We start from the raw sequence: 72,089 nt of genomic DNA on the forward strand, positions 1-72,089 counted from the left end.
GGTGTGTCCTCAGTCCCCTCCTGTACTCCCTGTTCACCCATGACTGCATGGCCAAGCCCGACTCCAACACCATCATTAAGTTTGCCGACGACACAACAATGGTAGGCCTGATCACCAACAACGATGAGACAGCCTATAGGGAGGAGGTCAGAGACCTGGCAGTGTGGTGCCAGGATAACAACCACTCCCTCAACGTTATCAAGACAAAGAAGATGATTGTGGACTACAGGAAAAGGAGGACCGAGCACGCCCCATTCTCATCGACAGGGCTGAAGTGGAGCAGATTGAGAGCTTCAAATTCCTTGGTGTCCACATCACCAATGAACTATCATGGTCCAAACACACCAAGACAGTCGTGAAGAGGGCACGCAACGCCTATTCCTCCTCAGGAGACTGAAAATATTTGGCATGGGTACTCAGATCCTCAAAAAGTTATACAGCTGCACCATCAAGAGCATCCTGACTGGTTGCATCACCGCCTGGTATGGCAACTGCTCGGCCTCCGATCACAAGGCACAACAGAGTGTAGTGCGTACGGCCCAGTACATCCTTGGGACCAAGCTTCCTGACATCCAGGACCTATATACAGTGAGGCAAAAAATAATTTAGTCAGCCACCAGATGTGCAAGTTCTCCCACTTAAAAAGATGAGAGAGGCCTGTAATTTTCATCATAGGTACACTTCAACTATGACAGACAAAATGAGAAATAAAATTCCAGAAAATCACATTGTAGGATTTTTAATGAATTTATTTGCAAATTATGGTGGAAGATAAGTATTTGGTCAATAACAAAATTTTATCTCAATACTTTGTTATATACCCTTTGTTGGCAATGACAGAGGTCAAACGTTTTCTGTAAGTCTTCACAAGGCTTTCACACACTGTTGCTGGTATTTTGGCCCATTCCTCCATGCAGATCTCCTCTAGAGCAGTGATGTTTTGGGGCTGTTGCTGGGCAACACGGACTTTCAACTCCCTCCAAAGATTTTCTATGGGGTTGAGATCTGGAGACTGGCTAGGCCACTCCAGGACCTTGAAATGCTTCTTACGAAGCCACTCCTTCGTTGCCCGGGCGGTGTGTTTGGGATCTTCAATGCCCTTGCTGATGGAAGGAGGTTTTCACTCAAAATCTCACGATACATGGCCCCATTCATTCTTTCCTTTACACGGATCAGTCGTCCTGGTCTCTTTGCAGAAAAACAGCCCCAAACCATGATGTTTCCACCCCCATGCTTTACAGTAGGTATGGTGTTCTTTGGATGCAACTCAGCATTCTTTGTCCTCCAAACACGACGAGTTGAGTTTTTACCAAAAAGTTATATTTTGGTTTCATCTGACCATATGACATTCTCCCAATCTTCTTCTGGATCATCCAAATGCTCTCTAGCAAACTTCAGACGGGCCTGGACATGTACTGGCTTAAGCAGGGGGACACGTCTGGCACTGCAGGATTTGAGTCCCTGGCAGCGTAGTGTGTTACTGATGGTAGGCTTTGTTACTTTGGTCCCAGCTCTCTGCAGGTCATTCACTAGGTCCCCCCGTGTGGTTCTGGGATTTTTGCTCACCGTTCTTGTGATCATTTTGACCCCACGGGGTGAGATCTTGTGTGGAGCCCCAGATCGAGGGAGATTATCAGTGGTCTTGTATGTCTTCCATTTCCTAATAATTGCTCCCACAGTTGATTTCTTCAAACCAAGCTGCTTACCTATTGCAGATTCAGTCTTCCCAGCCTGGTGCAGGTCTACAATTTTGTTTCTGGTGTCCTTTGACAGCTCTTTGGTCTTGGCCATAGTGGAGTTTGGAGTGTGACTGTTTGAGGTTGTGGACAGGTGTCTTTTATACTGATAACAAGTTCAAACAGGTGCCATTAATACAGGTAACGAGTGGAGGACAGAGGAGCCTCTTAAAGAAGAAGTTACAGGTCTGTGAGAGCCAGAAATCTTGCTTGTTTGTAGGTGACCAAATACTTATTTTCCACCATAATTTGCAAATAAATTCATTAAAAATTCTACAATGTGATTTTCTGGATTTCTTTTTTCATTTTGTCCGTCATAGTTGAAGTGTACCTATGATGAAAATTACAGGCCTCTCTCATCTTAAGTGGGAGAACTTGCACAATTGGTGGCTGACTAAATACTTTTTTGCCCCACTGTACTAGGCGGTGTCAGACCAAAGCCCAAAACATGGTCAAAGACTCCAGTCACCCAAGTCATAGACTGTTCTCTCTGCTACCGCACGGCAAGCGGTACTGGAGCACCAAGTCTAGGACCAAAAGGATCCTTAACAGCTTCTACCCCCAAGCCATAAGACCGCTGAACAATTAATCAAATGGCCACTGGACTATTTACATTGACCCCCCCCCCCCAATGTTTTTACACTGCTGCTACTCACTGTTTATTATCTGTGCATAGTCACTTTACAAATTACCTCAACTAACCTGTACCCCCACACATTGACTTGGTACCTGTATATTTTATTTGACCTTTATTTAACTAGGCAAGTCAGTTAAGAACAAATTGTTATTTACAATGACGGCCTAGGAACAGTGGGTTAACTGCCTTGTTCAGGGGCAGAACGACAGATTTTTACCTTGTCAGCTTGGGGATTCAATCTTGCAACCTTTCGGTTACTAGTCCAACACTCTAGCTACTAGGCTACCTGCCGCGTTATTGTTATGTAACTATCTTGTGTTACTTTTGTTTTTTCATTAGTTTATTTAGTAAATATTTTCTTAACTCTATTTCTTGAACCGCATTGTTGGTTAAGGGCTAGTAAGTAAGCATTTCACAGTAAGGTCTACCCCGTTGTATTCGGCGCATGTGACAAATAAAATTTGATTTGATTTGGGCCTATCCGTTTGCACAGAAATGTGCTCTCCGGTCTGCAAACGGCTCCTTTACTACAAAAACATAGTGACGTAGACTAGAGATGCTGTTCAGCTAGTCTCGAACAGCTGTGACTAGGGTCTGGTTTCAATAACAGACTCTTTTGGCATAGGGGAATTATGTCACTACCTAATTCACTACCTTATCCGCTTGAATAAATTAGTAGCTAGCAAGATAGAGATCACAGAGTCATTTTAATAAGTGCATTTTGCAAGGAGCTAGTTTGGATCAACTACTTTCACTAAAACCACTGTAAATGTTTTGCCTGAAAACTTTGGTTTCCAATAACTCCGTTCTGGCATGTCTACCTTGCGATTTGTTAGGAGAGTTGTCTGTCTGAAGACAACCCACACAAGATTTTCTTTTCCCTCATCAAAGTTGCCAAAATAGTTTGTGATTGAAACTAGACCCTAGTCTCTGCTGTTGCCTAGGGTCAGGTTTCTGACTGTTCAGCAGCAGAGCAGCAGCCCAGAGTTCATTCATGGTATATTCTACTACTGTCGAAGGACTTTTGAGCTTTGAAGGACAGGGCTCCAGAATATGGAGGGAAGAGCTCAGTGTATATACATTTACTACAAGCACAGGTGTTTGGGCTCTAGGAAAATGCCAGCAGCACTCTGACTCTCTCTCACTCTCTTTCTTCCCGTGTCACTGTGCCATTAGGCCAGCAGCCTAAAAAGACAGCATATGTGTGCTCATCAGGTGAGCAGACAGTGAGAAGAAGCAGATACGGTGACAAGATGTCAACAGACACAGAGAGAAAAGTTACACCTGCTTAAATGGGTAAATACAGTGCATTTGGAAAGTATTCAGACCCCACATTTTTGTTACTTTAATGAATTTTTTCCCCTCATCAATCTACACACAGTACCCCATGATGACCATTTTTTCAAATCTATTCAAAATAAAAAACAGAAATACCATATTTACGTAAATATTCAGACCCTTTGCTATGATACTCGAAATTGAGCTCAGGTGCATCCTGTTTCCATTGATCATCCTTGATGTTTCTACAACTTAATTGGAGTCCATTTGTGGTAAATTCAATTGATTGGGCATGATTTGGAAAGGCACACACCTGTCAATATAAAGTCCAACAGTTGACAGTGCATGTCAGAGCAAAAACCAAGCAATGAGGTTGAAGGAATTTGTAGAGCTCCGAGACAGGATTTTGTCAAGGCACAGATCTGGGGAAGGGTAACATTTAAAATTTAAAAATGTCTGCAGCATTGAAGGTCACCACGAACACAATGGCCTCCATCATTTTTAAATGGAAGAAGTTTGGAACCACCAAGGTGTAACGCTCGTCGTTAGGTGGAAGAGAGGAGGACCAAATCGCAGCGTGGTACGTTTCCATATTTATTGGAACACTTATAAACCCGAACAAAACAATAAACAGAATGAAACCAACGACGCTACAGACCTGAACATGTGAACCTAGTGAAAACAAAGAACGCAATGAACAGGAACAATCACCCACAAACAAACAGTGAACACAGCCTACCTAAATATGGTTCCCAATCAGAGACAACGTAAAACACCTGCCTCTGATTGAGAACCATATCAGGCCAATCAGACACACCTAAACCAATGAGACACAAAACATAGAATATACCCACCCAGCTCACGTCCTGACCAACTAAACAAAGACTAAACAAAGGAAATAAGGTCAGGAACGTGACACAAGGCCCTTCCTAGAGCTGGCCGACCGGCCAAACAACATTCTTATCCATTGCTTGCTAGCCAACTACGAATAACTTAGAGTCACGTCAAAAAGTGCACCAAGAATATCAACAAAGTAGCTGCATTTGAATTTGAAAGGCTGTTTTATAGTGACATTTATTTGGATACATCCACAACAATGAACTAATGAAGTGCGATTTTGCCTTGCAAAGCAAATGTGCTTACTCGTCAGGACACTGTGGTTCAGAGGAGCTAGCCAACAACACAGCTAACACAATCACTTCAAACTGAAGCTGGAAAGACAGCAAACTAGCTCCACTTCGTTTTGTTTGACTTTTTATCAGCAAGGTTAACAAATCTCCGCTGTTGAAAACTAAATGTTAGTCTAAAATAAATGTGAGATAATGTCTAGATGCTTTTTATAGTGTCACGACCGTCAAAGGGAGAGAGAGAGGACCAAGGCGCAGCGCGTGAAAAATACATCTTCTCTTTATTATAAGAAGGAAAACGAAACAAAACAACAAACAGACGACCGTGAAGCTATAAATCCAGATAGTGCTGACACAAACACTACACATAGACAATTACCCACAAAAACAGCTAAAGCCTATGGTTGCCTTAAATATGGCTCCCAATCAGAGACAACCATAACCAGCTGTCTCTAATTGAGACCCAATTCAGGCAACCATAGACTTTCCTAGACACCTACACTGAACACTAAACCATCTACTCTACTAAACCCCCTAAACCATACAACACCCTAGACAATACAAAAACACACAAACTTCCCCATGTCACACCCTGACCTAACTAAAATAATAAAGAAAACAAAGAATACTAAGGCCAGGGCGTGACATAATCCCCCCCCCCTCAAGGTGCGAACTCCGTGCGCACCAGCATAAAGTCTAGGGGAGGGTCTGGGTGGGCGTCTGTCCACGGTGGCGGCTCTGGCACTGGTCGTGGTCCCCACCCCACCATAGTCACTACCCGCTTTCTTAACCCCACTGGAATAAGGGACAGCACCGGACTAAGTGGCAGCACCGGACTAAGGGGCAGCACCGGACTAAGGGGCAGCACCAGGATAAGGGGCAGCACCAGGATAAGGGGCAGCACCAGGATAAGGGGCAGCACCAGGATAAGGGGCAGCACCAGGATAAGGGGCAGCACCAGGATAAGGGGCAGCTCCGGACTGAGGGACGGCAGCTCCGGACTGAGGGATAGCACCGGATTGAAGGGCAGCACCGGACTGAATGGCGGATCCTGGCTGGCTGGCTCTGGCGGATCCTGGCTGGCTGGCGGATCCTGGCTGGCTGGCTCTGGCGGATCCTGGCTGGACGGCTCTGGCGGATCCTGGCTGGATGGCTCATGGCTGGCTGACGGATCTGGCTGCTCATGGCTGGCTGACGGATCTGGCTGCTCATGGCTGGCTGACGGATCTGGCTGCTCATGGCTGGCTGACGGCTCTGGCAGATCCTGTCTGGTTGGCGGCTCTGGCAGATCCTGTCTGGTTGGCGGCTCTGGCAGATCCTGTCTGGTTGGCGGCTCTGGCAGATCCTGTCTGGTTGGCGGCTCTGGCAGATCCTGACTGACGAATGGCTCTAGCGGCTCCTGACTGACGGGCGGCTCTGACGGCTCGGGACAGACGGGCGGCTCTAATGGCTCGGGACAGACGGATGGCTCAGATGGCGCTGGGGAGACGGATGGCTCAGATGGCGCTGGGGAGACGGATGGCTCAGACCGAATGAGGCGCACTGTAGGCCTGGTGCGTGGTGCCGGAACTGGAGGCACCGGGCTAAGGACACGCACCTTCAGGCTAGTGCGGGGAGAAGGAACAGGGCATACTGGACCCTGGGGACGCACATTAGGCCTAGTGCGTGGTGCCGGAACTGGAGGTACCGGGCTGGGGACACGCATCTCAGGGCTAGTGCGGGGAGAAGGAACAGGGCATACTGGACCCTGGGGACGCACATTAGGCCTAGTGCGTGGTGCCGGAACTGGTGGTACCGGGCTGGGGACACGCATCTCAGGGCTAGTGCGGGGAGCAGCAACAGGACGCACAGGACTCTGGGGACACACAGGAGGCTTGGTGCGTGGTGTAGGCACTGGTGGTAATGGGCTGGAGACACGCACCACAGGGTTAGTGCGTGGAGGAGGAACAGGGCTCTGTTGACACACAGGAAGCTTGGTGCGTGGTACCGGACTGGAGACACGCACCATAGGGCTAGTACGTGGAGGAGGAACAGGGCACACTGGACTCTCGAGGCGCACTATAGGCCTGGTGCGTGGTACCGGTACTGGTGGTACCGGGCTGAGGGCACACACCTCAGGAAGCGTGCGGGGAGAAGGAACAGTGCGTACAGGGCTCAGGAGACGCACAGGAGGCTTCCCAACCTTACCTGGTTGTATGCTCCCCCATATCAACATCTCTCTCTCTTCGCTCTCCTCCAATAACACCAACAACTCCTCAAATGTCTCATAATCTCCCATCCTTTCACTTTCCTCCAATCTGTCCAATAACTCCTCCACATTCTCCGACTCATACCTTAGTTTAGCCAACTGCTCCTGATGGTAAGCACGGGGAACTGGCTCAATTCTCCCACTTGACCCAGTCACACTCCCCGTGTGCCCTCCCCCAAGAAATTTTTGGGGGAGCCTCTCGGGCTTCCAGCCACTCTGCCTTGATTTACGCTGCTTGGTCCGATGTTGGTGGGTAATTCTGTCACGACCGTCAAAGGGAGAGAGAGAGGACCAAGGCGCAGCGCGTGAAAAATACATCTTCTCTTTATTATAAGAAGGAAAACGAAACAAAACAACAAACAGACGACCGTGAAGCTATAAATCCAGATAGTGCTGACACAAACACTACACATAGACAATTACCCACAAAAACAGCTAAAGCCTATGGTTGCCTTAAATATGGCTCCCAATCAGAGACAACCATAACCAGCTGTCTCTAATTGAGACCCAATTCAGGCAACCATAGACTTTCCTAGACACCTACACTGAACACTAAACCATCTACTCTACTAAACCCCCTAAACCATACAACACCCTAGACAATACAAAAACACACAAACTTCCCCATGTCACACCCTGACCTAACTAAAATAATAATGAAAACAAAGATAACTAAGGCCAGGGTGTGACATATAGTGGATATCAAGTTTATAAATTGCTTGGCTGGGCTGATGAGATAGTGGATTGCGCAGTCAGATGGAACAGACTAAATAGGCATTTTAATGTAATAGATTTAGTCCGTGGTAACTTGTGGAATAGACACCAGCTGGAATGTGGTTTTAACCAACCAACATTCAGGATTAGACCCACCTGTTGTTTAATATCTCATATGTATCCTGCTGGATCAGCTCCTAGAAAAATGCTGTTTACTGTACACATCGCGTACAGAAACTGCCTATTTAGGGATCCAACACACGACATGACAGTATGCCCATAGCAAATTCCAACATCCCCCATGATTTTTACAGTTAGAACATTTCACATTAATGTGGGTTTAGACACCATATGCAGTTCACAAATAAATCAGCCCTGTATACCATAGAAAATTAACCAATAGAAATATTGATAAATAAACACAGGGGCTTTTCACTGGGGACGGGGGGGTCCCCTTCACATTCTGAAATTGCATTTCCCCCCCAGTTTTATAATTGGAATGTAATACAAAACCAAACAACAGTGTGCTTTAGGACCATGCGGATGCCTCCAAGCGGTCGGGTAGGCTGTTTGGAGTGTTTATCCGGCTGGATAAAAAAATATACACAACCGGTCAAAGGTTTTCAAATAGCTACTCATTCAAGGGTTTTTCTTTATTTGTACTATTTTCTACATTGTAGCTATGAAATAACACATATGGAATTATGTAGTCGCCAAAAAAGTGTCAAACAAATCAAAATATATTTTATATTTAAGATTATTCAAAGTAGCCACCCTTTGCTTGATGACAGCTTTGCACACTCTTGGTATTCTCTCAACCAGGTTCACCTGGAATGCTTTTCCATAAGTCTTGAAGGAGTTCCCACATATGTCATCTGATGCAGCACTCCATCACTCTCCTTGGTAAAATAGCCCTTACACAGCCTGGAGGTGTGTTGGGTCATTGTCCTGTTGAAAAACAAATGATAGTCCCACTAATCCCAAACCAGGTGGGATGGCGTATCGCTGCAGAATGCTGTGGTAGCCATGCAGGTTAAGTGTGCCTTCAATTCTAAATAAATCACTGACAGTGTCATCAGCAAAGCACCCCCACACCATAATACCTCCTCCCCCATGCTTTACATTGGGAAAAACATATGCGGAGATCATCCGTTCACCCACACTATGTTTCACAAAGACATGGTGGTTGGAACCAAAAATCTCCAATTTGGACTCCAGACCAAATGACAAATTTCCACCGGTCTAATGTCCATTGCTCATGTTTCTTGGCTCAAGCAAGTCTCTTCTTATTACTGGTGTCCTGTAGTAGTGGTTTCTTTGCAGCAATTCGACCAAGAAGGCCTGATTCATACAGTCTCATCTGAACAGTTGATGTTGAGATGTGTCTGTTACTTGAACTGTGTGATGCAATTTCTGAGGCTGGTAACTCTAATGAACTTATCCTCTGCAGCAGAGGTAACTCTGGGTCTTCCATTCCTGTGGCGGTCCTCACCAGTTTCATCATAGCGCTTGATGGTTTTTGCGACTGCACTTGAAGAAACTTTCAAATTCTTGAAATGTTCCATGTTGACTGACCTTCATGTCTTAAAGTATTGATGGACTGTCGTTTCTCTTTGCTTATTTGAGCTGTTCTTGCCATTATATGGACTTGGTCTTTTACCAAATAGAGCTATCTTCTGTATACCCCTCCTACCTTGTCACAACACAACTGATTGGCTCAAACGCATTGAGAAGGAAACAAATTCCACAAATTAACTTTTAACAAGGCACATCTGTTAATTGAAATGCATTCCAGGTGACTACCTCATGAAGCTTTTTGAGAAAATGCCAAGAGTGTGCAAAGCTGTCATCAAGGCAAAGGGTGGCTATTTGAAGAATCTCAAATATAAAATGTTTTGATTTGTTTAACACTTTTTTGGTTACTACATGATTCCATATGTGTTATTTCATAATGTTGATGTCTTCACTGTTATTCTACAATGCAGAGAACAGTAAAAATAAAGAAAAACCGTTGAATGAGTAGTTGTTTGAAAACTTTTGACCGGGAGTGCATATATACAGTGGGGAGAACAAGTATTTGATACACTGCCGATTTTGCAGGTTTTCCTACTTACAAAGCATGTAGAGGTCTGTAATTTTTATCATAGGTACACTTCAACTGTGAGAGACGGAATCTAAAACAAAAATCCAGAAAATCACATTGTATGATTTTTAAATAATTAATTTGCATTTTATTGCATGACATAAGTATTTGATCACCTACCAACCAGTAAGAATTCCGTCTCTCACAGACCTGTTAGTTTTTCTTTAAGAAGCCCTCCTGTTCTCCACTCATTACCTGTATTAACTGCACCTGTTTGAACTCGTTACCTGTATAAAAGACACCTGTCCACACACAATCAAACAGATTCCAACCTCTCCACAATGGCCAAGACCAGAGAGCTGTGTAAGGACATCAGGGATAAAATTGTAGACCTGCACAAGGCTGGGATGGGCTACAGGACAATAGGCAAGCAGCTTGGTGAGAAGGAAACAACTGTTGGCGCAATTATTAGAAAATGGAAGAAGTTCAAGATGACGGTCAATCATCCTCGGTCTGGGGCTCCATGCAAGATTTCACCTCGTGGGGCATCAATGATCATGAGGAAGGTGAGGGATCAGCCCAGAACTACACGGCAGGACCTGGTCAATGACCTGAAGAGAGCTGGGACCACAGTCTCAAAGAAAACCATTAGTAACACACTACGCCGTCATGGATTAAAATCCTGCAGCGCACGCAAGGTCCCCCTGCTTAAGCCAGTGCATGTCCAGGCCTGTCTGAAGTTTGCCAATGACCATCTGGATGATCCAGAGGAGGAATGGGAGAAGGTCATGTGGTCTGATGAGACAAAAATAGAGCTTTTTGGTCTAACTCCACTCGCCGTGTTTGGAGGAAGAAGAAGTATGAGTACAACCCCAAGAACACCATCCCAACCGTGAAGCATGGAGGTGGAAACATCATTCTTTGGGGATGCTTTTCTGCAAAGGGGACAGGACGACTGCACCGTATTGAGGGGAGGATGGATGGGGCCATGTATCGCGAGATCTTGGCCAACAACCTCCTTCCCTCAGTAAGAGCATTGAAGATGGGTCGTGGCTGGGTCTTCCAGCATGACAACGACACGAAGCACACAGCCATGGCAACTAAGGAGTGGCTCCGTAAGAAGCATCTCAAGGTCCTGGAGTGGCCTAGCCAGTCTCCAGACCTGAACCCAATAGATAATCTTTGGAGGGAGCTGAAAGTCCGTATTGCCCAGCGACAGCCCCGAAACCTGAAGGATCTGGAGAAGATCTGTAGGGAGGAGTGGGCCAAAATCCCTGCTGCAGTGTGTGCAAACCTAGTCAAGAACTACAGGAAACGTATGATCTCTGTAATTGCAAACAAAGGTTTCTGTACCAAATATTAAGTTCTGCTTTTCTGATGTATCAAATACTTATGTCATGCAATAAAATGCAAATTAATTACTTAAAAATCATACAATGTGATTTTCTGGATTTTTGTTTTAGATTCCGTCTCTCATAGTTGAAGTGTACCTATGATAAAAATTACAGACCTCTACATGCTTTGTAAGTAGGAAAACCTGCAAAATCGGCAGTGTATCAAATACTTGTTCTCCCCACTGTATATATTATGTCCCCCCCCATTTATTACACCAAAGTTGCGCCCCTGGATAAACATGACACTGTATGACAGAATTTATGCCTGTTTATCATGTCCATATCAGTGTCAAATAAAGTGTTACCTAAATTGCCTTGAATGTAAAATCCACAACCCACTTGGGCAAAAAACATGCCAGTAGACTAAGCAAAATGGGAACAGTCAAACCAAAGAGAAAATCACAGAGACACACTGTGTGATGTACCGTAAGACTTAAAAAATCCAGACAGTGGTCCACTCCACTCATAGGCTCATGCTTCTCCTCAGACGATGTGGTCGAGTCAGCTGACCTGTGAAAAACACTCCATGGTCTACTACGGTGCAATGGGATGCAGGGTCAATGCTCTGAATGTCCTGGCCAACGGACCAACAGTTCTGAGGTGCTGTGGGTTCTATTGGTGGAGGAGACATGAAGACGGAAGGTGAACTGATGGAATAAGAGTTACTGATGCACTTCCCTTCTGTCTGAGAGACTGAAGTCTCAGAGACAGAGCTAGAGACAGTAATGCCCTTTCTGGAATACTCATACACGTTCTTCATGAAGGCACTCTTGGTATTGTGCTCCTTCTTGAAGAGGATGACGTAGCACTTGGGGAAGAAATGACAGCTGAGGACGCCATAGTTGGAGATAAGGATGACCACCATCTCCACCGCTGGCAGGTACTTCCCCGAGGTGGTCACATAGACGGGCACGAACATTACCCAGGACATGAGGTAGAGGAGCATGCTGAAGGTGATGAACCTGGCCTCGTTGTACTTCTGTGGCAGCTTGCGGCCTTTAAACGCACAGGCGAAACAGACAAGCGCCAGGACAGCGATGTAGCCCAGCATCACGCCAAACGCCACGTGGGAGCCCTCGTCACACTCGGCCAGCACAGTGATGGCGAAGACGGTGGCCTTCTCCCGGGGGCTCTGCAGGACCAGCCACAGGGTGCAGGTGAGGACCTGTAGGGCCACGCAGAGACAGATGATGGCATAGGGTTGGTAGAGGCGGCGGAGAACGTCCTTCAGGTCAGGGTTGAGCTGGAAGGCCAGCAGGATCTTCAGGGACTTGACCAGGATGCAGGAAACACACAGGGTGAAGCTGAGTCCAAACAGCACCTGACGCACCTTGACAATGAGATGAGAAGAGATGAGACAATGAGACAGAGCCGTATTCTCTCTTTGTATTTAAATTTGCTTTCCGTTTACAAACTAAATTCCTTACCACAAAGGTACAAAAGGTTCAGAACAATACACACACAATAAACCATGAATTTACAAAATAACACTGGTACATTCAGACAACGTCACAGAACACTGCGTTACAGCAGTGTTTCCCAATGTGTGTGTACCGTACATACCTTACACTGTAGGCTGCTGGGATGTCCTACAAAGAACACAGCACTAACAAAACTTCCCACTAGAGAGAGCAGGATGATCTGGGAGAGAGGCCCCCCGGCAGCCTTCACAACGGGGGTCTGGTGGTGGTGTAGAAAGAGCGCCCCCACCAGGAGAACCAGGACGATGCCCAGGGCCGAGAGCGCCAGCAGCACCACTGCGAAACTATCCTGCCAGGAGAAGAACTCCAGGGTCTTATGGGTACACCCAGAGCTCCCTTCCAGGGACCACTCTGTCTTTGTATCACAAGAGAGACACTGGTCCATGTCTGGAGAGGAGGGTTGGAAGGGAGGATAGTACTTGAACAACTGTTTAGCATTTAGAAATATGTGTGTTGTTGCCTAGTACTAACTGTTTTGGATAAGGACAGTGTTGGGAAATCTTAGAAATGGAGGAAGATTGTGTGAACAACAGGGCAACTCCAGTTTACTGAGGAGAGTTAGAGTACACTGGTGTGTATAGAGAGACAGTACCGGAGAACTAACCAGTGTTGTTGGAGTAGTGGTTCTCAGTGCAGTTGATGCATTCATAGCAGCAGGTGTGCCGACCCTCAGCAGTCTTCTTGAACTTCCCAGGTTCACAGCTAGCTGAGCACACAGACACCACATCCTGCACCGGGATACAATGCACTCATTTAAATGGATGACCCAAGAAAACTGTGACTGAAATCTATTAATAGTAGCATTCAAACAAGGCTTTATATGTATGGCCAGTTTCCTGGACACAGTTTAACCTAGCTCTCGATTTAAAACCATGTTCAATAGACCAGGTGTATTCAAAGTATTCAACCAATATGCTCTGGTAATTATGAGTTTTGTGTTTTTGTTTTGTTTTTAGATCATCACTGAGATCCAACAAAAATGTGTGATAACAGACAGGTGCTCCCAGTGTGTGGAAGGTATGTGGTTTTCAATTTCAAACAATCCCCATTGTTTCATTAAGTAGGGGTTATTTAATTTCCATCTTTACTTGTTGTAGTTTGGCTGAGAAGTCTCTCAAACAGGTATGTTTAGTTTTCTTTCGTCACTTTGAGGAAGAAAAAGTAGATTGTTTGTGTTTATGTCTCTCTATGTCAAGTGGGATAGCTTAATATGGATGTGTACTTTGTGTGGCAGCCTAGAAAACAGACTAAAGGAGAGTGAGACCTAACCTTAACCCTAACCCTAACCTTAACCCTAACCCTAACCCTCAACCTAACTCTTACCCTCAGGTTAGTCATATTTTTGGTGTTTCCGCTGGTGTAGCTGAAGCTGATGTTGATTGGATGGTACTCAGCTACAACGTCATGTACGTTGATGACCCCTCTCGCAGACCTCCACAGTGTTACATCATAGCCCATGTTGATGTCTCCTTTCTGGTCAAACGTGTAGCTTTTCCCCTCCAGCTCAAACCGACTGCCTCTCAGGGCTTCAAGCACCTGAAATGCAAGTTCTCATACCATAGACCCAAGCCATTTCCAAAATACACTGAGTATACAAAACATTGAAAACACCTGCTCTTTTCATGACATCGACTGACCAGATGGAATTCAGATTAAAGCTGTGATTGCTTATTCATGTCACTTGTTAAATCCACTTCAATCAGTGTAGATGAAGGGGAGTAGATAGGTTAAAGAAGGATTTTTAAGACTTGAGACAATTGAGACATGGATTGTGTATATGTGCTATTAAGTGCCTTTGAACGGGATATGGTAGTATGTGCCAGGTGTCAAGAACTGCAATGTTTCTGGGTATTTCACGCTCAACAGTTTCCTGTGTGTATCAAGAGTGGTCCACCACCCAATGGACATCCAACCAACTTGACACAACTGTGGGAAGCATTGGAGTCAACATGGGCCAGTATCACAGTAGACCACTTTTGACACCTTGTAGAGTCCATGCCCTGAGAAATTAAGGCTTTTTTGAGGGCAAAAGTGGGGGTGCGGCTCAATATTAGGAAGGTGTTCCTCATGTTTGGTATATTCAGTGTATATTAGATGAGATACAGTATATAAGTAAAGTTTGATGTGCTGTAGACATGAGGAATTGTGCATTAGCTACCTGCCAGGGTTGGACAGTGCCTGGTGTCTTGCAGTCCTTTTTGCTGCAGATATTAGCCACTGCATGGGCGATGGCACTGACAGCCATCTCCACGTTGAAGACTACGTTCGCATAGCTGTTGTTTAACAGAATCTCTGTTGCGGCTGTGGAGGAGGACACAACCTTGGGGTCTCCCGACCCATTTGTCAGGGAGTAGAACTCCTTTAGGAAGGAGTTGTTTCCTATGATATCATTGCTCTCACTCAGATTCATCAGGTAGTGATGGAAAGGAGCCAGGTTCCCTCTTTTGAAGGTGAAGCCTACCACATGACCAATATCTTGGAGGTCCATCTTTCCCAGGACCTCCTTGGACGAGGACCAGCTGTCACTGGCCACCCACACCCTCTCTCCCAGCCCCGACCCCAGACTCCTCAGCTCCTGGTATAGGTACATCATCTGAGTAGGCTTGGCGAATGACACCACCACCTTGACATTGGGGTTCCGGCGGAGGGTGGCAGCGGCTTGTCTGACTGCTGATTCACCGCCAGGACTGGTTAGCGAATTAGGGAGGATCTCCTTGAAGGCCACACAGATGCCTGAGGCGGTTGCCTGGGAGACGAAGCTGTCCAGGGCAGAACGGCCGTAGTCTCCATCCGTTGTGACCACGCCCACCCAGGTCCATTTGCTGTCGCTAAGCAACTGGACCATGGCTCGTGTCTGGTACAGGTCGCTAGGTACGGTCCTCAGGAAAGTAGGGAAACGGTTCTTGTCACTCAGGATGATGGCGGTGGAGGCGTAACTGATCTGTGATGATTCGAAGAGAGAATGAATTTCCGTCTACATTGTGTTGGAGTGATTTTGTCATTCATCTGTATCATCATTGCTGTCTATTTAATTTATTCAACACAACTCAGGTCTTTATTATTTAATCAACCCTTTTGTTACTGTCCATCAGTCGTCACTCTGTGGGTGGGTTTTGGCTGCTTACTTGAGGGATGAGCTTTAGGTTGAGTTGCCGGGCAACGGAGATGGAAATCTCAGAGGAAGAGGCCCCAATGACGGCCATGATCGGCGGGGAAGAGTTAGAGGTGTTGGCCCCTCCCCCACAGTCTGTGGTAGGCTCCTGTGAAGTAAAGAATGTACACCATTTAAATGAAATGCTGGCTAATGGAAGATAAACTATACAAATGAAAAACAGGTCACACACTCATCTATACTTGCTGTGGATTGATTTGACCAACGTTTCAGCTAAAGAGCTTTTACCTGTGTGAAGTCAGCTGAGGCCCTCAGAGCGGTGGTGACATCAGAGCAGGAGTCGTGGATACGATACCCCAGAGAGATCCCTAGTGCAGTCAGGACAGGGGATCTGTTGGCCGACTCTACAGCGTGGATCATAGCCAATGCCTGGGTGAACCCGTCCGTGTTGAACCTGTGTGTGTGTGTGTGTGTGTGTGTGTGTGTGTGTGTGTGTGTGTGTGTGTGTGTGTGTGTGTGTGTGTGTGTGTGTGTGTGTGTGTGTGTGTGTGTGTGTGTGTGTGTGTGTGTGTGTGTGTGTGTGTGTGTGTGTGTGTGTGTGTGTGTGTGTGTGTGTTTGTGAAAGGTACATAAGGCGTGGTTGGATCATCACACTGTCTGTGGTCAACCTGTCAGAGTAAATCAACTCTCACGAACACTTAATCTTATCTTGGCACTCACCTGACACACTGTGATGCATGGGGTGCTGAGAGGTTGGCGAATTCCTCTACTCCCTCATGGATGGCAAACAGCCCTCCAATGATGATATCTCCTGGTGCTGTAGCTCCTGGTGCTTTGAAGTCTCCCACTTTGGCATTGCCTGTCTCCAACAAGGACAGGATGACTAACAGGTGGAGAACATCACCCATGGGTTCCATCACGTCTCTCTGGTGGTACTGTCCAATTCTCAATTTCGGTGTCTCTCCTTTGGAGTTTCTCTCACACACTACTGCTCTCTCCCCGACTGTGTCTGTCCGTCTCTCTCTCTCTCACTTATCTCTCTCTCTCTCTCACTGCCTCCGTCTCTCTTTCTCTCTTTGTCTCTCACTCTGTAAGCTCCTCTAGCAGACTGACACAGTGACCTGTCAGTATCTTCAGTAAAAACACACCTGTTGCTTCCTCCTAGTCTCATCTAATGTCTGCATAACCCTGCCCCCTCCCAGCCCAGGCTAATATCTCTGACAGACATCCACACTGACTGACTCACCTTCTTTCAGCTACAGATGACAGACAGAAAAGTCACACAAATGTAAGTCACAGCTGATCTCTATCTGAAGTACAATATAAACATTTCTTGTTGAAGGTGAAAGACCTTGTTGACTCACCTCTTTTCCTGTAAATGTTCTCACAATACCCAAGTGTTTTTTAACACTTGGATCTTTTAACACTTGGATAACACTTACAGTGCATTCAGAAAGTATTCAGAACCCCTTGACTTTTTCCACATTTTGTTACGTTACAGCCTTATTCTAAAATGAATTAAACGTTTTTTTCCCTCATCAATCTCATCAATCCCTCATCAATGATCGGCGATGAAAAGCCAACTGACATTTATTCCTGATTATTATTTGACCATGCTTGTCATTTATGAACATTTTGAACATCTCGGCCATGTTCTGTTATAATCTCCACCCGGCACAGCCAGAAGAGGACTGGCCACCCCTAGTAGCCTGGTTCCTCTCTAGGTTTCTTCCTAGGTTTTGGCCTTTCTAGGGAGTTTTTCCTAGCCACCGTGCTTCTACACCTGCATTGCTTGCTGTTTGGGGTTTTAGGCTGGGTTTCTGTACAGCACTCCGAGATATTAGCTGATGTACGAAGGGCTATATAAAATAAACTTGATTTGATTTGATTTGATCAATCTACACACAATAACCCATAATGACAAAGCGAAAACAGGTTTTTAGAATTTAAAAAAAATGTATTAAAAATAAACTGAAATATCACATTTACATTATTATCCAGACCCTTTAATTAAAACCTCTTAAGGATCAGACCCTTTTTTCCAATTTTTGCCTAAAATGACATACCCAAATCTAACTGCCTGTAGCTCAGGACCTGAAGCAATGATATGTATATTCTTGATACTATTTGAAAGCAAACACTTTGAAGTTTGTGGAAATGGGAAATGAATGTAGGAAACTATAACACATTAGAAATGGTAAAAGATAATACAAACAAAAAAACATGTGTTGCTTTGTTGTCTTTTGTTCCATCATCTTTGAAATGCAAGAGAAAGGCCTGAATGTATTATTGCAGTTTAGGAGCAATTTAGATTTTGGCCACTAGATGGCAGCAATGTGTGTGCAAAGTTTCAGATTGATCCAGTGAAGCATTTCAATACTGGACAATATTTTGTATCAAGTCTGCCCAAATGTGCCGAATTGGTCAATTGATACATTTTGAAGCACATAACTATAGAGAACATACAAAAATGATATGGTAAGACAAAATGTAAGTCAACACACTCCCAGGAATGTCATGATGGATCATTAGCTTATACACTAACTTTCACACATCTAGATGGCCGGGTGGGGTGGGTGTGGAGCCAGACACAGCAGGGATTCAAACTGTAGAACCCAGTTCCTACAGTTGAATATAAAAATTTATTTTATCAAACAAAACTATGCTACATTTTTATCTCAGGGACCCTCAGGATGACAAATAAGAGCAAGATTATTGAATGTTAAGTACATTATTTACCTTCAGAGGTGAATGTATCAAACCAGTTACCATGATACAAGTTTGTGCACTCTCTTCAAACAATATAATGTTTTTTTTCACTGTAATAGCTACTGTAAATTGGACAGTGCAGTTAGACTAACAAGAATTTAAGCTTTCTTCCCATGTAAGACATGTCTAGGTCCTGGGAAATGTTCTTGTTGCTTACAATCCCATAGAGGTTAAGGGTGCCTTGATTAGGTCTCGCTTTGCTACCCTCAAGGATATGGATACTCCTAGTGCCTTTTGTTTTTTACCTAGGGCAGTAGACATTGCAACGCAAACAGATGGTCTGCCTTCGTCTCCCTGATGGGAAGGTGACCATGGATGATGGTGAGATGCGCCAACATGCTGTGGATTTCTACTCTGCCCTCTATAAGGCGGAGGATTGTGATCCTCTGTGTGCTGAACAGTTGTTACATGGACTTCCTCAATTGGGCCCTGAGTAGAGAGCTACTTTGGACTCTGACATTACTCAACAGGAGCTGTCCACTGCAGTTATGCAGCTCTCATCAGGCCGAGCCCCTGGCATTGATGGTTTACCACTGATTTCTATAAGCACTTTTGGGGGTCTATTGGGGGGGATTTATATGAAGTGGTGTGTGAGTCTTTTCATGAGGGTTCTCTTCTTGTATCCTGTCAACGTGCTGTGCTTTCATTGTTGCCAAAAAAGCGGGATTTGGCTCTTTTTAAAAACTGCCGACCTATTGCATTGCTGTGTGCAGAATATAAAATGATATCTAAGTGTCTCTCAAACAGGTTGAAAGAATATCTGGGGCTGTTGGTCCACAAGGACCAGTCCTACTGTGTACCTGATCGCTCTATTGTTGTTTCTAATAAGAGATGTTTAAGACATTTGTAAACTGTCTGATGTGAATGTGGGTTTGCTTTCTTTGGATCAGGAGAAGGATTTTGACCATGTTGACCACCAGTTCTTGTTCAAAACAATGAAAGCCTTTGGGTTTGTGGATGTTTTTTATGTCTTGAATGAGTTTACTGTACACTGGGGCCTCATGTATGGTGAAGGTGGGGGGGCGGTTTGTGCTGTCCCATCCCCGTCCATATGGGTATTAGGTAGGGCTGCCCAATTTCAGGACAGTTATATTGTCTGGCAATTGAACCAATGCTTTGTTTTTTAAGAGCGAGGCTTACTGGTTTCTCTGTGCCAGGGGTTATGAAGGGTCCTACGATAACACTGTCTGCGTATGCAGATGACGTGATCGTTCTTATTACAGGGGGTGAGGATGTTAAGGTTCTCTCAAACGCTCTGAAGGTGTATGAGGGGGCCTCCCCAGCTAGAGTTAATTGGGAAAAGAGTGACTCGCTGTGGGAAGGTCAGCTTCAGATAGGGTCCGCTCCACGGTTACCAGGGGGGCTCCAGTGGGGCAGAGATGGGATGAAGACTTTGGGTGTTTTTCTAGGCTCTGAAAAGAACTGGGAGGGTGTATTGAAGAAGGTGTGTGCCAGAAGGTGGAAATGGGTGCTACCCCAGCTGTCTTATAGGGAAAGGGTGCTAATAGCCAATAACCTAGCTGCTTCTACCCTGTGGCACAGGCTAATGATGTTACAGCCACCGGGGGGCTGATACAAGAGCTTCAGAGGACCCTTGTCAATTTCTTATGGTCTGGACAACACACTGACTGACTCACCTTCTCTCAGCTAAAGATTACAGACAGACAAGTCACATAAATAAGTAACAGAGGATATCTATCTGAAGTGCAAGATAAAAATGTATTGTTTAAGGTGAAAGACGCAAGTGTGATGACTCCCTTCTTTTCCGGAAACGTTCTCACAAGACCCAAGTTTTTTAAAAACATTTTGACACTTGGATAACACTTAAGTAATAATTGGGTCACAATGTTTAAGGGTGACATTTAAGAGAGAAATTGATTGATTGACTGTCTCCTGTTAGCCACTCCTCCATCATCAATACTGTCACGACTTCCGCCGAAGTCGGTCCCTCTCCTTGTTCGGGCGGCGTTCGGCGGTCGACGTCACCGGTCTTCTAGCCATCGCTGATCCACTTTTCATTTTCCATTTGTTTTGTCTTTGTTTTCTACACACCTGGTTTCATTCCCCAATTCCATGTTCATGTATTTAACCCTCTGTTTCCCCCATGTTTTTTTGCGTGATTGTTTCTATGTTCTTTCGGTACGTTATGGCTGGATTTCGACGGGTGCTGTTTTCACCCGTGCGTAATTGATTACCGTTTATTGTTGGTCAAGTGTATTGTTACCGTGTGCCTTTATTTTGAGTAAAGTACATTGCTCACTCATTCTGCTCTCCTGCGCCTGACTTCATGCACCAGCTACACCCACCTTCTGACAAATACATTGATTTCACAAGACATGCCACCATTTGTCTTTTCCCCCTTTATTAGTTCATCCACAGTAGAATACATGCATAAAATACAAATAGTAGAAATAGTTATTCTAGAGGGGGCTAAAATGTTGTACTTATGGTAAGCAATAACCCTCATTCAGGCTATGTAATAATAACTGTTCAAAGGTCAAATAGGGGTGGTTATATTTTTCCTGTTACACACATGTACAAGTGTGTAACCTATTCATTGTGTGGTGAAATGGACATGTGTTGTTTGCATATCCCACTCCCCCTGAGACACCCTGGGAGAGTGGAGTCACAGCATGGAATCAGACATTATTGACGGCAACCCGGGCACTCAAATAGCACAATACTGTCACCTACAGCATAATTATCATGGTCACAGCTTTGATGGAAATATATGCTGCACCTACTTTAGTAGTGAAAGCTCATAAAAATAAGCAGCAAACAGCTTCGTCCCCTCAATGTAGTTGTACCTGAGAGAGAAAAACAATATTCAGTATTTTACTGAAGATGATGTTTGCCATGATTCATCTGCCATGTAAAAAATTAAAAACGAATTTAGGGGAGAAACGTCTGGAATCTTATCTCTTCTTTTTCTCATCTCTCTTACCTGCTGATCTTCTCATTCTGAGAGTGCTCTCCATCATCATGGCCACCTATGGGCAGCATCATCACACTCTTGCCTGTCTCCTCCTGGAAGTTCTGAGCGATAGGGATGGTGGAGCCCTCACGGATAAGCTCCGGGTCCACTCCAAACACTAGCACAAGGGTAAACCGCATCTTAACTTAAACCATGAAGTTAGACATGGTTTCAAATGAGAGAGGTTATGTAAATGGCCTCTACAACTGACCCTCTCTGACTGCCCTTTGTCCGGCAACGTACTGTGGGTCCTTCAGGTTAGCCACCCATGGTTTAGCCCCAACAGTTGCGGTCACCCTCAGCCTGTTAGGGCTTTTTAGAGTGGAGAAGACCTGCTGAAGGTGCTCCTTCACCTGTGAAACATGGCATTGTGACAAGGGAGAGTTTGACATGGAGGCTTGAAGAGGGTGGTTATGTTAACATTGGTCTCTGGGTTTTAAATATACACATTGACTCTTAGAGTGACCAAGATAGAGCGAGCCAACTTTTCTATACTGTACACTTACTCAGAGACCAATACATTTACATTTTGGTAATTTAGCAGACGCTCTTATCCAGAGAAACTTATAATCACTTACTACTCACTCACTGGTTACAGGGGTTACGGGGGTTACAGGGGTTACGGGGGTTACAGGGGTTACAGGGGTTGCAGGGGTTACGGGGTTACAGGGGTTACGGGGGTTGCAGGGGTTACGGGGTTACAGGGGTTACAGGGGTTTCAGGGGTTACGGGGTTACAGGGGTTACGGGGGTTGCGGGGGTTACGGGGGTTACAGGGGTTACGGGGGTTGCAGGGGTTACGGGGGTTGCAGGGGTTACGGGGGTTGCGGGGGTTACGGGGGTTACAGGGGTTACGGGGGTTACAGGGGTTACAGGGGTTGCAGGGGTTACGGGGGTTACAGGGGTTACGGGGGTTGCAGGGGTTACAGGGGTTACAGGGGTTGCAGGGGTTACGGGGGTTACAGGGGTTACGGGGGTTACAGGGGTTACGGGGGTTACAGGGGTTACAGGGGTTGCAGGGGTTACAGGGGTTACAGGGGTTACGGGGGTTGCAGGGGTTACAGGGGTTACGGGGGTTACAGGGGTTGCAGGGGTTACGGGGGTTGCAGGGGTTACAGGGGTTACGGGGGTTACAGGGGTTGCAGGGGTTACGGGGGTTACAGGTGTTACAGGGGTTACAGGGGTTACGGGGGTTGCAGGGGTTACAGGGGTTGCGGAGGTTGCGGGGGTTATGGGGTATCCGTGCTTGTATTTTGATCCTTAAAGGGTTTGTTATGGGTGTTCTCCTGTCTCAAGCGTGCTACCCCTGTCATTCAAACCATGACAGGTAGATACTCTGTACCTTCCTCTCCACATCTGGAGGGTCCATGTTGGAGACCTGTCGGATGGAGAACTTCCCTGTGACCTGTTTGGGGATGACAGTTTTGGTGCCTGGATCTGAGAAGGCCCCCTGGATCCCGTGGATGGACAAGGATGGGTTACGCCATCGAGCCATGAGGACTTCCTCCTGTATATATATATTAACACACTTTGTTTGTATCATGTTATACAGCTCAGATAGTGTGTATCCCCAAAAAAGTAATCATCCTCTGTCAAACATCGACTTCTACAGTACCCACTGACAAAACATGTCTTCCTCCTCATGCCCAGATTAGTTTAGTATGGGGCGGCAGGTAGCCTAGTGGTTAGAGTGTTGGACTAGTAACCAGAAGGTTGCAAGATTGAATCCCCGAGCTGACAAGGTAAAAATCTGTAGTTCTGCCCCTGAACAAGGCAGTTAACCCACTGTTCCTAGGCCGTCATTGAAAATAAGAATTTGTTCTTAACTGACTTGCCTAGTTAAATAAAGGTAAAATAGTATAGCCAACTCCAATGGTTGTTATGCCATTGTAACGGATGTGAAATGGCTAGCTAGTTAGCGGGTACGCGCTAGTAGCGTTTCAATCAGTTACGTCACTTGCTCTGAAACGTATTAGTAGTGTTACCCCTTGCTCTGCAAGGGCCGCGGCTTTTGTGGAGCGATGGGTAACGACGCTTCGTGGGTGTCAGTTGTTGATGTGTGCAGAGGGTCCCTGGTTCGCGCCCGGGTCGGGGCGAGGGGACGTACTAAAGTTATACTGTTACACCATTATCAATGTTTGGCATGACAATGACCATAATTGGTAAGACAAGTACCTTAGTGTCCTGTAGAAAGTGTTTGACCCCAGCCACACTCTTCATCTCCTCCAGGTCAAAGCTGATGTTGTCATAGAGCTTCCTCTCATCCTCAGTGAGGGGCGCGACATCATCAGTGACCCCAGGAACCAGGATCTTACCTGTGTGGTCCAACAGACTTCCTGTTTGGGAGGAATAAGAAATAATAAAGACATTTTGGAATGAAACATGTTTTAACTAGAACTGAGTTTGGGTAAGCACCTTAGCTCACATACACCTTTATCTTATTTTTTTGCTCGGTGCAGGGATTTCTGACCTGAACTATAACGGAATGAAATTATCATTTTTACTATCAGACAAGAGTTGCGCCTATATTTTCTTGACGATTGGATAGAGCTGTCAGTCAAATGCCTCTGTATCGCACCCAGTAAGGCTATCAGATCTGACATGGGCTCCTGGATAGAACCCCCATACACTCCAGAATGGAAGTCCATTTTAGGGCCATCAACCTGAAACACATAACAGAGGAAGATACTGAACAAATGGTGCCCTGGTAGAGTGTGTCATATTTTTATTTGACCAATCAAATTAGCTATATCATCACCTCCACAAAGAAATAGCTGCTCCCTCTGGCTCCATAGGTCAGGGCTGGGGTTCTGCTCGCCCACACGTTGTCAGAGATCACTATGAAGTCCACATCTGCAAAGAAGCTGTCGTTTCTCTTCCTGGTCAACTCCAACAGACCGTATGAGCCCACCTCCTCCAGACCCTCAATGATGAGTTTTATATTCACTGGTATCTCCTGAAACCAATAGATCCAGGCAATCCTACCAGTCAGTGACCCTTCTCTCATTCACATACTGTTTGACTCCACTACAATCCCACAAATGGTTTTATATTCAGACTCACAGATTACCCCAAACATTGAGGTTATGATACATACATTACAGAATCCCTTTAATAATCATTGCTATGTAAAGCAACATTGCATGGGTTAGATCATGTCTAAAAACTAACTAGAGACTGCAAGCAGAACATTAAGATTCAGATTTCAGCTGTGCTGTTTCAGGGCAAATCCTAACCTTCTCTGTGGCCTGGTAGGCCTCCACAGCATGAAGCCAGGCCAGGACCGGCCCTTTGTTGTCCGTGGCCCCTCGCCCATACAGGTTACCTAGGGAACCAAAATCTTGAGCCACCATCATCGTCATATTGTCACATTTGTAATACCAGGGTACATTATCTAGCTGAAGCTGGCCTATGAATAACAGGCAGGCAACCTGGTTGTGATTATATCATCTAAGGTTTATTAAAAGATCCCGTATGGGAGCAGCAAAACAGTGAGTGGACATTCCTCTTCTCCAAGTAATCAAACTTTGATTTGTTTAAAATATCCCATTTTGGCCCAGGAAAACAGTGAGTGGACATTACGTTCTCTCAAAATTGACTTTATTTTTGTCCAGCTCCTGTTATTATTTTGGATGTACATCAAACCCCTCCATTCATGGCATGTAACATGCAGCAATACCTTTGATTTCTGTTAGATTGAAGGGGTCAGTGGTCCAGCCGTCCGCCATCTTGGCTGGCTGGACATCCACATGGCCGTAGATACAGAGAGTATTTTTCTTTGGGTCCCTCTCAAACTCAGCCAGTATCACCGGTGGAAGTGGCACAGTTTCCCCACTGGGCAGCTTATGTGATAGACCGGAAAGGTACATTCTTTTTAAAAGGTATTTTAAGACAAATTATTACACCCAATTTTGTGACATTATCTGGAGAATAATACACTTGACTGGTGGTGTGTATTGTAGCCTACCTGATGAGTGCCTACATCTGCAAAATCCACTGTGCCTCCCATCTCTTGGATCCTCACTGCTGTCATATTCAGGATCCTTTCAACTTCTCCCCATTTTGTGTGATCTCCTGAGTCACTCTGAACAGCAACCCATTCCTTCAGCCTCTGAGTCAGGCACCAACCAGGAGAGGGTCATAATATTGCATAGACTGTATAATAATAACTAGACACAGCCATAGATTGTCTAGGTCAGGGATATGTGCAGAGAACACTGTAACAGCACCACTGACCCACATTCAGAATCATTTTGATGGTTTAATCAGAGATCACAGTATTTATCATGAAAGTGTTAAACCCCTTCCCATTTCTTCCCCCTCTCTCTCTCTCTCTCTCTCTCTCTCTCTCTCTCTCTCTCTCTCTCTCTCGCTCTCTCTCTCTCTTTCTCTCTCTCTGTCACGCCCTGAACTTAGAGATCCTTATTATTCTCTATGTTTGGTTAGGTCAGGGTGTGACACGGGTGGGAAAGTCTATGTTTTCTATTTCTTTGTTTTTGGCCGAGTGTCGTTCCCAATCAGAGGCAGCTGTCTATCGTTGTCTCAGATTGTTTTCTGTTTCATGTCTGTACCTGACAGAGCTGTGCGCTTTTTTGTTTTTTTGTTAAAAAAAAATAAAAATCATGAACACTTTCCATGCCGCGCTTTGGTCCACTCCTTTCGACGAGAGCCGTTACACTCTCTCTCATTATTTTGCTTCGGTTTCTCTCTATTCACCTCGCTACAGCACAAAAACATTTCTATTTGTATCATTCTACAGTTCAGTAACAGAGATTAGGTATGAGTCCCAACTCCAAGTAGAATGTCATAATAGTGCTCGTTCCTCACCTGAACAAACTGATTTTGGTGGTCATCTATGTATTGAAACAGTGGTTTCAACATGCCTGCTGCTCCAGGAGAAGAGGAAGAGGAGGAAGAAGAGGAATACGATGTGTGGAGTAACAGGAACGCAGCAACAATGAGCTTTGTCTGTGAGGGAGAGTAAGACACCACAGGAAGCCAGTGATAATAATAACCAAGTAATAACTTACTCCATACCGTACTTTCTAGCAATATTTGCCTCAATCTAGTTCTACTGGCTTCTACTTGTCTCTAGCTATTGATTTATATACTTGTAAAGGTATGGGTGGTTTGGTGAGTTTAGATTTCCATGTTCCTCCTGAGAGTGTAGGGGCATAGAAATAGAATTACAAAACAACACACAGCAGTGACTTGAATGGAATTGTCTGTTCTAGTAATTCAATTTCTATGGTTGTAGGTGGTCTCTGGTATCTGATTGACTTGATTGGACTCTGCCAGGGCTCGAGGATCAAAGATCAGGGTGCAGTATGACACAACACGCGACTTAGCACTGTCTCAACTGGGATTACTGTTTAACTTTCTAACAGAACTAATACAGAGACCGGGAAGGATGATCCCAGAAGTTACAGTTGGTGATGTCATAATACTGTTTTAACAATATCTAGGCTACAGTACACTACACCAGCAAGGTTAGCTGCTCATGCAAACCCTGTTATGCATACACACTCACGACCCCACTCAGGTCGTCATACAATCATATTGATGTTCAATATCACACACATTTTTCTGTTAATTTCACCCTTCTTCTTCATCATACCATCTATGAACATGCTGCCACTTCTGTTTTTCCATGACAAAGTCTTTGTAGTGCACTTAATTAAGGAAGTCCATGAAAAAAATGTATACATATTTTGCTAAAATAGTAAAGACTCACCATAATGCTGAAGAAAAGAGTGTCTATGTGCCAGACATAAAGAGAGAACTGCAATTTTTGCTGCTCTTTGTTTTTGTGGCTACTTTTATGTCTTGGATTCAGTGGTGGTATTGTGAAACACTTTTTATATCTTGGAGTGGTTTACACTTGACAATGTTCTTTCTAAGGAATCCCAGATGAAAAGGATTAAGAAAACATAGTGCGTCAAACCAATTTTATTTGCTGTTTCAAGTAGATATTTGTGTGAACGAGAGAGAAATTGAGAGAGAGAGACATTGAGAGAGAATGGAGGAAAGTGAGGGAGGAAGAAAGATACAGAAAGAGAGAAAGAGAGCGAGAGAGAGAGAGAGAGGCAGAGTGTTGAGGCTATATTAGATGCCAAGAACTCACAGGGTTTCTGGAATGTTTTGATTAGAGGGAAAGAAACAAGAAAAGTTAAAAGTTAATTTCAGGAAAATGGCTAAACAAAGCCAGACTCCACTGATGGGATCACATACAAGCTAAACATTATAGAACTGTCTTTCAACAGTGGTGATGAAAAGAGGTGCTCTCAGTCCTTCTTGAGATGGGCCACTTCATGGAGGTACGCGATGAACAACTTGGTCCCCTCTATGTAGTTGTACCTGGGAAAGGAATGGGTGAGAGAAAACAATATGTCCTCAACCAATCCTTTAAACAGAAATAAAACTGTTGATACATCTGTGTGTGTGTGCATGCGTAAAAATCTATAAATGTTCAGGGTTAAAAAATGTATACACACAGGACAGTATTAGCAGATTGAAGGGCTAACCTGCTCATCTTCTCGTTCTGGGAGTGCAGGCCATCGTCGAAGCCTCCGATAGGCATCATGATGATGCTCTTCCCGGTCACGTCCTCAAAGGTCTTGGCGATGGGGATGGTTCCCCCTTCACGGATCAGGTCTGGCTCCACGTCAAACACTAGAGGAAAACAATGACAAGTCTGACTGCGTCATAATGCATTATACCTGCAGTAGAGGAAAACCAACTGCAACCAGTGGGATTAGAAGCCAGGTCTCCTGCTCACCAAGTCAATGTCTTAACCGTTAGACCAAGAGTACCTCTGCAAGGTCCAAGGGTGTCATTTGGGAATATAAGCCTCAGACAGGGCTACCTCTTCGAGAGATTGTCATTCCAAGTCCTTTCTGCTACACAAACATTACAATACCACTGCACTGTCATGCCTTAACCACTGATAGGTCTACAGTAGAACCACAGCACACTGGCTTCTTTTAGTGACAAGGATATGTATCTATGTCTGGTATCTTAACTCTAATGACTACAGATAGGCCTATGACTGTGAAGCTACTGTTGTGCAATAAATGTCCACAGTCAGCTACTATACAGTAATCATTACCCCTATGACCACTGTTCATACAAACACACACACACAGACAGCATAAGAAACGTCCTCTGAACATCTCCACAGCAGAGTTGACTAACTGTACCTCTCTTCACGGCTGCTTTCCCTGCCTCGTACAGGGGGTGCTTGGTGTCTGCTAACCAGGGCTTAGCCCCGATGATCATGGTCACCTTCAGCTTGTTGGGGCTCTTTCTCTTGGCAAACACAGAGTTCAGGTAGTCTGTGACCTACAACAGAACAAATATGTAACAGGCATACATGCAGTCTTCACGTCTATTTCATTAACTGAAACCAAACTGAAATAGTGAAAAACTGAATAGTAAATGAACTGAATGAGCAGAATGAGCAGAATGAGCAGAATGAGCAGAATGAGCAGAATGAGCAGAATGAGGGACATTATAATAGTGTAACAACCTGGATGAATGTTTCCTGATCTTGGATGTATTGTATATAGAGAGTCTGAAGGTGAGAACAATTCCAGAAATGTGTGTGAACCGTGTGTAACTGCATGTAACTGTGTTTGTTGCAACTGTACAATGCACTGGGTGAGAGGTGACTACCACCCACCTGTTTCTTGACCACTGCTGGGTCCATGTTGGGGACCTGTCGGATGGAGAACTTGGCAATGACCTTAGCAGGGATGACCGTCTTAGAGCCAGGGCCAGAGAAGGCTCCCTCGATGCCATGGATGGTAACGGTAGGGTAACGCCAACGATGGGCCAGCAGATCTACCTGAGAAATCAAATCAGATCAACTCTTATTTGTCACATGCACCGAGTACAACAAGTGCAGACTTTACCGTGAAGTGCTTACTTACGAGCCCTTTCCTAACAAGGCAGTTAAAAAGTACGAAAATGTACAAATAGATAAAAGACAATAAAATAACACAATAAAAAAAACATAAAAAATAACAATAACGAGGCTATATACATACTGGCTATATACAAACAGAGAAACAGAGATAGGAGGAGCGAAAACCTTTAAAAAAACACAATAAATCCACTCCCCTGTGCATCACCTTGTTGCTGTACATGAGTTGGCTGACGCCAATCTTGGACTTAAAGCTCTCAATGTCAAACTCAATGTCCTGGTACATCTTCCACTCTTCGTCTGAGAGTGGGGCGACGGCCTCTCTGATGCCTGGAATGAGGATCTTTCCACTGGGGCTGATCAGTGTGTCTGGGGGGGAGAGATAGGTCAACACACAAGCAGTCCTTATGGACACACATTTGTAGGGATATCTAATACTTTATTATTTGTGCCAATAGAGAGCTCACACAGACACACGGACGATAGCTTTGCGTGCAAACAGGACCCAGAGATAGCTATACAGTAGGTGTTGAGATAGTATTACATTCTGTCACTCAAAGAGGTTAAAAACTCACCCAATATGCCGATCAGATCTGTCATAGGCTCTATAACAGTGCCTCCATACACCCCTGAGTGTAGGTCCTGTTTTGGGCCCTCTACCTACCAAACATACAAAGTCACCATGGCTATACATTAATGATCTTGAAAAAGTAAAGGAGTTTCCTTGGGAAAGTCCCACAGAACTGGAAATGCCCCCAGCCCATCCTACCTCAGCAAAGAAGTAGCAGTTCCCCCTGGTCCCGTAGGTGAGGGCGGGGCGTCGGCTCAGCCAACCACAGTCTGAGATGATGATGTAATCGACGTCAGAGAAGAACGTGTCTTTCTGCGCCACGATCATGGCGTCCAGGCCATTGGACCCGGTCTCCTCCATCCCCTCGATGATGAACTTCACATTGACTGGCAGGTCCTGCATAGGGAGAGGGCAGGGGGTGGAGAGGAGGAGGAGGGATTTTTTTTGTTATAACAAAGGAATGCTCACTAATAATGGGCAGATAGACTGCAACTTAACTTGTTTCACCACGTCTTATGTCTCTACATCTCCTATGAGTTCACTCTGATATCTCTTCTTACTGGACACTCACAATGCTGAGGGCCTGATAGACCTCCACTGTATGGATCCAGGCTAAGACAGGGGCCTTGTTGTCAGACGCCCCTCTGCCGTAGAGGTGTCCTTAGGGGTAGAATCAAAGTAATTATTTTCAAATAAATGTCCATTCTGTTCACCTTACATTGACATTTAACATGCATGTATCAATTACATCAGTTACTTTACATTGGTTCAAAATATGTATGGTAAAAATCATCCCACAGCCAAGTACTTGCTTCATTCCTTCACGTTAGCTACAATATCTCATGGCTGTTAGTTGTAGATAGATGTTTCTGTGTGTTGAGTCTAGAATGGATTAATGTAAAGCACTGTAAAAAATCCTTATAATACATTTCACGAGTCACTTTAATAACTCTACCTACATATACATATTACCTAAACTAACCGGTGCTCTCGCACATTGACTCTGTACCGGTACCCCCTGTATATAGTCTCGCTATTGTTATTTTACTGCTGCTCTTTAATTACTTGTTACCTTTATTTCTTATTCTTATCCGTATTTTTTTTAAACTGCATTGTTGGTTAGGGGCTCATAAATAAGCATTTCACTGTAAGATCTACACCTGTTGTATTCGGCACATGTGACTAATACAATTTGATTTGATTTGATTGCTGTGATTGTGAATGCCTGGAATCCATAGTTTACACTGGGAACCCATTACCTACCCTTGGAACATAGCCTACTGTTGCAACCCATAGCCTACCGCTGGAACCCATAGTCTACCATTGGAAGCCATACCCAACCGTTGGAACCCACAGCCTACCGTTGGATACCATAGACTACTGTTGGAACCCACAGCCTACCGTTGGATACCATAGACTACTGTTGGAACCCACAGCCTACCGTTGGATACCATAGACTACTGTTGGAACCCACAGCCTACTGTTGGAAGCCATAGCCTACCATCGATGTCTGTCAGGTTGTAGGGTTCAGTGGCCCAGCCGTCCTCTAGCTTAGCAGGCTGGACATCCACATGTCCGTACACACAGACTGTCTGCTTACTGGGGTCACTGCCAAACTGGGCTGTCACCACCTTGGGTAAGGCCACTGTCTTGCCATCAGGTAGCTAAGCATGGTGATAAAGACACGGTAGATGCAGAAAATGACCTGAATACAGTTTTCAAGGCAGGGAGCATTTCTGTTAACACCCAACTTTTAGTATTTATTTCTGCAAACCATTCTGATCTGCTACTAAAGGACTCTAAAGACTAAGCTAAAAGCAAACAAAAAGATCCTATAACATAATCATTAAGTTGACCACATTTCAGAAAACTGACCTCTTGTACGCCGATGTCCACTAGTTCCACCTTCCCTCCCATGGCTTGTAGTTTCTCAGCCGTCATATCCATCATGCGATGGCAGTCTGGCCTCCTCAAGACATCACTGGAGTCGCTCTCTACAGCAACCCAGTCCCTCAGAGTCTAACACACACACACACACACACACACACACACACACACACACACACACACACACACACACACACACACACACACACACACACACACACACACACACACACACACACACACACACACACACACACACACACACACACACACACACACACACAGTATTTATTTATAATTAATTATCAGATAATATAACAGACTACATCATTATTCTGTTTAGAAACTTGCCTGTACATATTCCTCCTGATGGCTGTCAACATACTGGCTCAGCTCATCATACTCAAATAAGTGATGAGGATGAGGAGAGACACTTGATATAACAACAAGGAGCATGGAAGGCAGTTGCCAGATCGTCATCTCTAGAAAGAATAGAAGGATTTATTCACTGAAAATTAAGCAATGATGAAAGCAATTTAATAAGAGACATTAATTAACAAATTATTACATCTTAAAAAGCAAATTGTTATATCTCATTATGTCTCACTACACTTCTGTTCTTCAACTTTTAAACTATAACGGCAAAGAAAATTCGTCTTACCGTACGTAGCCTTGTAAGTTTGGTACTTCTTTAATGTTGCCCTTGTCTTCAGAACCCACTGGACTGGAGTCTCCGGGGACACAACGGGTTTTTATACCTTCGGTAACTGGCTCACCTCCTGATGGGAAGGGTCGCGAGGTCAAGCCTTTCCTGGAGATAAGCCAAGAAAGCTGACAAATTACATTTTCTCGCTGACAGGCACAATTGTGGCACAATTGATCCAACTCCAAGAAAGAATGCATGCTGTGTCCCCTCGACATGAACAACATTAAGTAATGAACAAAATACAGTGAAGGACTTAATAGTCCGGTAATTTGTAGGGCCTTGCCTAAGTAGGCTTTAAAAAACAGATGGCCTAACAGGGGCGTTGTAGACTTGTTCACCTGCAACACTAGAAGCATAACTTCTTGCAGGGTTTAATAAACGGCTGGGTCTTTATCTGGCCACATTATACAAAATAGAAACGTTATAGAGTAAAACATGTAGGTCTACATTCTGCCTAGCTCCTGACCTAGGCCTTATTATATTCCAGAGTAATGGATTCTATTTCTCACACGTCTAAAAGCCTTTTCTTTCTAAAGCCTGAGCCTTGGCCGGTGCCTATGATGAGGACGCTCTTGGCGGAGGAGTAAGGATCAGAATGGAGTCTACAAATAAAAATAACAAACAGGACGATGAACGAAACAGCAAATAAAAACTGAAATGGCCTAACTCAAATTCTAATACAGTAGGCCTACTCTGAGGCCTCATTATCAACCATGCGTACATTTCTTACTGAAATTCTGGCGTACGTGGAGATTCTAGGATGTACTAGAGGCTACACGTTTCATGTTTCCATTGATAAACAGAGCACAGTGGAGGCTCCTCAGAGGAGGAAGGGGAGGACCATCCTCCTCAGTGAATTTCATAAAAATAGTGAAACATTAACAAACATATCCTTTTTAGATGAAACTATAAAAACTATAAAACTATATACAGTGCATTCAGAAAGTTTTCAGACCCCTTCCCCTTTCCCCTTTTCCACATTTTGTTACATTACAGCCTTATTCTAATTTGGATTAAATAAAAAAATGGCCCTCGTCAATCTATACACAATACCCCATAATGACAAAGCGAACCAGGTTTTTAGATAGTTCAGCAAATTTATTAAAAATAAAAAACAGAAATACCTTATTTACATAAGTATTCTGTTTCCTTTGCTATGAGACTTGAAATTGAGCTCAGGTGCATCCTGTTTCCATTGAGCATCCTTGAGATGTTTCTACAACTTGATTGGAGTCCACCTGTGGTAAATTCAATTGATTGGACATGATTGGGAAAGGCACACACCTGTTTTAACAAGGTCCCACAGTTGAAAGTGCATGTCAGAGCCAAAACCAAGCCATTAAGTCAAAGGAATTGTCCGTAGAGCTCCGAGACAGGATTGTGTCGAGGCACAGATCTGGGAAGGGTACCAAAAAATGTCTGCAGCATTGAAGGTCCCCAAGAACATAGTGGCCTTCCATTCTTAAATTATAAGAAATTTGGAACCACAGAGACTCTTCCTAGACTTAGCCGCCCGGCAAAACTGAGCAATCGGGGTGGAAAGGCCTTGGTCACTCTAACAGAGCTCCAGAGTTCCTCTGTGGAGATGGGAGAACCATCCAGAAGGACAACCATCTCTGCAGCACTCCACCAATCAGGCCTTTATGATAGAGTGGCCAGACGGAAGCCACGTCTCAGTAAAAGGCACATGACAGCTCGCTTGCAGTTTGCCAAAAGTCACCTAAAGGACTCTCAGACCATGCGAAAGATGAACTCTTTGGCCTGAATGCTAAGCATCACGTCTGGAGGAAACCTGGCACCATCCCTACGGTGAAGCATGGTGGTGGCAGCATCATGCTGTGGGGATGTTTTTCAGCGGCCGGGACTGGGAGACTATTCAGGATCGAGGGAAAGATGAATGGGGCAAAGTACAGCGAGATCCTTGATGAAAACCTGCTCCAGAACGCTCAGGACCTCAGACTGGGGTGAAGGTTCACCATCCAACAGGACAATGGCCCTAAGCACAAAGCCAAGACAATGCAGGAGTGGCTTTGGGACAAGTCTCTGAATGTCCTTGATTGGCCCAGCAAGAGCCCGGACTTAAACCCGATCGAACATCTCTGGAGAGACCCGAAAAGAGCTGTACAGCAATGCTCCCCATCCAACCTGACAGAGCTTGAGAGGATCTGCAGAGAAGAATGGGAGAAACTCCCCAAATACAGGTGTGCCAAGCTTGTAGCATCATACCCAAGAAGACTCAAAGCTGTAATTGCTTCCAAAGGTGCTTCAACAAAGTACTGAGTAAAGGGTCTGAATTCTTATGTAAATGTGATATTCCAGTTTTCTTTTAATAAATATGCAAACATGTAATTATGGGGTATTGTGTGTAGATTGATGGGGGGGACTATTTAATCAATTTTACAATAAGTCTCACGGATCCCTCCAGAACTGTGTCATTACGCACGCCTGGTCCCCATTCCCACTCATTGTGTATTGTATAAACGTGCCCTCTGTTCTCCATTGGGCTGTCAATTATTGTTCCAATGTCCGTTGGTCGTGTGAGTACCTGTGCTGTGTTGTTTTGGCTTTCATGCCGCTTGTATTGCGCAGATGATTACGAGTCTCATCCCGTGTGGTATCATTGTGTGTGTGTGGTATCATTGTGTGTGTGTCTTTTACGGGTCTCGCCCCAGTGTATTTATTCGAGGTACTCCTCGCTCTTTTGTTTGGTCTTCGTCCCTGTGCTTTTACATGGCACGTTGTAATTTGGGTCAATAAAATCCCCTATTACGCATTCCTGCGCCTGTCTCCCGATCCTTTATACCAACGTGACAATAAGGCTGTAACTTAATCAGGGTTGTGTATGTTACTTTCTAAATGTAATCCGTTACAGTTGCAAGTTACCTGTCCAAAATTGTAATCAGTAACGTGACTTTTGGATTACCCAAACTCAGAAATCTGTTTACATACCGTTACTTTTAGATTACTTTACCCTTAAGAGTCATTAGAAGAAGAAAAAAATGTATGTTACCAATTGAACGACATCTATTGCAGGATAAATCAATGTTAAAGTTTACATAGCTGGCCATATATAATACGATTAAATTATATCTTTACATTACAAACCAAAGTCTATCAGAATTCCAGTCATTCCAATAAATGTTATACCCCTTGATCTTCAAGAATAGGACTTGGAAATATGGAAGTACAGATTAGCCAAATTGTTTTACCAGAGCATAACCCCCAAACTAAGGACTTATTAGCCTTATTAGCCAGCCCTACTCTGTTGTTTATGATTTTGTTGTCATGGAGGACTGATGGGGCTCAGTGATTTGAGTTGAAAAATAAATGCTGTGCTCATGGAATGGCATGGTTTGCCAAGAGTGTGTAAAGCTTTTATCAAGGCAAAGGGTGGCTACTTTGAAGAATCTAAAATCTAAAATATATTTAGAGTGTTTTAACACTTTTTTGTTACTACATGATTATTTGTGTTATTTCATAGTTTTGATGTCTTCACTATTATTCTACAATGTAGTAAATAGTAAAAATAAAGAGAAACCCTTGAATGAGTAGGTGTGTCCAAACTTTTGACTGGTACTTATTATATAATGTACCTATACATCCAAAAATAGATAGCAACTACAGATTGCCCTTTTAAGTCTATCAAAAGAGTGCAAGTTTGAGCATGTGTCCATTAGGCCTATGGGTTTTTATCAGCATAAATTAGATTGAGCAATAAAGCCCCACTTTTATTCCATAGGCTTGGATCTGCACTATGCAGCTGTTGCAAGAGCACATTTTCACTGGCTGTCCACTGGTTTCAAAAACAATGTATAGGCAGTTTAAACTTCTTGAATTCAACCATTATTGGGTTCAAATACACATTTAGATTTGTGAACAGCCATCCACAACAACCACAATACGTAAGGCGCAAATAGCTACATGAGAGAGCAGCAGTGTGATTTACATCAATGCGCTATGTAGATATCAATAATAAGTGATATCCATATGCCGTAGACTACACGACTACTGTCATCCTTACCTCCAAGCGATAATTCAAGTTGGATAATCCTTGGATGCCGACAGCAGTCACACCATTGAAAGACATAGCTTGGACTGTAGCCTACAAAAACCTACTCCAGCTCTTTTCCCAAGATCCATCAAACACATTTGGTGTGTCATCATATTGGTCTTTGACTCGCTCAGGTGGAATAAACTTAAACTTGCGCCTTTTTTAATGCTGATTTGAATGTCATTAAGAAAACAGAGAAGTGTCAAAGATTTTGTTTCGCAAACATCCTTTCTGAGTTTAAAAGTAATCATCTAGTTTTTCAAAAGTATCGGTAATCTGATTACAATATTTTTGCTGTTAATGTAACGGATTACAGTTACTGTTTTTTTGTAATGTAATTCGTTACTCCCCAACCCTGAACATAACAAAAAGTGGAAAAAGTCAAGGGGTCTGAATACTTTCTGAATGCACTGTAAATGTCAACAAATAATTGATTAAAACACACTGTTTTGCAGTGAAAGTCTACATTAGCCTACACAGCACTCTGTAGGGTAGCACCATGGTGTAGACCGGTGTTATTCACAATTGTTTGTAAGGGGACCACTTTGGGTTGAGACAATCATTTAGAGAGCTGCACATATTTTTAATTTGTTGTACTTTTTCTTCCAATATTATCAATTATCAATTGAGAGCAAATTCAGAGCAATAGAGTACATGCAATTGATTTGAAGTACAGCACATCACAAATATATACATACTCACATAAAATAGGCTACATCACATGTACAGTATAAGACCAATATTCAGGGTTACCTCAGTAGCTGGATGAGCGAAAATATCCCTTCTGCTCCTTGACTGAATTAATTCTAAATGTATAGTCTGTTGTTGCTATTCTTGTGAGGAAATCCAAGTGTGCATTGATCAGTATGTTTCTCTGTTTTTGTTTCCCTATGTTAATTGTTGAAAATGTTGCTCCACATGAGTAAGTGCTGACAAAAAATGATGTCACCTTTTGCACACACTGCTTCAGAAGTGGATACTCTGTGTCTGACACAAGGCTCCAGAAATGGGAAACACCAGATCTTAGTTCACCTTGCAATATGTAATTTGCCTGCAGCTCCACTATCTTACTCTCTATTCCAGCACAGTCAGGACAGAGGGCTGTGGTGACTGGGGTCAGAAATGACACTGGCACATGAATGGGGTTCTCAATGATGTGGTGACTGTTCTTAGTTTTGGGAAATAAACAAACTGTCTGTCAGGTATGAACAGTGTGGTGATTTTATTTTGAAATGCTGTGACCACACACAGCATTTTGCCTGGAGTTTTAGTTTTCCCTTGTCCTTCGGCTACACCAGTGGTACTCATGGACCGCAATGTATTTTTCTCTCACATTCACTTAGCTAGTGAATGCAGCTAGCTAGTTTAGCCTACTCAAACACCCGGCTCAAACAGAAAGGGATGCTATGTTAGCTAATTGGCTATGGTTATCCAACACTGGAACTCTTCCAAGTCAAGGTAAGCTTTTGGTTTTATTCATTTATTGCCATTGGTTCATGCCGGTGTAACCGCTAAACTCCTTGCAGCCTACACTGTACTGCATGATTGTAGCGGGTTTACAAACATGTTAGTTCTAGTAGCTACGATTATGTAGGTAGGCTGTGTGTAGCTGTTAGCGGTTATGATATGTAGGTTTGGCTTGGAATGTTTTTTTTTTGCCTGGTCACAGACAGTTGATGTGTTGTACACTGAAGTCCACAAGCAAAGGGAAAAGGTGAGAGGAGCACAGCACGTACAGTAGATGCGAGAAGGAATTCTACAACTAGAAAAATGATCATGCTGTGTGTATGTGACTGCTATGAAGGTGAACTCCGTTTGCTTGTGATCAGTGTATTCATTCCACCGATTCTGTTGAAAAACATTTCTTAAACTGAAGCAAATGGAACGAAACGGGGCTAAACATACCTGAATTTGCCCAATAGAAATTATAATTTGTAACTAATGCCTATGTATATATTGTATTTTATACCATCTATTGCATCTTGCCTATGCCGCTCGGTCATTGCTCATCCATATATTTATATGTACATATTCTTATTCCATCCCTTTACTTAGATTTGTGTGTATTAGGTAGTTGTTGTGGAATTTTAGATTGCTTGTTAGATATTACTGCACTGTCGGAACTAGAAGCACAAGCATTTCGCTACACTCGCAATAACATCTGCTAACCATGAGTATGTGACCAATAAAATGTGATTTAATTTGATTTGACTGCACCATAGATCAGCTAGATGCAGGCAAGAGTGTGCAAGGCGGTATTGAACGTGTCACTGCCTCTCACTGTGAGTACTCAAATTTTCCTCTCATTTACAACCTATGTTGTAAACGTACATTCATAGGCTAGGTTGCAGCAACCGCATGATGGGTATAGGGAAAATTTGAGTATCATGTAGTAGCCTGAACCTATCGATGCTACATTGAGCTGGGTATGACAGTCATCTAATATGCTTTAATAGAAATAAGGCCATGCTCATAGAAACGTATCGTCCTCCCTCATCTTAAATGTCACCGGCACTGTAGAGCCATTTTATATTTGTGCATCGTGGAAAACAGCCTCCATTCACACTTTTATAGTGACAAAAACACCTTAATTGTAAATATGGGACCCTCAAATTAGAGTGACATGTTAAGTTTGGTATGGTAACATAAGACAGATGGTTACTTAAGGCAAAAATTCAAGTGGGGTGGTTGGTCGGGGTGGATCGGTGAGTGTATAACACAAACGTCTAGCAACCCAACGCTTGTGAGTTCGAATCTCATTGGGTGGGCTTATAACACATTTTGAATCTCTCATCACAGACAACTTTAGCATTTTTGCTAATTAGTACTTACCACTTTTTAGCTACTTTGCAACTGCTTAGCATATTAGCTAACCCTTCCCCTAACCCTAACCTTAACCTTTTAGCTACTGACCCTTCCCCTAACCGTAACCTTAACTTTTTAGCTAACCCTTCCCCTAACCTTAACCCTTTCACAGAACTCCTAAACTTAACCCTAACATTAACCCTAACCTCTAACCCCTAGCCTAGCTAACATTGGCCACTTAGCCACCTAGCTAGAATTTGTAACATTTAATACGTTTTGCTAATTAAAGCGCACCTTTGCTAAATGAGGCCCCTGGACTAAATAATGCCTGAACCTACATCAATCTCACAATGTCTCCTCAGTCTTCAGGACAGAAATAAAGTCGCTTAAATGTCCTTCTAACGTGGCCTTCACCTGGACCACACCAGTATTGATCAATTAGAAACGTCCCCACCCAACACCCATGATAATTGGTGCTTCCGAGATGCAGCTTTTTCTGAAATTCAAACCCCCTACTCCCTACCCAAGCACAGCAGAGGAATAAACAATTCACCTCTTCAATTCAGACAATATACACATAAGGTAAGTTTGCAAACATTTCTTGTTATTGTAGTGCTGGAATCATTTTCATACAGTATTTAACTAATACGACTAAATATTTGATATCATTGTAAAATGTATGGATTCCATTATATATATTTAATTTTTATTTAACCTTTATTTAACTAGGCAAGTCAAATTATACAAGGCAAAACCATAAGTTACAAGGCATCACCGGCATTAAGGCATTCATAATCTATGCATGATCAGAGAGGGAGAGAGAGACAAAGAAATCATGGCTCATACAGTAGCTCAAGGAGGGGGTGGGCTTTTCTCTTTTGTTCTCTATTTCTCCTCTATTGCTCCTCAAGCAAGGTGGAGGCCGATGACATCATGGATTCCCATCTGACCATATCCTTGAACTTTGCAGTTGTGTCTAAAAAACCCTATTTTGCTCCAAAAAATGTTTTCATCCTTTGCTGTGTGTACTTTACTGTATTTATACTTGGAATAGTCTTTTTGGTAATGTTTTATTTTGAGGGTCCCTAATAAACTATTTATAAGGCATTTATAAAGTGTTTTTACCATTTATTAATATTTACTCCCACATGCATAAACCATTTACTAATCATTAGTATTTTGCAGTCCCTAATCTAAAGTGACAGCTATTTATGCTTTATACATGTTTTGAGTGACCAATGTAATTTCTCACTAAAAGAGGGGCATGCCATTGTTAGACGTTACACCAGTACCTGGTAAAATACAAGCACAGAACACAGGATATTTAAGGAAATGTACATTTGTGAATAACTAGCTTACTAACATTGACAAATGTGGGAGTAATGATTAATAAATGGTGAGCAAACTGTTTGTAAAGGCCTTGCACTTTGTTTATAAATGCCTTATAAATGGTTAATTACAGACCCTTAAAATAAAGTGTTACTCTGCTTTTCAACAGTAAAAGTTCAAAAATCGCAAGAGGTCATCTTTAAGTTAACTTCCAATCAGATCATCAGACCTACAGAATGTGATCACAACAGCATCTCTGCTTCCCAGACGTGTCAAGAGGGAGGCTCTGTGATAGCAACACATAAAAGGAAGAATTCCTGAGAAGACAAAGGAAACCTTGCATACAACATTGTTGAGAGTCATTTCGGGGGCTGGCCTACAAAATGTAAATAGCGGTCTAATTACCAAAACATCTGCTCTTCGTACATTCGTATTGGTAACATTTATTTGACAAAAGACAAGATAACAAGTGCTAATATTAACAGAGCAACAAACTGTCGGCGTCCGACTAGGCTGCAATCTCCTCTAACAGGGCCGAATCCTAATTTAAGATTTCTGCGCATGAATCGGATTTTAGCACAAATCTCTCATTGAAGTCAATAATGTAACTTTTGCATAACTGTATTGCCTGTTGATGCAGAATAATCACCACCAATAATGGCTGACACAATTGAGGGAATCCCTCGTGGTCACGCTGTGCGCACAGTATGGACACCAATTAAGAAACCAACTAATAGGAAAACCAAGTATAATCCCATTATCCTGCATGAACGTTGGACAATTGGTGCATATAAAAATAGGAACATTGCTTCCTGCTCTTTTGTGTCTCTGTAGTCCTCCCAACTTTATAGATGTTTCACTGTAGCCTATCCCACTGGGATTCAGACAACTCTACAGATGTCACAGACACTGTGTTAACACAGCCACCCTCAGAACCCAATTCAGATTTTTTTCTCCATATCCAATCTTTTTTTCTGACTGTCTACACTCAGTTTTATATGGCTGCGTTTACAGAGGCAGCCCAGTTCTGATATTTTTCCCTCTAATTGTTCTTTTGACCAATCACATCAGATCTTTTCACATCAAATATTTTTCTGATCGGATTGGTCAAAAGACCAATTAGTGAAAGAAATATCAGAATTGGGCTGCCTGTGTAAACACAGCATATATGACCCATATCTTTTTGCATATGCACACTGATGTAGCCTCTGAAGTAGCACACAGATGCAATGCTTTCTGTGCAAAAAAACAAACACTTCAGAGCAAAATATCTGAGCATCTAGAGTAGATAAAATATGAACTCAAAAGATCAGATTCCATGTCTTTTTTGTTGTTGTTGCTGTTTACACATTACTGAAAAGATCAGATAGATATCAGGTATGCCAAATATTTCAATAGGGTCTGGCTCCTTTATATACCTTCTCAGGACACAGATGCTGTGAGACATGTGAGCTGAGAAAGAATGTTGAATGTTGCCAGAAAGCTAGCTTCTAGATAGCTAGTGTAGCCAATTTGTCAAGGTGACAGATAAAGCTTGGTTTAGACTCATTGTAGTGATTTTCACCAAAAAAGTACAAGTATGGTATTGACATTGTATGACAAAACTAAAATAATCCTGAACAATCAGCTCACTCTCCCAATTTTGACCTCTATGATACTAACGCTGACACCTAACTAACATTAGGCACAGATTTGTAACATATCATACAAATTGTAGGGACAGCTACAAGTGCAGACATATCATAGAAATGTCACATATATGAAATGGAAGGATACAAGAAAACATCTACTATGTTACGCCTCGAGTTCAGGTTGAGCACGAACATACCTTCGGAGATGCAAAAATACCATCTGAGACGCACGCGCATTGATATTCACAGACTAGGTACAGTGAGGGAAAAAAGTATTTGATCCCCTGCTGATTTTGTACATTTGCCCACTGACAAAGAAATTATCAGTCTATAATTTTAATGGTAGGTTTATTTGAACAGTGAGAGACAGAATAACAACAAAAATATCCAGAAAAATGCATGTCAAAAATGTTATAAATTGATTTGCATTTTAATGAGGGAAATAAGTATTTGACCCCTTCTCAATCAAAAAGATTTCTGGCTCCCAGGTGTCTTTCATACAGGTAACGAACGGAGATTAGGAGCACACTCTTAAAGGGAGTGCTCCTAATCTCAGTTTCTTACCTGTATAAAAGATACCTGTCCACAGAAGCAATCAATCAATCAGATTCCAAACTCTCCACCATGGCCAAGACCAAAGAGCTCTCCAAGGATGTCAGGGACAAGATTGTAGACCTACACAAGGCTGGAATGGGCTACAAGACCATTGCCAAGCAGCTTGGTGAGAAGGTGACAACAGTTTCTGTGATTATTCGCAAATGGAAGAAACACAAAAGAACTGTCAATCTCCCTCAGCCTGGGGCTCCATGCAAGATCTCACCTCATGGAGTTGCAATGATCATGAGAACGGTGAGGAATCAGCCCAGAACTACACAGGAGGATCTTGTCAATGATCTCAAGGCAGCTGGGACCATAGTCACCAAGAAAACAATTGGTAACACACTATGCCGTGAAGGACTGAAATCCTGCAGCGCCCGCAAGGTCCCCCTGCTCAAGAAAGCACATATACATGCCCGTCTGAAGTTTGCCAATGAACATCTGAATGATTCAGAGGACAACTGGGTGAACGTGTTGTGGTCAGATGAGACCAAAATGGAGTTCTTTGGCATCAACCCAACTTGCCGTGTTTGGAGGAGGAGGAATGCTGCCTATGACCCCAAGAAACCATCCCCACCGTCAAACATGGAGGTGGAAACATTATGCTTTGGGGGTGTTTTTCTGCTAAAGGGACAGGACAACTTCACCGCATCAAAGGGACGATGGACGGGGCCATGTACCGTCAAATCTTGGGTGAAAACCTCCTTCCCTCAGCCAGGGTATTGAAAATGGGTCGTGGATGGGTATTCCAGCATGACAATGACCCAAAACACACGGCCAAGGCAACAAAGGAGTGGCTCAAGAAGAAGCACATTAAGGTCCTGGAGTGGCCTAGCCAGTCTCCAGACCTTAATCCCATAGAAAATCTGTGGAGGGAGCTGAAGGTTCGAGTTGCCAAACGTCAGCCTCGAAACCTTAATGACTTGAAGAAGATCTGCAAAGAGGAGTGGGACAAAATCCCTGCTGAGATGTGTGCAAACCTGGTGGCCAACTACAAGAAACATCTGACCTCTGTGATTGCCAACAAGGGTTTTGCCACCAAGTACTAAGTCATGTTTGCAGAGGGGTCAAATACTTATTTCCCTCATTAAAATGCAAATCAATTCATAACATTTTTGACATGCGTTTTTCTGGATTTTTTTGTTGATATTCTGTCTCTCACTGTTCAAATAAACCTACCATTAAAATTATAGACTGATCATTTCTTTGTCAGTGGGCAAACGTACAAAATCAGCAGGGGATCAAATACTTTTTTCCCTCACTGTAGCTTCAGCCAACATAATCTGCAGCTGGATGCTTCTCAAAAAATGTGCTAAAGATTTCAATTGGGCTGACTGTGTAAACACAGCCAAACAGTTTAAAATAAGTTAAAGATGCAATCCAGCTATTTTTGACCTTCTCCTGTTGAAAAACAATACCCCAAGTATAAATACTGTCATGTACACAAGGGTAAAAGAACATGTTTTGAGTTTGAGTTTTTTAGGACTTGGTCTGATGCATTTACTCTGATGTCATTGGCATCTCCCCTTGCTTGTGGGAACAATAGAAGAGCAATAGAGAACAAAAGAGGAAAGGCCAACTCCCCCACTTGTGCCATGTCATGTCATACAGTACCTGAACCTCCTGTTGAGTTGTGCCTTGTGTTAAGTAAATCAGGTGATAAATGAGGTGAAAAGGAGCCTGGAGTGATTCTTTAAATGAAAATGCATAACAATATTACACTTGTGACAACACCAACTCAAGGTATACTCTAGTCTCTTTTAGCAGTCGTGTGTGTGTGTGTGTGCTTGTGATGTAGTGTTGCTATAGAAACAGATTAAGCGCATTCCTTTGAGATTAAATGTTAGGAAATAAAGCATGCACCCTCACTACTTTATTTACAGAGCTGAAAATCAGATTAATTAAATATAGCAAGTTCAAGGACCCTTTAAAACTGACATATAATACATTTATTTATTCTAAAAGGTTGGAAAATAAGGGTTTACCTTCACTCAAAAGTTTGGATTTTTAACCAGAAAACGGTGTGATTTGGCCTACTTTGCCCTGTATTGTTCTTTGTGTTTCTTAGTTCTCTCCCTCGTTCCCCTTTTCTAGCGTTTCTTTATCTCTGATTCAAGGTCAACAAAACACGTAGTTCTACCTAGCCAGAATGGGTCCTATTTGAGGTTCAGTGGTAAGTTCAATTTTCTCCTTCAGGTCAAAACGATACTATAACTATTTGTTGGCACTGCGGTGACGAATGAAGGATATGGCTTGAAAGCGTATCTTATTCCGGGATAGAAGATGTTGCTGTACTCCTATTTACTCCTATTAATACTCCTAGTTTATAAATAAACGTCATTTTTTTTGTCAGCATTCTAGGCTAATGCAATAGGAATTTCCAGGTGAACAAAACTTTGAGCAGTTGTTGATAAAGTCTATCAAAAATCTATCCGGTTTACTACATTTTATTTGTCACGTGGTGAATACAACAGGTGTAGACCTTACAGTGAAATGCTGACTTACAAGCCCTTAACCAACAATGCAGTAAAAAAAATATCCCCCCAAAAATAAGAATAAGATATAAAAGTACCAAATAACTAAAGAGCAGCAGTAAAATAACAATAGCGAGGCTATATACAGAGAGTACCGGTGCAGAGTCAATATGCGGGAGCACCGGTTAGTCGAGGTAATTGAGGTAATATGTACATGTAGGTAGAGTTATTAAAGTGACTATGCATAGATAATAACAGAGAGTAGCAGCCGCAAAAAAAGGAGAGGGGGGGGCAATGCAAATAGTCTGGGTAGCCATTTGATTAGACGTTCAGGAGTCTTATGGCTTGGGGGTAGAAACTGTTTAGAAGCATCTTGGACCTAGACTTGGCTCTCCAGTACCGCAGAGAGAACAGTCTATGACTAGGGTGGCTGGAGTCTTTGACAATTTGTAGGGCCTTCCTCTGATACCGCCTGGTACAGAGGTCCTGGATGGCAGGAAGCTTGGCCCTAGGGATGTACTGGGCTGTATGCACTACACTCTGTAGTGCCTTGTGGTCGGAGGTCGAGCAGTTTCAATACCAGTCAGTGATGCAACCAGTCAGGATGCTCTCGATGGTGCAGCTGTAGAACCTTTTGAGGATATGAGGACCAAAGCCAATTATTTTCAGTCTCCTGAGCGGCAATAGGTTTTGTCATGCCCTCGTCACAACTGTCTTGGTGTGCTTGGACCATTTCGTTTGTTGTTGATGTGGACACCAAGGAACTTGAAGCTCTCAACCTGCTCCACTACAGCCCCGTCAATGAGAATGGGGGCGTGCTCGGTCCTCCTTTTCCTGTAGTCCACAATCATCTCCTTTGTCTTGTTCACGTTGAGGGAGAGGTTGTTGTCCTGGCACCACACGGCCAGGTCTCTGACCTCCTCCCTATAGGCTGTTTCATCGTTGTCAGTGATCAGGCCTACCACTGTTGTGTCATTAGCAAACTTGATGATGGTTTTGGAGTCGTGCCTGGCCGTGCAGTCATGGGTGAACAGGGAGTACAGGAGGGGACTGAGCACGCACCCCTGAGGGGCCCCCGTGTTGAGGATCAGCGTGGCGGATGTGTTGCTACCTATCATTACCACCTGGGGGGCGGCCCGTCAGGAGGTCCAGGATGCAGTTGCAGAGGGAGGTGTTAAGTCCCAGGGTCCTTGGTGGGCACTATGGTGTTGAACGCTGAGCTGTAGTCAATGAATAGCATTCTCACATAGGTATTCCTTTTGTCTAGGTGGGACAGGGCAGTGTGGAGTGGAATAGAGATTGCGTCATCTGTGGATCTGTTGGTGCGGTATGCAAATTAGAGTGGGTCTAGGGATGGGATGGTGTTGATGTAAGCCATGACCAGCCTTTCAAAGCACTTTATGGCTACAGACGTGTTCTTTGGCACAGGGACTATGGTGGTCTGCTTGAAACATGTTGGTATTACAGACTCAGACAGGGAGAGGTTGAAAATATCAGTTAAGACACTTCTCATTTGGTCAGCGCATGCTTGGAGTACACGTCCTAGTGGGGCCTGGTAGCATCTGTGGGGGAAAACTATTTGATTTTGTAGCAGGGAACTTTTCTCACTGGATGTAGGCCTACTTTGTACAGCAAAAATGTTTCTATACTTTTCAGCACCTGTGGGTAGGCTGTCACCACAAGATGGCATGCTCCAGTTACTCATAGTGGGTCTCCTGAAGAGAGCAAGGATGTAATGGATGTTTCAATAATGACAGAACAGACCTACCTAAGGATGGTTTTGGCCATTTTTGGCCATTTCGGACCTATGAACAGCTACTTTGTTCACATGGATTAAATGGTGTATTTGAGGAGTTGATTATCATTTAATTGTTGTACATAGAGTGCATTCGGAAAGTATTCAGACCCCTTGACCTTTTCCATATTTTGTTATGTTACAGCATTATTCTAAAATGGATGAAATATCATTTTTTCAAAGAAAAAAATGTGTTTTAGTAATTTTGAAAATTTATTTTAAAAAAATAAATGAAATATCACATTTACATAAGTATTCAGAGCCTTTACTCAGTACTTTGTTGAAACTCCTTTGGCAGCGATTACAGCCTCGAGTCTTCTTGGATATGATGCTACAAGCTTGGCACACCTGTATTTGGGGAGTTTCTCCCATTCTTCTCTGCAGATCCTCTCAAGCTCTATCAGGTTGGATGGGGAGTGTCGCTGCACAGCTATTTTCAGGTCTCTCCAGAGATGTTTCAAGTCCAGGTTTTGGCTGGGCCACTCAAGGACATTCAGAGTTTTGTCCCGAAACCACTCCTGCGTTGTCTTGGCTGTGTGCTTAGGGTCATTGTCCTGTTGGAAGGTGAACCTACGCCCAGTCTGTGGTCCTGAGCGCTCTGGAGCACGTTTACATCAAGGATCTCTCTGTACTTTGCTTCATTAATCTTTCCCTCAACAGTCCATGCCACTGAAAAACTTCTCCACAGCATGATGCTGCCACAACAATGCTTCACCGTAGAGATGGTGCCAGGTTTCCTCCAGACGTGATACTTGGCATTCAGGACAAGAAGTTCAATCCTGGTTTCATCAGACAAGTGAATCTTGTTTCTCATGGTCTGAGAGTCCTTTAAGTGCCTTTTGGCAAACTCCAAGCGGGCTGTCATGTGCCTTTTACTGAGGAGTCACTTCCGTCTTGCCACTCTACCATAAAGGCCTGATGGAGGAATGCCGCAGAGACAGTTGTCCTTCTGGAAGGTTCTCTCATCTCCACAGAGGAACCTCTACAGACAATTTCTTTGACCTCATGGCTTGGTTTTTGCCCTGACATGCACTGTCAACTGTGTGACCTTATATAGACAGGTGAGTGCCTTTCTAAATCATGTCCAATCAATTGAATTTACCACTGGTGGACTCCAATCAAGTTGTAGAAACATTTTTAGGATGATCAATGGAAACAGGATGCACCTGAGCTCAATTTCGAGTCTCATAGCAAAGGGTCTGAATACTTATGTAAATAAGGTATTTCTGTTTTTTAAGTTGAATAGATTTGCAAACATTTCTATCAACATGTTTTTGGTTTGTCATTATGGGGTATTGTGTATAGATTGATGAGGATTTCTATTAATTTAATCTATTTTAGAATTATTTCACCTTTATTTAACCAGGTAGGCTAGTTGAGAACAAGTTCTCATTTGCAACTGCGACCCGGCCAAGTTAAAGCATAGCAATTTGACACATACAACAACACAGAGTTACACATGGAATAAACAAAACATACAGTCAATAATACAGTAGAAAAATAAGTATATATACAATGTGAGCAAATGAGGTGAGATAAGGGAGGTAAAGGCAAAAAAAGGCCATGGTGGCGAGGTAAATACAATATAGCAAGTAAAACACTAGAATGGTAGATTTGCAGTGGAAGAATGTGCAAAGTAGAAATAGAAATAATGGGGTGCAAAGGAGCAAAATAAATAAATACAGTAGGGGAAGAGGTAGTTGTTTGGGCTAAATTATAGATGGGCTATGTACAGGTGCAGTAATCTGTGAGCTGCTCTGACAGCTGGTGCTTAAAGCTAGTGAGGGAGATAAGTGTTTCCAGCTTCAGAGATTTTTGCAGTTCGTTCCAGTCATTGGCAGCAGAGAACTGGAAGGAAAGACGACCAAAGGAGGAATTGGCTTTGGGGGTGACCAGTGAGATATACCTGCTGGAGCGGGTGCTACGAGTGGGTGCTGCTATGGTGACCAGTGAGCTGAGATAAGGCGTGGCTTTACCTAGCAGAGACTTGTAGATAACCTGTAGCCAGTGGGTTTGGCGACGAGTATGAAGCGAGGGCCAACCAACGAGAGCGTACAGGTCGCAATGGTGGGTAGTGTATGGGGCTTTGGTGACAAAACAGATGGCACTGTGATAGACTGCATCCAGTTTGTTGAGTAGAGTGTTGGAGGCTATTTTATAGATGACATCACCGAAGTCGAGGATCGGTAGGATGGTCAGTTTTACGAGGGTATGTTTGGCAGCATGAGTGAAGGATGCTTTGTTGCGATATAGGAAGCCGATTCTAGATTTAATTTTTGGATTGGAGATGCTTAATGTGAGTCTGGAAGGAGAGTTTACAGTCTAACCAGACACCTAGGTATTTGTAGTTGTCCACGTATTCTAAGTCAGAGCCGTCCAGAGTAGTGATGCTTTCTGAATGCACTGTATTTATCATTTCACTGCTTACGTTACTTATTAACTTAAATGGCACTCCTATGTGATTAAGTCCTGTTATAAGATCAGTCTTGCATTGTGGGTCAGTCTCTTTCGATTAGCCTAGTCATTGTGCAAATTGAAGCCAGAAGATAATCTTACCCAACTTCTATTGGCAGGGCGACAGTAATGTGGCAAATCACCATTACTAAACTTGTTGAAACAATCATCAGACATGCAGCTGGATTATGCAACATGTTTCTCTCCTTTAAAGGCCCAGTGCAGTCAAAATACTGTCATGTTTTGTCTTTGATCATCATGTCTTGTTCCTGTGCTTCCCTCTGCTGGTCTTATTAGGTTCTTTCCCTCTTTCTATCCCTCTCTCTCCTCCTCCCTCTCTCCCTCTCCCGCTCTCTCTCTCTATCGTTCCGTTCCTGCTCCCAGCTGTTTCTCATTCTCCTAACGACCTCATTTACTCTTTCACACCTGTCCCCTATTTTGCCCTCTGATTAGAGTCCCTATTTCTCCCTGTTTTCCGCTTCTGTCCTTGTCGGATTCATGTTTGATGTTTGCTGTTCTGTGTCCTTGTTCCGCCCTGTCGTGTTTTTTGCCTTCTTCAGATGCTGCGTGTGAGCAGGTGTCTATGTCAGCTACGGCCTGTGCCTTCCTGAAGCGACCTGCAGTCTGTGGTCGCGTCTCCAGTCGTTCCTCTCTACTGACGAGAGGATTTCAGTTTCCTGTTTTGGATTTACCTTTGATAATATCCAGGAGAATCATTGTTTGTTTAAGACTGGAATAAAGACTCTGTTTCTATTACGTCGCTTTTGGGTCCTCATTCACCAGCATAACAGAAGAATCCGACCAAGAATGGACCCAGCGACTACGGATTCTCGCAACACTGCCGTCGAGATCCAGGGAGCAATGCTCGGCAGACACGAGCAGGAATTGTCTGCTGCTCGTCATGCCGTTGAGACCCTGGCCGCTCATGTCTCCGATCTCTCAGGACAGTTTCAGAGTCTTCGTCTCGTGCCACCAGCTACTTCCTGGTCTTCCGAGTCTCCGGAGCCTAGGGTTAATAACCCACCATGTTACTCTGGGCAGCCCACTGAGTGTCGCTCCTTTCTCACCCAGTGTGATATTGTGTTCTCTCTCCAGCCCAACACATACTCAGGAGAGAGAGCTCGGATCGCTTACGTCATATCACTCCTTACTGGTCGGGCTCGGGAGTGGGGCACAGCTATCTGGGAGGCAAGGGCTGAGTGTTCTAACGTTTATCAGAACTTTAAGGAGGAGATGATACGGGTTTTTGATCGTTCAGTTTTTGGGAAGGAGGCTTCCAGGGCCCTGGCTTCCCTATGTCAAGGTGATCGATCCATAACGGATTACTCTATAGAGTTTCGCACTCTTGCTGCATCCAGTGACTGGAACGAGCCGGCGTTGCTCGCTCGTTTTCTGGAGGGACTCCATGCTGAGGTTAAGGATGAGATTCTCTCCCGGGAGGTTCCTTCCAGCGTGGACTCTTTGATTGCACTCGCCATCCGCATAGAACGACGGGTAGATCTTCGTCACCGAGCTCGTGGAAGAGAGCTCGCGTTAACGGTGTTTCCCCTCTCCGCATCTCAACCATCTCCTCCCATCGGCTCAGAGACTGAGCCCATGCAGCTGGGAGGTATTCGCATCTCGACTAAGGAGAGGGAACGGAGAATCACCAACCGCCTTTGCCTCTATTGCGGTTCTGCTGGACATTTTGTCATGTCATGTCCAGTAAAAGGCCAGAGCTCATCAGTAAGCGGAGGGCTACTGGTGAGCGCTACTACTCAGGTCTCTCCATCAAGATCCTGTACTACCTTGTCGGTCCATCTACGCTGGACCGGTTCGGCTGCTTCCTGCAGTGCCTTGATAGACTCTGGGGCTGAGGGTTGTTTTATGGACGAAGCATGGGCTCGGAAACATGACATTCCTCTCAGACAGTTAGGGAGGCCCACGCCCATGTTCGCCTTAGATGGTAGTCCTCTCCCCAGTATCAGATGTGAGACACTACCTTTAACCCTCACAGTATCTGGTAACCACAGTGAGACCATTTCCTTTTTGATTTTTCGTTCACCTTTTACACCTGTTGTTTTGGGTCATCCCTGGCTAGTATGTCATAATCCTTCTATTAATTGGTCTAGTAATTCTATCCTATCCTGGAACGTTTCTTGTCATGTGAAGTGTTTAATGTCTGCTATCCCTCCTGTTTCTTCTGTCCCCTCTACTCAGGAGGAACCTGGTGATTTGACAGGAGTGCCGGAGGAATATCATGATCTACGCACGGTCTTCAGTCGGTCCAGAGCCAACTCTCTTCCTCCTCACCGGTCGTATGATTGTTGTATTGATCTCCTTCCGGGGACCACTCCCCCTCGGGGTAGACTATACTCTCTGTCGGCTCCCGAACGTAAGGCTCTCGAGGATTATCTGTCTGTTTCTCTCGACGCCGGTACCGTGGTGCCTTCTTCCTCTCCCGCCGGAGCGGGGTTTTTCTTTGTTAAGAAGAAGGACGGTACTCTGCGCCCCTGCGTGGATTATCGAGGGCTGAATGACATAACGGTTAAGAATCGTTATCCGCTTCCCCTTATGTCGTCAGCCTTCGAGATTCTGCAGGGAGCCAGGTTCTTTACTAAGTTGGACCTTCGTAACGCTTACCATCTCGTACGCATCAGAGAGGGGGACGAGTGGAAAACGGCGTTTAACACTCCGTTAGGGCATTTTGAATACCGGGTTCTGCCGTTCGGTCTCGCTAATGCTCCAGCTGTCTTTCAGGCATTAGTTAATGATGTACTGAGAGACATGCTGAACATCTTTGTTTTCGTTTACCTTGACGATATCCTGATTTTTTCACCGTCACTCGAGATTCATGTTCAGCACGTTCGACGTGTACTCCAGCGCCTTTTAGAGAATTGTCTCTACGTGAAGGCTGAGAAGTGCGCCTTTCATGTCTCCACTGTCACATTTCTCGGTTCTGTTATTTCCGCTGAAGGCATTCAGATGGATCCCGCTAAGGTCCAGGCTGTCAGCGATTGGCCCGTTCCTAAGTCACGTGTCGAGTTACAGCGCTTTCTCGGTTTCGCTAATTTCTATCGTCGTTTCATTCGTAATATCGGTCAAGTGGCTGCTCCTCTCACAGCTCTGACTTCTGTCAAGACTTGCTTTAAGTGGTCCGGTTCCGCCCAGGGAGCTTTTGATCTCCTCAAGAAGCGTTTTACATCCGCCCCTATCCTTGTTACTCCTGACGTCACTAAACAATTCATTGTCGAGGTTGACGCTTCAGAGGTGGGCGTGGGAGCCATTCTGTCCCAGCGCTTCCAGTCTGACGATAAGGTCCATCCTTGCGCTTACTTTTCTCATCGCCTGTCGCCATCGGAACGCAACTATGATGTGGGTAACCGCGAACTGCTCGCCATCCGCTTAGCCATAGGCGAATGGCGACAGTGGTTGGAGGGGGCGACCGTCCCTTTTGTCGTTTGGACTGACCATAAGAACCTTGAGTACATTCGTTCTGCCAAACGACTTAATGCACGTCAAGCTCGTTGGGCGTTGTTTTTCGCTCGTTTCGAGTTCGTGATTTCCTATCGCCCGGGAAATAAGAACACCAAGCCTGATGCCTTATCCCGTCTCTTTAGTTCTCCTGTGGCTTCTACCGACCCCGAGGGGATTCTCCCTGAAGGGCGTGTTGTCGGGTTGACTGTCTGGGGAATTGAGAGACAGGTAAAGCAAGCACTCACTCACACTGCGTCGCCGCGCGCTTGTCCTAGTAACCTTCTGTTCGTTCCTGTCTCTACTCGTCTGGCTGTTCTTCAGTGGGCTCATTCTGCCAAGTTAGCTGGCCACCCCGGCGTTCGGGGTACGCTTGCTTCTATTCGCCAGCGGTTTTGGTGGCCTACTCAGGAGCGGGACACGCGCCGTTTCGTGGCTGCTTGTTCGGACTGCGCGCAGACTAAGTCAGGTAACTCTCCTCCTGCCGGTCGTCTCAGACCGCTTCCCATTCCTTCTCGACCATGGTCTCACATCGCCTTAGACTTTATTACCGGTCTGCCTTCGTCTGCGGGGAAGACTGTGATTCTTACGGTTATCGATAGGTTCTCTAAGGCGGCACATTTCATTCCCCTCGCTAAGCTTCCTTCCGCTAAGGAGACGGCACAAGTCATCATTGAGAATGTGTTCAGAATTCATGGCCTCCCGTTAGACGCCGTTTCAGACAGAGGCCCGCAATTCACGTCACAGTTTTGGAGGGAGTTCTGTCGTTTGATTGGTGCTTCCGTCAGTCTCTCTTCCGGGTTTCATCCCCAGTCTAACGGTCAAGCAGAAAGGGCCAATCAGTCGATTGGTCGCATATTACGCAGCCTTTCGTTTCGAAACCCTGCGTCTTGGGCAGAACAGCTCCCCTGGGCTGAGTACGCTCACAACTCGCTTCCTTCGTCTGCTACCGGGCTATCTCCGTTTCAGAGTAGTCTTGGTTACCAGCCTCCTCTGTTCTCGTCCCAGCTCGCCGAGTCCAGCGTTCCCTCCGCTCAGGCTTTTGTCCAACGTTGTGAGCGCACCTGGAGGAGGGTCAGGTCTGCACTTTGCCGTTACAGGGCGCAGACTGTGAGAGCCGCCAATAAACGTAGGATTAAGAGTCCTAGGTATTGTCGCGGTCAGAGAGTGTGGCTTTCCACTCGTAACCTTCCCCTTACGACAGCTTCTCGCAAGTTGACTCCGCGGTTCATTGGTCCGTTCCGTGTCTCTCAGGTCGTCAATCCTGTCGCTGTGCGACTGCTTCTTCCGCGACATCTTCGTCGCGTCCACCCTGTCTTCCATGTCTCTTGTGTCAAGCCTTTTCTTCGCGCCCCCGTTCGTCTTCCCTCCCCCCCCCCCCGTCCTTGTCGAGGGCGCACCTATTTACAAGGTACGGAGGATCATGGACATGCGTTCTCGGGGACGTGGTCACCAGTACTTAGTGGATTGGGAGGGTTACGGTCCTGAGGAGAGGAGTTGGGTTCCATCTCGGGACGTGCTGGACCGTTCGTTGATTGATGATTTCCTTCGTTGCCGCCAGGGTTCCTCCTCGAGTGCGCCAGGAGGCGCTCGGTGAGTGGGGGGGTACTGTCATGTTTTGTCTTTGATCATCATGTCTTGTTCCTGTGCTTCCCTCTGCTGGTCTTATTAGGTTCTTTCCCTCTTTCTATCCCTCTCTCTCCTCCTCCCTCTCTCCCTCTCCCGCTCTCTCTCTCTATCGTTCCGTTCCTGCTCCCAGCTGTTTCTCATTCTCCTAACGACCTCATTTACTCTTTCACACCTGTCCCCTATTTTGCCCTCTGATTAGAGTCCCTATTTCTCCCTCTGTTTTCCGCTTCTGTCCTTGTCGGATTCATGTTTGATGTTTGCTGTTCTGTGTCCTTGTTCCGCCCTGTCGTGTTTTTTGCCTTCTTCAGATGCTGCGTGTGAGCAGGTGTCTATGTCAGCTACGGCCTGTGCCTTCCTGAAGCGACCTGCAGTCTGTGGTCGCGTCTCCAGTCGTTCCTCTCTACTGACGAGAGGATTTCAGTTTCCTGTTTTGGATTTACCTTTGATAATATCCAGGAGAATCATTGTTTGTTTAAGACTGGAATAAAGACTCTGTTTCTATTACGTCGCTTTTGGGTCCTCATTCACCAGCATAACAAATACATTTTTTCCCTGTGTTTTGTATCATATTACATTAATGTGCTTAATTGTTACCCAGAAATGATACGATATTGATATAAAAACATCTACATTGGACCTTAAATTTGCAAAATTCTAAGTGGTCCTGAAGACCACTTAGTTGGCAGATTTATAATAAACTGCTTTCACAGCCCCACACTAAAACATGGTTGTATTGAATCTAAACTACAATTCCATAATGCACATAAACAATAAGTTTACAAACTTAAATTCTAATCATTAGTGATTGAAGACCAACTGCACTACCCCATGTCACCAAACTGTTCTGTTTTTGCATTCAACAACCATAACACATAGTCAAGCCACAGCAATAAGTTGGCTAAAGCAAAAAGCAAATAGGTTTACAGCCAGATTGTCATTATATAATTTTTTAAATAAAGTACATTGTACATCTTGAAGCACACAGATTGGGTCTGCAGTCATTTAAGAAATGCGTTGTGTTCTGAATGACAGAACCATAGCCAACAGTTCTGACCTGGATTCTATTGTCTTGGGTTTAAGTGAGATGCCATAGCCAAGATGGAAAACAGTTGAGTCAACTCATTAAGTTTTCAACATCAACATGTCACCCTGTTTGTTAAGAAACATGATATATTATACAATATGATAAGGCATTATAAATGATTCTATGTGCTTATAACACGTGATAACACAAGTGTTACTGAGTTATCTAGAATTATCTGAGAAAATCACAAGTGTGGATATTTTGTCTGAACAAATCACATTATGTGTGCATACTGTATATCCAGGTGATGCTATGATACTGACCCCATAACCTGACCAGGAAAAACTGGGCCTTATTTTTGAACACATAGCCTAATGGGATATTCAATCAGATGAACATTTCACCAAGATTGACCAATTGACCAGTCTCAGTTGTTCAGTAGACCAAGATGGCTACATCAGCACAGAGTGGATGTAACGGCTTTCTTCCTGGGCTGAAGGAGAGGACCAACATGCAGCGCGGTTAGTGTTTAACATGTTTAATAGACGGTAAACTGTGAACACTTAACAACAATACAAAAACAACAAACGTGAAAGCCGAGACAGTCCTATCTGGTGCAGAACACAAACACAGAGACAGGAAACAATCACCCACAAAATCCCAACACCAAACAAGCCTCCTATATATGATTCTCAATCAGGGACAACGATTACCAGCTGCCTCTGATTGAGAACCATATTAGGCTGGACACAGAAACAGACAAACTAGACACACAACATAGAATTCCCACCCAGCTCACGTCCTGACCAACACTAAACAAGCAAAACACATAATAACTCTGGTCAGGACGTTACAGTGGAAGACATAGACCAGTCAATTATTACGCTGAATCTCTATGTGGTATACTTCTTTGTCATGTCCCTGATATTCTTTTGTCGATCTAATCTATTTGTTAAATAGTGTTGCTGCAGTAGTGGAACATTATGTTGGATTCAGCAGACTTTGATAAAAGAATCAACTGTTGAATGTTATATATGTAACACACTCCGTTTTAGGAACAGCAGTGTCTGCGCAAGTATCTATGGTAAGTTCGTTCAAGGAGAATTTGATACAGCGCACAAGGTTTGGATTAAAAATGACAAAAAACCTGGCACATTTAATAAAATAGACACAAATTCATCAACACATAAATTATTCAGTACACAAATATAAAAAACACAATAGAAATCAGTTACAAATAGAAAAGTATATAGTGTGTGTGTTCAGTTTGCAGGCCTACTACCCTGGTAGTGAGGGTGTGCACGTTGGAGCACTTTTCTTATCAGTATCCAATGACTGATCCAATGACGAGGCACATCCTCAATGAGAAGAATTGAAGAAGCAGTACAAGCAGTGCAGCCTGCACTTACCAGTCAGTCAAATGGGTTTGGATAGCTCGCCATTCTTTGAGATCATTGCTCTGGTCTCAGAATCAAGCAATACATTTTTTTTAAATCTGCCTAGAGCGGCACAGGATCTCACATAGAATGTTACAGTTACCGGTAAAAGTTCTCAATTCTCAATGTAAACAAGACACTGACTCCATAAAAACTGCTAGCAACAGTACTGTAGCTAACATATATTAATCAAATAAAAGCTAGAATATGTCACGAACGTCGTCAGGGTGGAAATGACCGGACCAAGGTGCAGCGTACATTTAATTTTATTATGAACGTCGCCAACAAAAACGACCGTGAAGCTTACTAGGGCTATACAGGCCACTAACAAAGTCAACTACCCACAACTAAGGTGGAAAAACAGGCTGCCTAAGTATGATTCCCAATCAGAGACTACGATAGACAGCTGTCCCTGATTGAGAACCATACCAGGCCGAAACAGAAAACATAGAAATAAAGAAACTAGAATGCCCACCCTAGTCACACCCTGGCCTAACCAAAATAGAGAATAAAAGCCTCTCTATGGCCAGGGCGTGACAGAATAGGGACGTTAGAATAACATATTTACATGAAATAGCATCTCAATATGATAAAACTCTTCACGAAGAAACAAGTTCATAACAGGAATAATAGTATCGCTAACATAAATAATAACATTTCCATTAAAATACCTTAGGTATCGGCATTTGACTGCATAAAAAAGCTTACAGTTCCATGAGCGGGAAAAATATGCCAAAACACATTCTAAAACAGGGATGGGCAACTGGCAGCCCACCAAGTTCCATATAAATATATACAGTATATATATACACAGTACCAGTCAAAGGTTAGGACACACCTACTCATTCAAGGGTTTTTCTTTCTTTAGAATAATAATGAAGACATCAAAACTTGGAAATAACACATATGGTATCATGTAGTAACCAGAAAAGTGTTAAACAAATCAACATTTATTATATATTTTAGATTCTTCAAAGTAGCCACCCTTTGCCTTGATCACAGCTTTGCACACTCTTGGCATTCTCTCAACCAGCTTCACCTGGAATCCTTTTCCAACAGTCTTGAAGGTGTTCCCACATATGCTGAGCACTTGTTGGCTGCTTTTCCTTCACTCTTCGGTCCAACTCATCCCAAACCATCTCGATTGGGTTGAGGTCAGGTGATTGTGGAGGCCAGGTCATCTGATGAAGCACTCCATCAGTCTCCTTATTGGTCAAATAGCCCCTACACAGCCTGGAGGTGTGTTACGTCATTGTCCTGTTGAAAAACAAATGATAGTCCCACTAAGCGCAAACTAGATGGGATCGCTGCAGAATGCTGGGGTAGCCATGCTGGTTAAGTGTGCCTTGAATTCTAAATAAATCACTGACAGCGTCACCAGCAAAGCACCTCCACACCATCACACCTCCTCCTCCATGCTTCACGGTGGGAACCACACATGTGGAGATCATCCATTCACCTACTCTGCGTCTCACAAAGACACAAATCTAAAATTTGGACTCATCAGACCAAAGACAGATTTCCACCGGTCTAATGTCCATTGCTGGTGTTTCTTGGCCCAAGCAAGTCTCTTCTTCTTATTGGTGTCCTTTAGTAGTGGTTTCATTGCAGCAATTTGACCATGAAGGCCTGATTCATGCAGTCTCCTCTGAACAGTTGATGTTGAGATGTGTCTGTTACTTGAACTCTGTGAAGCATTTATTTGGGCTGCAATCTGAGATGCAGTTAACTCTAATGAACTTATCCTCTGCAGCAGAGGTAACTCTGGGTCTTCCTTTCCTGTGGCGGTCCTCATGATAGCCAGTTTCATCATAGCACTTGATGGTTTTTGCGACTGCACTTGAAGAAACTTTAAAAGTTCTTGAAATTTTCCGGATTGACTGACCTTCATGTCTTAAAGTAATGATGTACTGTTGTTTCTCTTTGCTTATTTGAGCTGTTCTTGCCATAATATGGACTTGGTATTTTACCAAATAGGGCTATCTTCTGTATACCACCCCTACCTTGTCACAACACAACTGATTGACTCAAACGCATTAAGAAGGCAAGAAATTTCAATATTTACCTTTTAACAAGGCACACCTGTTAATTGAAATGCATTCCAGGTGACTACCTCATGAATCTGGTTGAGAGACGGCCAAGAGTTTGCAAAGCTGTCATCAAGGCAAAGGGTGACTAGTTTGAAGAATTTCAAATATAAATATATTTGGTTTGTTTTACACTTTTTGGGTTACTGCATGATTCCATGTGTTATTTCATCATTTTGATCCCTACACTATTTTTCTTCATTGTAGAAAATAGTAAAAATGAAGAAAAACCCTTGAATGAGTAGGTGTGACTGCTACTGTATATATTTTGGAACTCAGTCGGAGTATCAACTTACTGTTGAGAATTAAAATAGTAGAATACAAAATGTGCAATTTCGAAATTTGGTTGTGCATCAGCAAATGTTCTCTTGTTATGTCTGTCACTGAGATGACAGACAATTAGCCCATGTCCACAAATGTTTTTATTTATTGGTAAGTTAGTCTAACTGGGGAAAGCTATCTAAACTTGTAGTAACCATGGTCAAATTATCAGCCAGGGGCCTCTCACTGATTTTGTTAATCACTCTCACTCAGTTATCATATTAAAAACTGTCAACATTTCTCTCCACCCTATGGCAAAATGTTTCGAATTGCAGGAAATGGCATAAACACTTTCTCTGTCATGAAACAAAATAATCTTCAAACAAAAAAACTTAAAACTCTTGAAAAGAATATCGCTCAAAACACTGTATATTTCTATATTTCGATCTGGTGATTTCACTTAGTGGGGATTTCTACTAACTAGCTTGTGATGGTAGGTAGCTTATCTAGTAGACTTTTTCGAGACTAGGTCAGTGTTACCTGAACCACAAATCTTTTCAGCCTCCTGAGGTGGAAGTGGTGTTGTCATTCACGCGGCACGACTGTATTGGTGTGTTTGGACCATGATAGGTCCTTAGTGATGTGGACACTGAGGAACTTGAAGCTCTCAACCCACTCCACTACAGCACCACAAAGTTCCATTAGCCAGCTCTGCAAACCTTATGTCAAAATACGCTCGGTGCTCACCAAAATATGGAGTTTCGCAGAGCAACTATAATCATGCCGTTACGCACGGTGTGTACAATACTTCCAAAAAAGTACTAGTTTAAGTGTTGCCAACCATTTTGCCAACCATTTTTTCAGTGAGAAATGCTATTGGCTCCTTGATCTGTCGCTAGAAATACAAGATTACATTTAGCCATTACCGCAACGACACCACAGCACCAATTTGCTTTTCTGCAGCACAGCTGCGGACCAGTTGCTGTTGCAGACAGCTTCTCACAATCCCGTTTGCGGCAGAATTGAGTGAGAAAAGTCCCTAAATGCTATATAAACCATAGGAAATCTCTGTGGCAAAACTCGCCAAAGGCAGCCTGAAAAGTAGCTAGTCTCTTTTACCAATAAAAGTCGCTAGAGGGCTCTGAAAACAAAGTTGCTAAATTGGCAACAATGGACTAGGTACTGTAGTGTGAAAAGTACTCAATTGTCATACTTGATACCTTAGTAGAAAACGACTCAAGTTAAAGTGAGTCACTCAGTAAAACACTACTTGAGTAAAAGTCTAAAAGTATTTGGTTTTAAATATACTTAAGTATCAAAAGTAAATGGAATTGCTAAAATATACTTAAGTATCAAAAGTAAAAGTACAAATTATTTCACACCAGACGGCACAATTTTCTTTTCTTTTTTAATTGACGGATAGCAAGGGGCACACTCAGACATAATTTACAAACAAAGCATTTGTGTTTAATGAGTGTGCCAGATCAGAGGCAGTAGGGATGACCAGGGATGTTCACTTGATAAGTTTGTGAATTGGACAATTTTCCTGTCAAAATGTAACGAGTACTTTTAGGTATCAGGGAAAACGTATAGAGTAAAAAGTACATTATTTTCTTTAGGAATGTAGTGAAGTAAAAGTTATATTAAATAGTAAAGTACAGATACCCCAAAAACTACTTTAGTGCTTTAAAGTATTTTTACTTAAGTACTTTACACCACTGACTAGGTATCTGGGGCTTTCTCTTTTTACTCACAAACTGAGTAGCTAGAACATTCTATGCTAATTTCTAATGCTATAGCGCCCTCTAGGGGAACTACAATGTTTTGAGTAAGGGATAACAAATTATACACTGTTGCTGCTTGTGGCAGGCAGATTGACATAAATTGTTGTCAAATTTGTTCTACGGGCAAAAATAATCTGATTGGTTTAGGGGGCAGAACAAATTTGATTGCTTCTAAAATGTCAATGGGCGGAGTTGAACAGATGCACAACTTTTGAAAACATGGCGAAGGTTTGAACTGAGAATCTTGTAAATAAAACGTTGAGTTACAAGTTGTAACATTTTGACCTGCTAAATTAATGGGGGTTACATGGTGCATGAGTCTCACAGATTCCATTTTGTATCACGACTCAGGATATGACCCAAATGCAGACACCGGAGGAGGATAGTACAGTTCTCAGATAATTTATTACAAACACGGGGCAGGCAAGGGGCAGGTCGAGGACAGGCAGAGGTTCGTAACCAGGTCAGAGACAGGCAGGTACAAGACAGCAGGCAGGCTCGGGGTCAGGGTGGGCAGAAGTTCGTAATCAGGTCAGAGTCAGGCAGGCACAGGAGGGCAGGCAGGCTCGGGGTTAGTGCAGGCAGAATGGTCAGAACCGGGAAAAACTAGGAAACAGAACTTGATGAAAGGGAAGACATGCTGGTAAGACCTGACAAGAAACTGGCAATAGACAAACAGAGAACACGGGTATAAATACACAGGGGATAATTGGGCAGATGGGCGACACCTGGAGGGGGTGGAAACAAGCACAAAGACAGGTGAAACAAATCAGGGTGTGACATTTTGTCTTTCAGGAACTGAAAGCATGGGACCTTTGAGACGTCATGTTCCTTGCCAAAGGCATTTGCTAACATCACAGAGATAACTAAGTGGACGTTGTGTTGATCTTCTTGAAAATATAGGCATATTGTTTAAAAGCATTACTTATTACATTTATATTAGCTAAAGTTTCAATTCATATTCAATGTATGACTTGTAATTCTATAATTTGTATTTTGTGTTTACTTTTTGTGTGCTTTTGTACTTGTCTAATGACATTTTTTACAGGTGTTTCCCAGCAGTTTGTCATATGTTACGGTATTCTTATAAGAGGTGGCCACCCGTTCTCTCAGAGACCCACAGAGTGAGCAGGATTCATGTTCAAGCCCTGTTCTACCACACCCGATTCAACTAATCAGCTTACTAGTAGAAACATGTAGAACTGGGCTTGAACAAAGGCTTGCACAAGGGCTTGCACACCATGTGGCTCCTTAAGAGCAGGTTGGATCATTCCTGATTAATAAGTACTAGTTCATATGTCTAATGATTGTAAGTTTGGTTGTAAATAGTGTATTTTTTGTAATAGCTCACTTTTTTTTTACAGGCATTTTAAAGTACTGTACATTTTCATGTAAATATACTGAACAAAAATATAAACGCAACATGCAGCAACTTCAACAATTTTACTGAGTTACAGTTCATATAAGGAAATTAGTCAATTGAAATATATTCATAAGGCCCTAATCTATGGATTTCACATGACTGGGCAGGGGCGCAGGCAGGCCAAGCCAATCAGACTGAGTTTTTCCCCACAAAAGGGCTTTATTACAGACAGAAATACTCCTCAGTTTCATCAGCTGTCCGGGTGGCTGGTCTCAGACAATCCCGCAGGTGAAAAGCCAAATGTGGAGGTCCTGGGCTGGCGTGGTTACACGTGGTCTACGGTTGTGATGCCGGTTGGATGTAATTGCCAAATTCTCTAAAATTCTCTAAAATTCTCTAAAATTTTTCTCGGCTTATGGTCGAGAAATTAACATTACATTTTCTGGCAACAGCTCCGGTGGACACTCCTGCAGCCAACATGCCAATTGCACACTCCTTCAAAACTTTAGACATCCGTGGCAATGTGTTGTGTGACAAAACGGCAGCTTTTAGAATGGCCTTTTATTGTCCCCCGCACAAGGTACACCTGTGTAATGAGCATGCTGTTTAACAGCTTCCATCCACCAACTGTCAGGTGGATGGATTTTCTTGGCAAAGGAGAAATGCTCACTAACAGGGATGTAAACAAATTTGAGTCCAAAATTTGAAAGAAATACATTTACATTTTAGTCATTGCTGCACTGTCGGAACCAGAAGCACAAGCATTTTGCTTCACCCGCAATAACATCTGCTAAACACGTGTATGTGACCAATCAAATTTGATTTGATTTAACAGATGCTCTTATCCAGAGCGACATACAGTGCATTCTTCTTAAGATAGCTAGGTGGGACAACCACATATCACAGACATAGAAAGTTACATTTTCCTCAACGTAGCTATCAGTAGAGTCAGAGCTAGAAAGGGAGGGGGTCGAGGTGAGGAAGAGCCCATCCAACAATGAGTTGCAGTAGTCCAGACGGGAGAGGACAAGTGCTTGGATTAAGACCTGTACCGCTTCCTGTGTGAGGTAGGGTTGTACTCTACGGATATTGTAGAGCATGAACCTTCAGGAGGGGATCACTGCTTTGATGTTTGCAGAGAATGGCAGGGTGTTGTCCAGGGTCTCGCCAAGGTTCTTTGCACTCTGGGAGGATGACACTGTGGAGTTGTCAACCGTGATAGAGAGGTCTTTGAGTGGGCAGGCCTTCCCCGGGAGGAAGAGCAGTTCAGTCTTGTCGAGGTTGAACTTGAGGTGGTGGGCCGACATCCAAGTTGAGATATCTGCCAGGCACGCAGAAATGCGTGTCGCCACCTGGGTGTCAGAAGGGTGGCAAGGACAAAAGTAGTTGAGTGTCATCCGCATAGCAATGATAGGAGAGACCATGTGAGGATATGATGGAGCCGAGTGACTTGGTGTATAGAGAGAAGAGGAGCGGGCCTAGAACCGTGCCCTGGGGGACATCAGTAGTGAGAGTAGGTGGTGCAGACACAGATCCTCTCCACGTCACCTGGTATGAGCAGCCTGCAAGGTAGGATGCAATCCAAGAGTGTGCAAAGCCTGAGACGCCCAGCCATGAGAGGGTGGAGAGGAGGATCTGATGGTTCACGGTGTCGAAGGCAGCGGATAGATCTAGGAGGATGAGAACAGAGGAGAGAGTCAGCTTTGGCAGTGCGGAGAGACACAGTGATACAGAGTCTTCTCGGTTGAGTGACCCATCTTGTAACCTGACTGGTTAGGGTCAAGAAGATTGTTTTGAGAAAGATAACGAGAAAGTTGATCAGAGACAGCACACTCAAGTGTTTTGGAAAGAAACGAGCGAAGGGATACAGGTCTATAGTTTCTGACGTCAGATGAGTCGAGTGTTAGTTTCTTGAGGAGGGTAGCAACTCTTGAAGTCAGAGGGGGCGCAACCAGTGGTCAGGGATGAATTGATAAGGGAAGTGAGGAATGGGAGGAGGTCTCCAGAGATGGTCTGGAGAAGGGAGGAGGGGATGGGGTCGAGCGGGCAGGTTGTTGGGCGGCCAGACCTCAAATAGTTGGAGGGTTTCATCTGGACAGAGAGGGGAGAAAGAGGTCAAGGCGTAGGGTAGTTCTGTGTGAGTGAGACCAGTGGACTCAATAGGCTGAGTGAATGAGTAGCGGATGTCATCAACCTTTTGTGGTTGACAAAGTCATCCGCAGAGAGGGTGGTATGCCAGTAGCACCGCCCTCGATCGCATGATGCTACAGAGGGTTGTGCGGACAGCCAGGTACATCACTGAGGCCAAGCTCCCTGCCATCCAGGCCCGGAAAATCGTCAATGACCCCAACCATTGTGTCACGTTGGTATAAAGGGATCAGGAGACAGGCGCAGGAATGCGTAATAGGGTTTTTTATTTACCCAAATTACAGCGTGCCATGTAAAGGCACAGGGATGAAGAACAAACAAACACATGTACAAAACACAGGGTTGAGACCCAAACAAAAGAGCAAGGAGTACCTCGAATAAATATACAAGCGCACACAATGATACAACACGAGACCCGTAATCATCTGCACAATACAAGCGGCACGAAAGCCAAAACACAGCACAGGTACTCACACAACCAATGGACATTGGAACAATAATCGACACCTCAATGGTGAACAGAAGGCACATTTATACAATACAAAATCAAGGATGAATGAGTACCAGGTGTGTGTAATGAACACAATTCAGTTCTTCGAGACCACCGAAACTGGTGCACGAAATGAGCAACAGTACCGGAGGTATCCTTGACACATAGACTATTTTCTCTGCTGCCACACGGCAAGAGGTACCGGTGCATCAAATCTGACACCAACAGGCTCTTGAACAGCTTCTATCCCCAAGCAATACAACTAATAAATAGCTAACAAAATATCTACACGGACCGAGTTGACCTTGTATCTTTATTGACATTTTATTTCAGTATTTTGCATTGTCTCTATGCACACTCACAGGGCCCTACACACTCACTCCATCATTTGCTCACTCACACATAATATGCACATACATTTATACTGACTCTATACATGTTTATCTTATATCCTGTTACCCCCATACATATCTACCTCCACCGCTACAGTATCCCTAAACATGTAAATATGGTGTTGGAACTGACTTTCTAAATATTTCTTGTATATACTGTGGTAAACCGTGGGGTGTTTGGTTGAGCGTGCAGAGATAGGGAGGTTTTAGTCCGCAAAAACAACTTTACTAAGACAGAAAATAAACATAACAAAGACAATCACTTAGGTTTAGCTTGGTCCTTCTTCTCTACTGTGGCTTGGTGTTGGTCTCTCCCCTGTTCTCTCCCAACGGTGTGCCACAGTGCTCCTTTTATTTGGCCTCCACGGCTGGTTGGCACTTTCCTCTAATTACCTCCACTTAGAGCTGTCCGTGTCTGTGTGCCCAGCTCCCGTATTCCCAGCAGAGGGAGCCAACGTCGCCTCATGTACCTTCCCTCTATTATCATCCCCCGGGGTAGACCTGGGATACCACAATATATTCTTACTTAATGACTTTATTGTGTATTTCATATTTCTTATTCTTATTTCTCGTCTTCTTTTTTCTAGTAATACATTGTTATTGATTATTGCATTGTTGGTTTTTGAGTTTGCAAGAAAGGAATTTCACTATGGCATTAAAACTTCAAACTTGAAGTAGATAAAGGGCTTCATTGCTAAAATCCAGAAGTATCCCTTTTAAATGGGTTTCATTTTTTAAAACTATCCTCTATAAAATAAGTTCTAGGTATTTAAAAGTAGCATCAACACTACAAATTACCTTAATTTTGCATTCATGCTCATCAGCGACTCATGGAGCATGGACCTGAGAAAAAAAGCCCAATTACATCATTAGTTAGGCTTTTAAACGGACACTAGATGAGGTTGTTATTCAAAGTTAACTGTTTTTATTAATTTGTTCCTCTTTGAATCATGTTCATTTTCTTATATCTATGTAAGCTGCACTGCAATTCAGTTTTATTGTAAACTGCCAAAGTGCTCCATTGTTGCACATGTATTTGTGTAAATAAAACCTCAATCTAATATGAAAATATTTGGATTTAAGTTGATTTCCCACTCTTAGGCTGCATTTAGACAGGCAGCCCAATTCGGATATTTTTTCCACTAATTGGTCTTTTGACCAATCACATTAGAACTTTCACATCAGATATTTTTCAGACCTGTTAAAAGCATCATAATTGGGCTGCCTGTCTAAACGCAGCCTTAGAGGGCCACAATAATAGCAATGACGACCTTGGGGGTGTAAACTCCTGAGGGAAATTGACTCCCTTTTACTGTGACACAATGTATAGGAAATTGTGTGCAGTGAAATATGAATGACAGAACATTGTGTGCAGTGCATTATACAACAGGTGGGTCTAATCCTGAACGCATTCCAGCCAGTGTCTATTCCACAAGTTATCATCTGCTAAATCTATGACATTAAAATGCCCATTTACTCTGTTCCATCTAACTACTTAATCCACTGTCTCATCAGCCCAGCCAGCAATGTATAAACTTCACCTCCACTATATAAAGCATCTAGACATTATCTCACATTTCTTTTAGACTAACATTTAGTTTTCAACAGTGGAGATTTGTATAAACCTTGCTGTCTGCCTCTCTGGCATTTTCAACATTGTTTCAATATTCAAATTCAATCTCCAGCTGTCCTATAGTAATGAAGGTGTCGGGATGAGACAGACAGGCATGCAACTTTTCACAGTCGAAATCATGAATCAGCATAATTTCTTTTGAAATATACAAAGAAATAGCAATAGAAAACAGGTCAAACTAAACAAGTGCTGCTAGATGGCAGTCTTTCCAGCTTCAGTTTGAAGTGATTGTGTTAGTTGTGTTGTTGGCTAGCTCCCCTGGACAACAGTGTTGTAATGAGAGAGCACATTTTCTATACAAGGCGAAATCATGCATCATTAGCTTATTGTTATGGATGTATCCAAATAAATGTCACTAGAAAACAGCTTAAACAAATGCAAATGCAGCTACTTTGCTGTTATTCTGTTTTTTTTTAACGTGACTGTAAATTAGCCATAGTTGGCTAGCTAGCAAGCAAGGGATAAGAACGATGCCAGCCAGTATGGCAAAGGAACATTTAGAATGAAAGACTGGGTCATGTCCATAGATACAGAACAAAAATACTGAATGACTGGGTCGCTCTCTGGCAACCGAACAGATAGAACGAATGACCAGCCGGCTTGGGTAGCAACCCTAGATTTGGTCGGGACTATATATTGTGGAAGGATGAAATCGTATGAATAAATTATTATTTGAATATGTTGGTAAACCGTTGTATAAAAGTGATAATGCCCGGGAATAATGCCAGTGTTTGGAGGACATATTGCACGGTTTTCTGGCACTTGAAGAGCAACACCCGCTTCTCGGGCATTACCCCTTAAATAATAATGGACCAAATAACAATAGTGTAATGACCTGACTAGATCATATAGGAACAATTGTCCAGACAGAGGATTGAGTTTACGAATTGACGGTTTATTAACCCAACTTTACACAGGCTACCTCTGCGTGAACCAGTGTTAGACAGTTTTTTTTTAAATCAATGGGTTTTATTGATTCAAATTGGGGTTGCGTTGTACACAGTTTCTTAATTCCCATAGCACTATGCTATCTTACCCAAGTTGACAGCATAGCTATTTAGCCTAGCTAACGAGCTGATCATCTAGCCTACATTAGTGATGATAAGTTGATATAGCCTCCTACCCACCCCAGGAGTGGTTCTAGCAAAGAAGTATCCCCATCAAAGGTCTGTGCACGGCCCTCAGCTGAACATTTTATTTCAGTTATCTTCTCCTCTTCAACTCAATGTTTGGTATTGTCAAGTGAGCTCTCAGCTCCTTTCCTACTGAAATGTGTCCCCTAAAAGTTACTTTGTAATCTAGGTTATGAATAGATTTATAAACCCCTTAACCCTCCAACAAAGTAAAGCTCTTTTTACTACTTGTTCTTTACAGTCATGTTAGGTAATAACAAAAGTAATTTATATGTTTCAACAATTCATATACAGTGGGGTCTGGAATTATTGGATCCCTTGATAAAGATGAGCAAAAAATACGGTATAAAACAAATAATACAAATACTGAGCTATATTGTATGCTTTTATACTAATAACTTTTCTCAGAGAAAGAAGTAATAAAAGAAGTAATAATAAAAAATGTAATAAAAAGATAGGGGTCAAAATGATTGGATCTGTCACGCCCTGACCTTAGTTCCTTTTTTATGTCTCTATTTTGGTTTGGTCAGGGCGTGAGTTGGGGTGGGCATTCTATGTTTTTGTTCTATGTATTGTATTTCTATGTGTTTGGCCTGGTATGGTTCCCAATCAGAGGCAGCTGTCTATCGTTGTCTCTGATTGAGAACCATACTTAGGTAGCCTTTTCCCACCTGGTGTTTGTGGGCAGTTGTTTTCTGTTTTGTGTTGTTTCACCTGACAAGACTGTTTCGTTTCATTTCATTCTCGTTGTTATTTTTGTTTCGTGTTCTGTTATATTAAAATATTAACATGGACACTTACCACGCTGCGTGTTGGTCCGATCCCTCCTCCTCATCTTCCCAGGATGGGAATCGTTACAGGATCCCCAGTTTTCAATACTCCAGCACCCTCCCCTTGTGAGGATGATGACACTTAGCCTTTTTCTAAAATATTTTATGAGATTGGAGAACACATTGGGAGGGACCATTCCTCCATACATAATCTTTCCAGATCCTTGATATCCTTCGTCTGCACTTATGGACTGCCCTTTACAATTAAAACTACAATGTTTTCAATGGGGTTCAAGTCCGAAGACTGAGATGGTCATTGCACTATGTTGATTTTATGGACAATTAACCATTTATTTGTGGATTTTGATTAGTGCTTGGGGTTATTGTCTTGCTGGAAGATTAACGTGGGTGATGAATTTCCACACGAAAGTCCCCTGACTCAGATTGCTACTCATTCCACTGCGACAGAAACCCCACCCACTGAGCAGCCACTGAGGTCAGGTTAGGTACAGCCTGGTTACAGTACCACACTCCTATAGCTGTCCCCACACCTTTCTTAGAGTGACGGGTAAAAGTGAAGCAAATAGAAAAACGTCAAGATTCTGTTTGAAAAGTGATGACGATGTTGCTGGTTAGTTTCCATGAAAGCCTGTTGATGCATTCTGAGTGAACCTGCCTCCCCATTTCTTTGCAATGGATTGAGTTGGGGGATCTGAGTCTCACAACTCTCTCTCCCTAGAGTTAAATATGTGGACAGAGCTGTCTACCCTACCTGATAATTATTTTGTATAATGGCGGAAATAGCGTAGTAATCTCATGCAATTTGGCAAGATAAATACATATTTTAAATGTATTTTAATTTGGTTGTATTGCATGTTTTAGTTTTAATGCTAGAATCCTTATTTGCTACCTACATTTTGGGACTTAGAATATATACAGTATATTCATTGATTCCTAAATAATATAGCTTATAAATGCCTCATGAGCTAAATTCAATGGTCATACCCCATTAGAACTAAAAAATAAGCTTGTTTTACTCCAGTGTTCGTAAACAGTGTAAATGTAAACAAACACTATATAGCCGCAAAACATGGTTAAAACTATAATTTTGATATAATGGATAGTTAGTCCCTGCATCCATAGATCTTTAATTTTAAAGTGCTTGAATTCCTTGAGGCCCAGTCTTCAGCTTTTTACCAAAACAGAGGAGGGGTGTCCACATTGTTATTGTTTCAATAAAGTCCCAGCTTTAATGTGACTGACATACAAGTGACAGAAAGTCACTGACTGTGGGTTGGCTGTGGTTCAGATTCATGCCAACCACAGAGCGGTGCAAATTTAAAGGGTAACGTGTTGAACTGAACAGCAGTGGGACGGACACTGACTGCGTTAGCGGGAATATCACAAGCTGGTTGAACCTCTAACTCAAAAGCTTTGTTTTGCTTTATAACAATGTTACAGGATTTTTCACACACACTTTGACCCTTTACTTTTTAATTTCTGTGGAAAAATGGAAGTTAAGGTTCTTAACCCAATCAAAAGACCACTCTGTGTATGAGTGTCACGCCCTGACCTTAGTTCCTTTTTTATGTCTCTATTTTGGTTTGGTCAGGGTGTGAGTTGGGGTGGGCATTCTATATTTTGTGTTCTATGTTTTCTATTTCTGTGTGTTTGGCCGGGTGTGGTTCTCAATCAGAGGCTACTGTCTATCGTTGTCTCTGATTGAGAACCATACTTAGGTAGCCTTTTCCCACCTGTGTTTTGTGGGTAGTTGTTTTCTGTCTTTGTGTCTGTACTAGACAGGACTGTTTCGTTTCGTTTCATTCTCTTTGTTATTTTGTTTAGTGTTCTGTTTTTAATAAATTAACATGAACACTTACCACGCTGCACTTTGGTCAGATGATTCCTCATCCTCAGACGACGAACGTTACAATGAGGGCACTGATATTAATGTGTATGCCCTGAATTTTAACTGAATTTTATGATTGTTTTTATATTAAGTTACGTAAAACCCTCTTGCATGTCCCCTGCAGAGAAGGGGGCCTGGTGGGGGGTCACCTTGGGGTCATGATAGGGGCTGCACCAAATGTTTGATGTATTATAATAATTGATTATGCTTATGTTGCATTAATAGAAGGGGAAGGGTTATAAGACCCCTCCCTCACTACATCTATAGGGTCCTAGACTACAGATTGACAATATATATATGCATTATAAGGTTTAATATTGTTCCACAGTTATTTTCTAGTCTCTGCTTCTTATAAGAAATGGTCTGAGAGATGTGTGAGTTATTGCAATCAAAACAGGGTGTCTGTGAGAAAGCGCCTCAAGGCTAAAAAAGATTCATAGACACAGAACCCTGCAGGGGAGTGAAAGAGATAAGAGACAAGTCAGACATACCACTATAAAGCAACGTGGGGAGTGGAAAATGACTGCTGAGCCCTTAGAAAACACTGGAACTATTGACTCTCAAGTTTGTATAACTGTATATGCATGGGCTTGGTCTCATGAGTAGAAGGTGTTGACGTAGGCAGTTACATCACTAGGGATTGACGCAAGCATATTAAAGCAACTTGGATCCTTTCCTATTTTACAGAACTTACTCAACTTCAACTTCTGTCTGCAATTGCATTAATAAATGTTTTTGATTTACTGAAAGATATTGTCTGATTGCTGATTTCACCAATAAGCAAATGATTGATAAGGAACA

At 43.4% G+C, this 72,089-nt stretch overlaps 3 protein-coding genes across 3 annotated transcripts; all 3 read right to left on the reverse strand.

Annotated features, from left to right (window-relative positions):
* Positions 1–11,406: 11,406 nt before the first annotated feature.
* LOC139572479 (G-protein coupled receptor family C group 6 member A-like) lies at positions 11,407–16,945 on the reverse strand. The gene is made up of 8 exons (XM_071395220.1): positions 16,531–16,945; positions 16,099–16,264; positions 15,824–15,958; positions 14,857–15,639; positions 14,022–14,234; positions 13,303–13,426; positions 12,781–13,085; positions 11,407–12,547 (listed from the first exon to the last, which is right to left on the reverse strand). Exons 1-8 carry the CDS (start codon positions 16,725–16,727, stop codon positions 11,681–11,683), a joined length of 2,790 nt encoding a protein of 929 aa, XP_071251321.1. The 5' UTR covers positions 16,728–16,945; the 3' UTR covers positions 11,407–11,680.
* Positions 16,946–20,924: 3,979 nt separating this feature from the next.
* Positions 20,925–27,395, reverse strand: LOC139573517 (beta-Ala-His dipeptidase-like). The gene is made up of 12 exons (XM_071397034.1): positions 27,287–27,395; positions 26,380–26,520; positions 25,520–25,663; positions 25,232–25,394; positions 24,789–24,877; positions 24,311–24,508; positions 24,131–24,215; positions 23,728–23,888; positions 22,895–23,059; positions 21,765–21,906; positions 21,524–21,671; positions 20,925–21,386 (listed from the first exon to the last, which is right to left on the reverse strand). The coding sequence occupies exons 1-12, from the start codon at positions 27,287–27,289 to the stop codon at positions 21,320–21,322; spliced, it is 1,506 nt and encodes a 501-aa protein (XP_071253135.1). The 5' UTR covers positions 27,290–27,395; the 3' UTR covers positions 20,925–21,319.
* Positions 27,396–27,485: 90 nt separating this feature from the next.
* Positions 27,486–32,695, reverse strand: LOC139573518 (cytosolic non-specific dipeptidase-like). Its single transcript, XM_071397036.1, has 12 exons — positions 32,596–32,695; positions 32,286–32,414; positions 31,923–32,066; positions 31,549–31,711; positions 30,619–30,707; positions 30,246–30,443; positions 30,052–30,136; positions 29,685–29,845; positions 29,234–29,398; positions 28,752–28,893; positions 28,077–28,224; positions 27,486–27,909 (listed from the first exon to the last, which is right to left on the reverse strand). Exons 2-12 carry the CDS (start codon positions 32,412–32,414, stop codon positions 27,837–27,839), a joined length of 1,497 nt encoding a protein of 498 aa, XP_071253137.1. The 5' UTR covers positions 32,596–32,695; the 3' UTR covers positions 27,486–27,836.
* Between the last annotated feature and the right edge of the window lie 39,394 nt (positions 32,696–72,089).

Source organism: Salvelinus alpinus, chromosome 4 (assembly GCF_045679555.1).
Source record: "Salvelinus alpinus chromosome 4, SLU_Salpinus.1, whole genome shotgun sequence".
In the NCBI taxonomy this organism is placed as follows: domain Eukaryota; kingdom Metazoa; phylum Chordata; class Actinopteri; order Salmoniformes; family Salmonidae; genus Salvelinus; species Salvelinus alpinus.

Excerpts from the sequence above, each read along its gene's own strand:
- LOC139572479 (XM_071395220.1), bottom strand. The coding sequence starts at position 16,727 with ATGGAACCCATGGGTGATGTTCTCCACCTGTTAGTCATCCTGTCCTTG. Across the intron at positions 16,265-16,530 it reads CATGCATCACAGTGTGTCAG|GTTCAACACGGACGGGTTCA; the intron begins GTGAGTGCCAAG and ends ACACACACACAG. Across the intron at positions 15,959-16,098 it reads CCTCAGCTGACTTCACACAG|GAGCCTACCACAGACTGTGG; the intron begins GTAAAAGCTCTT and ends TTTACTTCACAG.
- LOC139573517 (XM_071397034.1), bottom strand. Across the intron at positions 23,889-24,130 it reads AGATCTGATAGCCTTACTGG|GAAGTCTGTTGGACCACACA; the intron begins GTGCGATACAGA and ends CCTCCCAAACAG. Across the intron at positions 21,387-21,523 it reads CAGAATGAGAAGATCAGCAG|GTACAACTACATTGAGGGGA; the intron begins GTAAGAGAGATG and ends TTTCTCTCTCAG.
- LOC139573518 (XM_071397036.1), bottom strand. The coding sequence starts at position 32,414 with ATGACGATCTGGCAACTGCCTTCCATGCTCCTTGTTGTTATATCAAGT. Across the intron at positions 30,444-30,618 it reads TCTATCAGGCCCTCAGCATT|GACCTGCCAGTCAATGTGAA; the intron begins GTGAGTGTCCAG and ends CTCCCTATGCAG. Across the intron at positions 28,225-28,751 it reads GAAAGCAGCCGTGAAGAGAG|TGTTTGACGTGGAGCCAGAC; the intron begins GTACAGTTAGTC and ends GTTTTCCTCTAG.